A 72,089-nucleotide genomic window follows, 5' to 3' on the forward strand; every position below is an offset into this window, starting at 1 on the left:
GGGTTGTGGTTAGGGTTAGGGTGTTTAAACAAAGACCAAAGATTATTTCCTTCAATTTATTTCAAAAGACTTATCCTATGTACTACATAATTTTGCTATCTTTAATATTTTATTTTTTCTTCAAGGTTATTTTTTACCTCAATCTATTCATTTTTTCTTTTGGTTTTTGCAAAGCAATGGAGATAAATCACTTGCCCAATGTCACACATATAGGTAATTATTAAGTGTCTGAGGCCAGATGTGATCTCAGGACCTCCTGACTCCAGGGCAGGCACTCTATCAAATGTGATACCTAGCTGGCCCAAACCATTCAATTTTGATCGATGCATAGCATGGAAATAATGTAAGGATTATTGGGTTGCATTCTCTGAGCAGTAGGGGTGACAGAAGCGAGGTTGGTGAAAAAATTGTAAAATTCAAAACCTTACAACCTAGTAGGTAGGAATTACTTTTGTATAAAATTGGACAATAAATAAAATGTTTATATAATTAAAAATAAAATCACATGAGATATAGGGATCTATATAACTCCATATTAGTAGAGGTGTTTGACTATCTTTTTGGTATAGAATATTTTTTGTGATGGCTCTTTTTCGGCATGTCAAAACAATTCAACACTTTCTGAATCCAAATTCAGATCCACTGCTAAGTTAAGCTGTTTCATTTTGAGCTCCTACATAAAAAATATTAACTGAATTTATGTAAATTTGCTGACTTAGTAGCTTCTCTCTACTGGCTGCTCATGGGTGATGTACTGTACTTTGGTCTCTTATCTATGCTTCCAGTATCACAACCTATTTTCTGCCTCTCTAGGAAAAAAAAAAGATTCTTTGCCTTTTCACATCAACTCTAATGGTGTTTTCATCTGGAATCTAGTCCAGCAATGTTGTAAGGTAGTGTCCTTAGCCCTTGTTTATAGTCAATTTTCCATTTTTCTTCCCTGCTAAAACTTATATGTGACCCAATTTTATAATTCATTTAATTTACCCATAAATTTCATCTGTAAGGTGGAATTTGTTTTTAACAGGAAAAAATAGATCTTTTAAGCTATTCTTTTCCACCTTCAAAAAAGTTTTGATCCTATACCTGAGTCACCTTCCACATTATTGTTTCAGATATTGCAGTACCTCCAAAAGCTTCACATCAGTTAATATCACAAACAATTGCTCACTTTTGGACAGTGAATTACCTCAGGTAAAGTAATTTTCCAGGTCACTTTGTCCATCATTTTGTGTAAAGGTCTTCTGTTACTAGAAGAAAATGTAGTAGATTAAATCAGAGCAAATGCATTGAAAATTTAGTGGTGAAGAGAGTCTAGAATTTGTTCACCAAGAGAAAATGATCTTGTAAATTTATATTTTCTAAAAAAGCAGAAAGAGAACTCAAATATTCCTACCAAAACCTTTGGGTAAATTCAACGTATTGAAATTGTACAACCAATACACACATGGAAATAAAATAGATTTAATGATGGAATGATCCTGGGCAACTTATCTGATACCTAATTCTCAGTTTCAGTAACTGTTGAGTGATGATAATAATTTCCACTTGGCCAGGAGTTCAAGAATTTCTCCATTTCCCATTTTTAAAGACAAATTAAATAGATTGTCCTATGACAATAACTTTCCATTTACTGGTGGCAAGATTCTTATCAGAGCCATTTTAATGTCCTTCTCCTTCACTTGAAAGATGATCATCCACTCAAGAGCTAGTGTGACTTCAGAAAGGGCTAAGGAATTGTCATTTCAATGTTTGCTAGCTAATATCAGAAGAAATAATAGAACCATAACAGAGTTTTATATACAATATCCATCAACCTTATGTAGTTCTTTGATACAACCCATTGTTAGAGTGTGTGGAAAATCCTAAAACTATTTGGTTGCCTAAAGAAGTTAATCCTTTACTTTTACATCAAATGTGCTCCTTTTTTTTGTCAAAGCTTGTCTTAGTCCCCTCATTTTTTCCTCCAGTTCCCCCTTAGAGAAATTAGTTTCTTAGATCTCAAAAAAACCCTTTAACTTCCACTTCTATTAATCATAAATTCTTATTATATCTATTTTACCACATTTCCTTTATAATTTATAAGTTGCAGTATCTCATATATAATAATTTATCTTTCCTCACCCAGAACTCAAACACTAGGCATAGATAGCATAATATAACTGATTCATCAACTTTCAAAGAATTGAATCATATTAAATTTTTGTTTTTTCTAGCCTTCCCTTACTATCTTTCTTAACTGTCTATCCCCTTTGTTCATATGAATTCCTATAGGGTTGTGAAGTGAATAAAAGTAGTGTGAAATAATGGAATGTGAGGCAACCTCTGAGTTAGCACTAATTCACACACATATTGACGATGTTACAAAGTACAAGTCTTTTAACCTATCAGTGACTCCCTGTCCACTCTTATGAAATTAACTTGCTGAGCTAAGGCCAATCTGTCATTGTAAAGGAAGTTTTCTGATAATGGGACTATATATTAAATACTAGGGAAAGTCAATAAAGAAGGTTTATATACGCAGTTATTTATTTTCTTTCTGTATGCCAGGCTTTGAACTCAGCTCCTCTTGACTATAGGATGGGTTCTCTGTCCACTGCATCATCTAGCTGCCTCTTGTCTTTACAAATTTTTTTTTTCCTCCAAACCAAAATACTCTTCTAATTCTGGAAATTCTCTACTTTTGCCTATCTTTTTCAATATTAATGTTCCCTTTACCCTGTTGACTCTTCTTTGCATTGTAGAGTTCTCATGTTCTGGAATGTTCTCTCTTTTTTAGGAAAGTGTTTAGGCCACCCATGCTTAATCCTTCATATTTTAAAGACTTCATTCCTCACTCTTCAAACTTTTTTCCTTCACCCTGATATCATAGGGTTATTCCCCCCCACCACAGACAACATTTAGCTTCCGTTTATCTATTTTCTTTGTTTTCTTTTCTGATTAGAATACAATATTCTCGAGAGCAGACTTTCAATATTTGTATTTGTATTCAAAATATTAAGCTTAGGGCTTCACCAAATATTAAGCATTTAAATAAACATTTGTTGACTTTTAATATTATGCAATCATAAGTAAATATATGTTAATACACATATATACATATTATATATAATATATAAATTTTATATATATAAAATTATATAAAATATATATATATAAAATTATTCATCACAACACTTATATTTCTATTCCAGATAATCTACTCATTTAGGAAGGACATTTATTTACTGACATTTCTTCTCTTAACATTTTTTTTAGGTTTTTCCAAGGCAAATGGGGTTAAGTGGCTTGTGCAAGGCCACACAGCTGGGTAATTATTAAGAGTCTGAGACTGGGTTTGAACCCAGGTACTCCTGACTCCAACGCTTGTGCTTTATCCACTTTATCCACTCTGCCAACTAGCTGCCCCCTCTTAACATTTTCTTAAGAATCCAAAACACCCTAACTCTGAATTGGCAAATACTGTAAGAGCTACCATTAAAACTTATTTTTTTTAGTTCCTACAAACTATCTCTATTAATATCTTTTAAATGTCTGTAAAAAGAAACATTACCCAGGCTTAACCAGACTAGTTAGATTTAGAATCTGAATGAAATAAAATTTAGAATTGCTATGAAATGAGACATTCATATTCCAGCTAACAGAAGAAAAGTTCATCACAGAAGATCAAGGAATGAATGTTCATATATTATATAGTCATGGTTTTTCAACTGCCTGTAGCTTTCTTTTTTTTTGGAGCTTGTCATTTTGCTTCTTTGTAATCAGAAATATAAGGGAGGCATCTGAACCTCTTGTTTTTGCTTTTGTTTTATTTACTTTTTTTCAGGTTAACAGGAAATGGTGACATTGTCACCCACCTTAAGCATCCTATTCAAATAAATTTCATTGATAATCATAATACATTTTTTTTTTAGTTTTTGTAAGGCAAGTGGGGTTAAGTGGCTTAGCCAAAGCCACACAGCTAGGTAATTATTAATATCTGAGGCTGGATTAGAACTCAGGTACTCCTGACTCCAGGCTTGGTGATCTATCCACTGTGCGACCTAGAAGCCCCTATAATACATTTTAAATGAAAGGAAGTAACCCCAGAAAAGGAAAGGAAAACTATCATTACTTGATGGGAACCTTAGAATATTTTTCCTATTTAAGTGCCTGCAGTACCCTGTAGTGTGTCTCTAAACTCTTATGATTGACAGGTACAACTCATTTCATCCCTAACTCTCACAGAATTCTGTCAGGAGCTCTTATTGTCAGTGTCCTGGCACCCACATTGCTTGATTAGAAAATAGGTTCCTTCCTTAAAATCATTCTCAAAACAAGCAGTCTAGAAAGACGCTCAAAGTCTCTTCTGTCAATGACTCTAGAACTGGCATTTCTATTCTCCTTGCGAAAGTCTCACTCCCTGAAGATGTCACCATGTTTAGATAGATACTTTCTGTATCTGTCACTATATACTTTCTTGATATTTGATGCTCTGGCAAAGATTGCTACAGCCTTTATTCAACAGTGCTGTCTCTGATGGGACCATTAGACATCTTGAACTTACCAAACTTCCTTGCAACGCCCATCTCAGAAAATTTGTGGCTAAGATTAGGACAGAATGAATAGAACACAAATGTAGATGTTGAGTGGAAGAATGATTCCAGCTACCCCTCCCCACATCTGCTGGCTCAAAAGTACTCCTCACTTAAAGCTAACAAGGTAATCATAAGAAAATTATGAGTAGGTTGCATCTTTCTTATTCACAGAAATTTCTGTATCAGCAATTGCATCAGTTCTTAGACCCCTAAAAAGATAAAACCAAACCAATGCAAACAAAATTTATACATGTTTGTTTAGACTGAAACCAAGCATAGTGGGTTTGGCCAAATGTGAAATACTTTTTGTCATTCCTAAAGGAGAGTTGGACCCCATTACTATTTTAAAAGAATCTGTATGTACATATTCATGCACTTATGTATGGGTGTAGGTTTATATGTAAGGAGTGGAATCAGATAAAAAGATCTAATGGAGGGGAAAAAAATTTTAATAGGTATCATTAGATTGGAGTGGATAGTGTTTAATATAAATAGGCAATATAAATGGACAATAACTATGGAAAAAAGGAAGACTAGAGGAAGCAAAAGTAGACTAGGGTGAGGGAGCAGAAGGAAAGGGACATCAAGTTCAGTAAGAAAAAAGACACTTAAAATGCAATTTTATTTCCAAATAAGGTAACAGCCATGATAAAAGTGCTACAACTGTATGTTCCATTAATAACTAAATGCAATTAGAATCCCATCTAAACTACAAAGTACACTGCAGTATAACCTTAGTATCCTCTTTGCTCTTTATTAGAATTATCTATACATTTTTTATCATTTCTCTCTTATCAGTTTTCAATGTTATAATGTTATACTTCCAAAGTTATAATTGCTTATGTGTCCTAAAAAAGTAATGAAGGAGACTGTCACAGAATCATAGAAAAATATCATTTGGGAAGGAGCTTAGAGATTTGAACAAGAATCCCTCCTGGTGAAGTTGATTTTTATTTAATCTCATGAATAAGATTTTACAAAGATCATTTTATAATTTTATGTCATCAGATTTGTTGTAATTCCTAAACAAGTTAAATTCTTTTTTCCAACCTGCCTTTATCATTCTATTTGGTAGCTATTGCTGACAGGTTAAAGTTGTATGGAAATTAGAAATGCAGCCTTTTAGATGCAAAAAGAGTTAAGTTCACAGGGGTCTTCTTCCCATTCATGACAAATGAGCCAAATTCCCTAAAAAAGTAATTGAAAGAAAGGTCTCTCAACATTTTGTTCCACATAGTAGGCAAAAACACAATGCTGGTTGAGTAGATTTTTGTACTCCAGGTGTGACTTATCTGTTACAATTGTTAAAACAGTGTTTTAACAGTGCTATGACTCCCTGTGTGCTCTGGACATCAAGTCACTTTCGACATGTCACTTCAGCTGCTATATAGGCTGGGCAGATAGATGACACAGTATGCTGACCTGGAGTCAAGGAAGACTCATCCTTGTGAATTCAAATAGAATACTTATTTGTATTCTCCTGGGAAAGTCATTTAATTCAGTATCCTCATCTATAAGATATCTCTGCCACAAAATTTGCAAATAAGATCACATTGAATAAGACTTGACTGAAAATAACAACAGCAGTGGATGGTTAACTTTTATTGCAATTGTATTACAATAAGATGATAAAATAATTTGACATATCATTTGGCAAACATCTAATACTATTTGATTTACTTTTGAATTTGAATTTTTTATCTCAATGCAAGATGTTATTTATATCATAATAAATTTCATTTTATTAGATATTTTTCCTTCAAGTTAATATGATCTTTTTTGGAATGACTCTATCATTAAATGTGTCGGTTATCTTTCACAGACTGAAGCTATGTGAACATTATTATAAGCATGTCATCAGGTGCTTATACAAGACATTGATAGATAAAACAATGTCATAGACAGATGACTACTCTTGTTATAGTCATTCAAATGTTTTTTTTTTTATTTCTGACCTTTGAAACTATTGTATTGTATAAGATCTGGATTTGATAAAATATGAGTGATTTCTATATAAAGTAAAAAACTTCCTAGTATTTTTTTTTATTTTTGCAAGGTAAAGGGATTAAGTGACTTGTCCAAGATCACACAGCTATGTAAATATTGAGGTCACATTTGAACTCAAGTCCTCCTGAATCCAGGGCCAGTTCTCTATTCACTGTGCCACAAAACTTGCCTGTCGATTTTTTTTTAAGACTAGACCTATGAATTTATTGGAATAGGTAATTTTCCGTAAAGAAACGCTCACTATCAGTGAAACTTAGGAACTCTTTTGAAACTTAAAGTCTTAAGAGTTACTTGGGGGCACTAATACAATAAATGATTTGCTTACGACCATATTTTCAGTATGAGTCAAAGGCAAAGCTTAAACCATATCTTCCTGACTCTGTTTCTGTATCTCCTAAATACCATAATACACTTTCCCTCAAACATTATATATTTATATGTATATCTCTTTTGTATAAAAATAGTTTATTTGTTTTCCAATTATATACAATAGTAGTTTCTACCTATCATTTTTGTAAGGCTTTGAATTTTAAAATTTTCCCCCAAACTCTTCCCCCACCACCAAAGGCAATCTGATAATCATTACATTTTTCCATGCTATACATTGATCAAAATTGAATGTGTTGATAGAAAAAGTATATCCTTGATGAAAAATAAAATATAAGAGATAGCAAAACTATGTTGTACATAAGTAATTTAAAAAAAATTTTGAACATAATAGTCTTTGGTCTTTCTTTAAACTCTACAGATCTTTCTCTCAATACAGATAGTATTCTCCATCACAGAAACCCTAAGATTGACACTGTTGCAATGAGTGAGTCCATTATGGTTGAACATCACACCCATGTTGTTGTTAGGTTATACAGACATCTTCTGGTTCTGCTCATCTCCCTCAGCATCACTTCCTGCAAATTTTCCAGGCTTCTCTGAAATACCATCCCTCCTCTTTTCCAATAGAGTAATAGTGTTCTATAACATACATAAACCACAATTTGTTCTGCCATTCCCCAATTGATGGACATTCACTTGATTTCCAATTCTTTGCTACCACAAACATAGCTGCTATGAATATTTGTGTACAAGCTATGTTTTTTACCCTTTTTTCATGATTTCTTCAGGGTATAGACCCACTATAAGCATTGAAAATTTTGCTCACTTTTGTTGTCCTTTGAGCATAATACCAAATTGTTCTCCAGAATGGTTGGAGCAGTTCAGAGCTCCACCAACAATGCATTAGTGCTCATTGTCCTTTCTTGTCATATTGGCCAACCTGAGAGGAATGAGGTGATACCTGAGAGGTACTTAAATTTCCATTTCTCTTATCAGCAATGATTTGGAGCAATTTTTCATATGACTGTGAATTGCTTTGTTTTTCTCATCTGTAAACTGCATTTGCATATTCTTTGACTATTTGTTAATTGGGGAATGGCTTATCTTTTTTTATAAATTTGAATCAGTACTCTATATATTTAAGAAATGAGTCCTTTGTCAGAAATGATAGCTGTAAAAATTGTTTCCCAATTTTCTAGATTTCTTTTGGCCTTGTTTATAGTGGTTTTGTTTATGCAAAAGCTTTTAAATTTAATGTAATAAACATTTTCTAATTTGTTTGTAATGATGTCGTCTATCTTTTCCTTGGTCATAAACTGCTTCCCTTGCTATAGAACTGACAAGTAAACTATTCCTTGATCTCGTAGTTTGCTTATAATATTGTTTTTTATGTCTAAATTCTTCACCCATTTGGATCTTATTTTGGTAGGGGATATGAGATGCTGGTCTAATCCAAGTTTCTGCCATACTAACTTCCAATTTTCCCAATTGTTTTTTATTGAAAAGAGAGTTCTTATCCCAGAAGCTGAACACTTTGTGTTTATCAAACAACAGATGACTATAATCATTTCCTGCTTTCTCTTTTGAACCTATTCTGTTCCACTGATCCACCACTCTGTTTCTTCCCCTGCACCAGGCAGTTTTTTAACTGATGTTTTATAAAATACTTTTAGAACTGGTAAGGCTCAACCACCTTCTTTTGCACTTTTTTTTTTCATTAAATCCCTTGATATCATTGACTTTTATTTCTCTATATGAATTTAATTACAATATTTTTTAGTTCATTAAAGTAATTTTTAAGTTTGATTAGTAAGGCACTAAATAAGTAGTTCAATTTAAGAATAATTGTTATTTTTATTATATAATCTAGTAGCAGTTGATCTTTGACCAATTATTTAAATCTCATTTTATTTGTGTGAAAAGTGATATTTACTAATTTTTCTTTTTTTTCCTTGAATCTGACCACTCTTTATTTTTCTAGTTTTGCACATTACATCAGAATATCTTCATATTTTAAAAGGGATTTATTTTTTTAATAAATATTTTATTTGTCTTCCAATTATATAAAATAGTAGTTTCTTTGTAAGGTTTTGTCTTGTGAAATTTTTCCTCAACCTCCCATCCCTCCCCACAGCCCCCCATGGAAGGCAGTCTGATAATCTTTACATTGTTTATATATTATACATTGATCAAAATTGAATGTGTTGAGAGAAAAAGTATATTGGTGAGAAAAAAATAAAATATTAGAGAGCAAAATAATGTAGTAAGACTTTTTTAAAAAAAATTGAAGGCAGCAGTCTTTGGTCTTTGTTTAAACTTCACAGTGCTTTTTCTGGATACGGATGGCATTATCCATAGCAGAAACCCTAGAATTGGCAGTGATTATTGCGCTAACACAATGAGCAAGTTCATTAAGGTTGATCAACACCTCTTTGATGTTAGGGTGTACAATGTTGCTCTGGTTCTGCTCATCTCCCTCAGCATCACTTCCTGCAAATCTTTCCAGGTTTCTCTGAATTACCATCCCTCTTCTTTTTTAATAGAACAGTAGTGTTCCATCACATATATACATTACAGTTTGCTCGGCCATTCATCAATTCATGGACATTCACTCGATTACCAATTCTTTGCTACCACAAACAGCTACATGAATATTTTCATACAAGTGATATTTTTAGTCTTTTTTATAATATATTCATGGTAAAGACACAGTATAAGCATTGTTGGATTAAAGGATTTGTCCACTTTTCTTGTCATTTAGGCATAATTCCAAATTGCTCTCCAGAAAGGTTGGAGCAGGTAAGAGCTCCATCAAAAATGCATTAGTATCCCAGATTTCCCATATCCCTTCCATCATTGCTCATTGTCCTTTTTTGTCATATTGGCAAATCTGAGAGGGGTGAGGTGATACCACAAATATGCTTCAATTAGCATTTCTCAGATCAATAATGATTTGGAGCAATTTTCCATATAACTATGAACAGCTCTGATTTCCTCATCTATAAATTGCCTTTGCATAGCCTTTGACCATTTGCCAATTGGTGAATGGATTATTTTTTTATAAATTTGAATTAGTATTCTATATATTTAAGAAATGAGTCCTTTGTCAGAAATAATAATTGTAAAAATTGTTTCCCAGTGTACTGCATTTGTTTTGATCTTGTTATTGTGGTTTTGTTTGTGAAAAAGTTTTTAATTTATTGAAAGCAAAATGTTGTAGTTTATTTTTAAAGATGTTTTCCATCTGTTCCTTAGTCATGAACTGTTTCCCTGTCCATGGCACTGACAGGTAAACTATTCCTTGACCTCCTAGTTTGCTGTTAATATTGTCTTTTATGTCTAAATCTTGAAACCATTTGGATCTTATCTTAGTATAGGGTGTCAGATGTTGGTCTAATCCACAGTTCTGCCATACTAGCTTCCACTTTTCCCAACTTTTTTTTAATCAAAGAGAGAGTTCTTATCCCGGAAACTGAACTCTTTAGGATTATTGAATAGCAGATGATTATAATAATTTCCTGCTGTATTTTGAGCCTGTTGAATTCCATTGATCAACCACTCCATTTCTTAGCCAATACCAGACAGTTTTGAGGAGTGATGCTTTGTAATAAAATTTTTAATTTATTAAGGCTAAGCCATCTTCTTTTGCAATTTTTTTTATTAAATATTGATATTCTTGACTTTTTTGTTTCTCCATATGAATTATTTTTTCAATGTCATTAAAGAATTTTTTGGAAGTTTGATTGGTAAGGCACTAAATAAATAATTTAATTTAGGTAGAATTGTCTTTTTTATTATATAAACTTGCCTATACATGAGCCCAATTTGCCTAATTATTTAAATTGGATTTTTGTGAAAAAAAAAGTATTTTATATTTATTTTCATAGAGTTTCTGAGTCTAACCTGGCAGATAGACTACCAAGTACTTTATGTTGTCTGTAATTATTTTGAATTGGCCTTCTCTTTCTAGCTCTGGCTGCTATATCTTGCTAGTAATATATGGATATGCTGAGGTTTTATGAGGGGGTATTGTATATCTTGCTATTTTGCCAAAGTTGCTAATTGATTCTATTAGATTATTAGATGACTTTTTAGGATTCACTAGATGTAAAATCATATCATCAGCAAAGCGTGAGAGTTTTCTTTCTTCCTTCCCAATTCTAATTCCTTCAAATTCTTTTTCTTCTCTACTTGTTGAAACTAACATTTCAAAAACAATATAAAATAGTAAAGGTAATTATGGACATCCTTGTTTCACCCCAATCTTATTAGGAATGCCTCTAGCTTATCACTATTGCATATAAAACTTCTTGATGGTTTAGGTAGAGCCTGCTTATCATTCTAAGGAACAATCTCTTTATTCCTATGCTCTTTTGTGTTTTTAGTAGGAATGGATGCTGAATTTAGTCAAAGGTTTTCATTTATCATCTGTTCAGATAATTATCTGATTTCTCTTAGTTATTTATTGCCATGGTCAATTATAGTGACAGTTTTCCTAATTGTGAAGCATCTCTGCATTCCTGGGAAAAATCCTGCTTGGTCATAGTGTATTATCCTAGTGATAACTTGCTATAATCACATTGCTCAAATTTTATTTACAGGTTTTGCAGACATATTCATTAGGGAAATTGGTCTGTAATTTTCATTCTCTCTTTCGACTCTTCCTGGTTTAGTTATCAGTATTGTATTATTGTCATGGAAGGTATTGGTGAGTGTCCTGTCTTCCCGTATTTTAGAAGAGTTTATTGCCACCAATTGTTCCTTAAAGGTTTGATGGAATTCACTTTTTGATCCATCTGGCTCTGGAGAATTTTTTCTTAAGGAATTCATTGATGATTTGTTGAATTTTTTTCTGAGATAGGATTATTTAAGTATTTAATTTCCTCTTCATTTATCCTTTAACATTTAACAAAAAACATCAACATTTAAAATTTAACAAAAACATTAACATGTAAATGTTCATCAATTTCACTTGGATTATCAAATTTATTTGGCATACATTTGGACAAAATAGTTCCCAATTGTTTCATTAATTTACTCCTCAATGGTGGTTAGTTCACATTTTTCATTTATTATACTAGTAATTTGGTTTTCTTCTTTCTTTTTTAAATCAACAATTTTATTGTGTTTTGCATAAAACCAATTCTTGGTTTTATTTGTTAGTTCAATAGTTTTCTTGCTTTCAATTTTATTAATTTCTCCTTTAAATTTTAGAATTTCTATTTGTTATTTAATTGGAGATTCATAATTGCTCTTTCTCTAATTTTTTTATTGTATTCTTAGTTCATTGATTTTCTCTTTCTGAATTTTATTCATATAAGCATATAAAGATATAATATATCCCCTATTGCCTGCCTTGGTTCTATCCCATAAGTTTTCATATGTTATATCATTATTGTCATTAATTTGTTGTTTGATCCACTCATTCTTTAAAATAAGGTTATTTAGCTTCCAATTAGCTTTAGGTCTATCTCTCCATGGCCCATTTTTGTAGGTGAGTTTTATTGCATTTTGGTCCCAGAAGGAAGTATTCACTATTTCTGCCTTTCTGGATTTGATTATAAGTTTTTATTCCCTAGTACATGTTCAGTTTTTGTGTAGGTGCCATGTACCTCAGGAAAAAAAAAAAACATTCCGTTCAATTGCCAATCAATTTTCTCTAAAGGTATATCATGTCTAGATTTTCAGAAATTGTATTTACCATCTTATCTTCATGTTGTTTATTTTATGGTTAGATTTATCTAAACCTGAGAGAGGGAAGTTGAGGTCTCCTTCAAGTAGAGTTTTGCTATCTATTTCTTTCTGTAGAATTTGGATGCTAGACTGTCTGTTCTGTCTATATCTTCCTAAGAATTTGGATGCTATGTCAATTGGTGCACACATATTTAGTATTGAAATTGCTTCATTGTCTATGGTATTTTAGGAGGATATAGTTTTCTTCCTTATCTCTTTAATGAGATCAATTTTTGAAGTTTCTTTTTCTGAGATAATGATTGCTCCCCCTCCTTTTTCACTTCAGCTGAGGCAAAATACATTCTACTCCAACTTTTACCTTAACTCTCTATATATCTCTCTCTGCATCAGAAGAGTTTCTTTTAAGCAGCATATTGTAAGATTCTCATTTTCATTCCACTCTGCTATTCATTTAAGTTTTATGGAAGAGGTTATCCCATTCACATTCAAACTGTTTATTGACCTCCATACTATTTCGCATTTGTTACTTTATACATAATCCTCAGTACTTTGTTCCCAAATACCACATCCTTCTGTGTGTTTGCTACTCTTATATCAAATCCCCCCCTTGCCTTTCTTTCCCCTTTCTGTTTGCCTTTTTTTTCCTTCCCTTCCATCTGCTGGTACCTCTTTTCTTCCTCCCTCCCTTTTCCCCTTTTAATACTTGAGAAGTAAGATTGGTTTCTTAACTGAGTTTGTATATGCTAATTCTTCTTTTGAGACCAATCCAATGAGAGTAAGATTCAGGGGGTTTTCACCTCCTCCCGTCTTCCCCTCTTATTGCCATAGTTTCCTTGTAACTTATTGTAATGTGATTTACCCCATTGAATCACCTCCATTCTCCCATCTCTTTACTGCTCCCTCTTTTTAAGGAGATTTTAAAAAAATCTTTCTATCCATCACAGACAAGTCCTGAGTGTCTATTACTTCTGGCTAATTCTCAAGAGTTATAAGTATCTTTCTTCAATATGGTGATATAGCCAGTTTCTTCTTATTGGATTTCAATTTTTTTCTTTTCCTTTTCTTTTATCTTTTAATGTGTCTTTTCAGTCTCTTGTTTTAAGTCCATATTTTCTATTTTCCTCTGGTCCTTTCATCAGGAAATGTTGGAAGTCTCCTATTTTGTTAAAGGTCCATTTTTCCCCTGGGACAAAAAGTTCAGTTATGTAGGATAATGAATTCTTGACTGCATTCCAACCTCCCTTGCTCTGCAAAATATCATTTTCCAGGCCCTTTGATCCTCAACGTGGATGCAGCCAGGTCCTGTGTAATTCTTACTATGGTTCCTTGATACCTAAATTGTTTCTTTCTGGCTGCTTGCAAGATATTCTCTTATGTCTTATAGTTCTAGAATTTGGCCTCAATATTCCTTGTGTTTATATTTGAGATTCCTTGAGGAGATCAATGTATGCTTTCAATAACTATTTTACTCTCTGATTCCATGATATCATTGCAGTTTTCCTTCACTGCATCCTCAAATATCAATATAGGCTTTTTTTTATCCTCAAGGTGTTTAGGAAGTACAAAGATTCATAAGTTGTCTTTCCTGGATCTATTCTGTAGGTCAGTTATTTTGTCAATAAGGTATTTTATGTTTTCTTCTCTCTATTTGATTTTTTTGGTTTTGTTGGACATATTTTTGTTATCTGATGAAATCTTTAGTTTCCAGAGATAACATTCTGTTTTTTAAGAAAAGATTTTCTTCATTTATCTCCTGCAATTCCTATTCCAATTGGTTAATTCTTTTTTGAAGGAGTTTTTCATTTGCCCAATTGTGTTTTTGAGAGAATTATTTTCATTTTGTAATTGTCAAATTTTATTTTACAAGGATTTGCATTTTTGTTGAAAGGTGTTAATTTTCTCTTGTGTTTCTTTCCCAACTTTTCAAATTAATTTTTAAACTGTCTCCTGATCTCTCCTATGTCTTTCTGGACTGGAGATCAATTCATATTCTCCTCAGAAGTTTTAGCTCTCTTTGAGTAAGGGTCTTTTTGTTCAAAGTAGCTTTTGAAGGAGCACCCTTCTTCTTGGATTTTCTTTATTTTCCTTGGATCTTATGTTGGCAGAGGCACTGGTTCACAGTTGTTTGGTGTGGAAATCCCTCAAAGTTTTGCTCACTGTACCTAGTAACTTCAAGTGCAACAGCCAGTATGGGGTTCTGGTTGCTTCCTCTGAAATGTCTGTATCCTTGATTTGTGACCCATTTCCTAGGCCATCAGGTTATATATACATACATACATATATATATATATATATATATATATATATATATATATATATATATATATAGTTAATCTCCAATCTCCTCATTCTTTACTCAGTACAGAGAGAGATTTGCTGCCCACACCTGAGCCTGGAAGTTTGCTCCTTTGTTTTAGGAAGAATCATTTTTCTCCTTTAGGAGAAAACACAACTGAGGGAACACAACTGAAAACAGGATCCCCACCCTGCTTCAAATACAGACTTGTTGTCCTGGTCTTCCAGACCAGTAGAACTGACAATCAAAGACTAGCCTCTCTTTTGAACTCTCAGTCCCACTGTGCTCACATAGGCAAAGATTCTGTGGATGTTCTCAGGTTAGGCTGTAGCTTCATCCTGCCACCCTTGCACAGGCTCTTTGCTCTCTATCCCCAACTCACCCACACTCACCTGAGACTGACCTTGTTGGTAGACATTCTCCTAGGTTCTTTTTCTGGGTTTGTGCATCCAAATTCTTTTAAGAGACTATATTAGTTGTTTAGGGAAAGCTTTAGGACACTGTCAGCTTCCCCCACCATCTTAGCTGGAAGTCCTGTATGTCTGTTAAGCATGAAGTGTTTTATATGTGTGTTATCTCAGCAAATTTAGATTTCTCAGGAAAATTGATGTGAAATGTTTGATATCCTTTGCCAAAAATATCAGTATTTTCATTCATATATATGCTTTATACATATACACATGTAATTTTCAATGTTTATAATGAGTTACTCCTTTCCTTCTCCAAACATATCTCATATTGAAAAGAAATATAATTGCTATTTCACTTATTTTAAATTGCCTAACTCAGTCTAAGAACATCTCTTATCTACGTCCAATCGTATTTTATGTTATTTCTATTCACTTTCTTTACATGTCAGATGAATTATACTATGTGATAGGACATGAATTCAATTTACCATCTCCCAAATATTTTATTGGAATATAAATCTATGGTGTGAATTATTCTGAATATTTATAAGAATACTTTTAGAATGACAAACCAAGAATGATTTTGTTTTGGAAGGGAAACCCAAAGATAGCTGATAAGAAGGCAGAATACAGGTTAAAAACATTGGGGATGCCTTCATACCTCACAGCTATTTTTCCAGGAAAAAAGTATTCCAATTTCCTTTCTTCAAAGTCATTCATGACTTATCCTCTGAAGTTGTAATATCCCACCACTTATCTCTGCTTAAACAAGAATAGCTTTGAATTCCATAAGAACTGATTGCAAACTCCTTAATGTGTGATACGTCTTCATATTTACTTAGCAAAGACTTGTCAGGAAAACAATATGAAGCAGGAGTGGTGGAACCACATCATTATTACAGTTTGGGTATTCTTAAATATTAGCATGCTATATATATTAATTGTTGAGAATGGAGAATATTAGTAAAAATTTTACCATGCAGATACTCCATGAGATTGCATTTTTTTAAATATATATTTTTGTTGCCTTTTAATCCAGATGTCTATGATCAAAGTTATGGATTTGAGATTTCTGTTTTAAATACAAATAAATTTTTTAAAAATATGAATACTTTATAAAAACACACTGAATTTACCATATCTTTTTTGGGGGGATTTTGCAAGGCAAACAGGGTTAAGTGGCTTGCCCAAGGCCACACAGCTAGGTAATTATTAAGTGTCTGAGACCAGATTTGAACCCAGGTACTCCTGACTCCAGGGCCGGTGCTTTATCCACTACGCCACCTAGCCACCCCAATTTACCATATCTTTCTAAAGGACTTTTGAAATTATGATTTACATTGCTTGGTAATCATGAAGAATCAGTTCTAAGCATAAAAAGTAACTATCCAGATACACTTATATGAAATTATCTAGTCAATAGATAGTCACATCTGAATAAGTCAATTAGGGTTCTGGAACTAATATCTTGAATAAACAAAATGACAAAATCATTGAACTTATTGAATCATTGAATTTAGGCCTAGTAGCATTGATATATAATCTAGTTCTCCCTCTTTTCATTTTGAGATAGTTAGATGAGATGAAATCATTGATGAGATGAGAAATGAGATACAAAAAGTAGAATTTGCTTGTCTAAAATGACATAGTTAAAGTAACAACTTCATTGAGAACTCATTACTTTTCCTCACTCTCATTTTGATTTTTTTCCAATTGAAATTTTATTTTATATTTCCATGAAAAGGTAGTTTTCAACATTCATCTATTTATAAATTTATGAGTTCCCCATTTTTCTACCACCATCCTTTCCTTCACCCCTCCCCATAGAAATAAACAGTTTAGTAAAAGTTATTCATGTACAGTAGCATTTAACATATTTCCATATTAGTCATCTTGTGAAAGTGGAATTAGAAATAAAGAGAGAAAAAATATGGAAAAGAATAAAAAAAGAAGTTTTATAAAATGTAAATATAATCTGCTATACTCTATATTTAGACTTCACAGATAGGAGCATCCAAAACAGATCTCTCAGAATTGTCCTTTATCTCTGAACTGCCAAGAGGAGCTACATCTATCATAGTCAAACAACTCACAATGTTGTTGTTAATATATACAATGTTCTCTTTTTATTATTTTTCAAATTAAGTTTTTCAACAATCATCCATATGTATTTGCATATTTATAAATTATTTAATTTTTCTTCCACCCTCTGTTTCCCACTTCTCTCCCCTCAGAAGTAAACAGTTTGGTGAACATTGTACATATGCAGTTGGGTTTAACATATTTACAAATTTGTCATTTTCTGTATAAGGAATTATTCCTAAGGGTAAAGAAAGGAATCCATAAGATAGGAAGGAAAAACATAAGGTAAATTTCAAAATGTGAACATAGTTCTGTAACTTTTTGCTGCTGTTGTTTTTTTGTTTTGTATTTTTTTCCTTCCACTGCATGTATATAGTGTTGTCCATAAAAAGTCTCCCAGGGCGTTCCTAGTTCTCTGAACTGCTAAGAATAATTGTATCCTTCAAGGCTGATCAACTCACACAACACTCCGATAAAATGTACAATGTTTACTTGATTTTGCTATCTTTACTCAGTCTCAATTCCTGCAATTCATTCCATGCTTCAGTAGAGTCCAAACATTCATGGCTTCTTATGGAACAACAGAACTCCATAACATTCATATACCAAAACTTGTTCAGCCATTCTATAATTAATGGACATCTCCTCAATTTCTTATTCTTACCAATAAAAAAGGGCTACTATGAATATTTTTGAGGAACATATGGGATTTTCCCATTTTTTTATTTCTTCTGAATAAAGATCTAATTTCAGTATGGGTCAAAGGGTACGATAAGTTTTATTTTTCTTTGGGCATAGTGCCATATTGCTCTCCAGAATGGTTAGATCAATTCACAAATCCTTCAATAATGCATAAATGTCTCAATCCTCCCACAAACTCTCCAGTATTTATTGTTTTCCCTTTTTGTCATCTTCGCCAATCTGATAGGTGTGGGGTGAAACCTCAGAGTTGCTTTAATTTGTAATTCTTCAAGCAGTAATGATTTTCAAAGGATTCTATACACACCATTTTAATTTCTTTATTTGAAAACTGCCTGTTCATATTCTTTGACCATTTATCAATTAGAGAATACTTGTAAACTTATAAACTTGATTCAATTCTCTCTATATTTTTTAAATGAGACCATTATCTGAAATGAAACAGTGCACCAACTACCTTGAGTTATTTAACCAGCAAAGAACTTGTTCTCAGCTATAGTGAAAGGATGAAAGACATCATCCTCTTTTCGTAGGAACAACTGATCACTTTATTGAATATCCTTAACCTCTATATATCTTACCAATACCCGTGGACAGCACAAACATGTCTCATGAGTTAATCGGTGGTAGCCAACCATACGAAAAGATCATAAAGTTGTTTACCCAAATTCTTGTCAAACTTTCTTATCTTTACAGTTTTCATATAAATCCTGTTTTCTCAGGATGAGCTGCTTCTTGGGCAAACACAAAGGTAGGAGAATGAAGATGTCCCAAGATACCAAGCCAGCAGTATTGCAAAACAACAGAGGGACTAGAGGGTCTTGGAGAACTTTGTCATTGTTATCTCACAGATGTGGTCCTCAAGTATCAATAACATTTTCCCTTCTTTTGTTTTGCCGAATAAGCCATTTCATATGATCAACATTGGAACGTATAACAGAATGGCAAATTGAGCAAGAAATGACAAGATGATCAAAACCATAACAGTGGCTGCAATAGTTGCTCTGATCATGTACAGAGCATGCTGTCCCCAAGAAAGAAAGGATAAATGACTAAAATAATCAATAATTTTTTGAGCAGGCTTATCAGCCAAAAGATCATTTTTAGAAGTGTCATTAATTTGTTGAGGTAAGTTATATAAATCTTCAATTTGAAAAGAAATATTGCCATTATCTATAATTCCATTGAGGTTATTCTTAATCCTGTCTCATGAATTATGTCACTTTATTATATTATAATTTCATCAGAAAAAAGAGGAAAATCAATAATGACATGCTAAACTAGCCTTATATTCTATCATGTCTACTTATACCCAACATTTTTGATAGTATGCCTTAGTGTTTTGATAGACTTATAAAATTCTTCATCTATAATTCAATGCTCTTGAAACCTCAAAAAGACATTCATAGCTAATTCTTCCAAAAACTGAGCCTGTCCTATTTCATTTCTTACAGTACTTACAGACATTGCTAAGGAAGTTGATGAAGCAATAAGAGATATTAATACAGATACAGGGACTCTACCCCAAGCCTCTACTGCACATTTTGCAAGTCTTTCATAAGTTTCCAAAGTATGGGTTATCTGCTGACCATATATACAGTACTGTCCAGTTCCTGTCATTTTGCAAAGTATGTATTAGCATTTATTGGATTACCTGAAGTTAAGGAAGTTGCTACATTCTTGCAAAGTTCCATTAATTCTGACATCCATGCTACTGCTTCACCAGGTGTTAGACAAGCACTGATTCCTACCTTCCAATCATTTGGTGTAAAAACATAAGTTTCCAAATTTTTTAACTGCAAATGTACATATGGCGATTTCACCCCATATTCTTTAACTGCCTTCTTTAACTCTTTTATTTGACCTATAGGAACAATATTATGTCTTCGGATTCTAGCTTGTCGTCCAGTATTAGGATCCACTTGAATGTCTTCTAAGAAAGGCATCATTATTCTGAAATCTGTGAGGTTTTCTCCCTGTTGAAGTGCCTGAAATAACCCCCTCTTAAGAGGTGATAAGCTGAATTCCTTATTTTCTGAACTAATTAATGATTTCTCAAGCCATTTTGGGCTGTCTATGGCTTAGTTCATAATGCTCTTCACCGGCTTTTGAACTATTAAAAGCATAGCCCACTGACTGCATGTCTTGGATAATTCTGTTACTTGTTTTACTAATCTATTCATCATTTCCTTCTGAACCCTTTCTCTTTCATTTTTAAATGGACCCAAATAAGATACAATAAGTTGTTAAGGACCAGAGAGTTGACCAGACCTAGGAGCAGAAGTTTGCGTTTCTGTGTTCAACTTCCTAGGGCATTCTAAGTGTGATTCATCTTCATAAACATATCTAACCAAATTATGCATAAAAATATTCCTTCAGTGACAGGTTCATGCTTATGAAGTTCAGCCATTTGTTCACCTACTATGATCCAATCTTTCATGACAATGGGCATTATTTCTAGCACTCAGGAAGATGCTTTATAAACTACTTCTAAATATTTACTAATAACTCTCATTTATACTGTACAACCCTGTTTCTTTAAGACTTTATATAATTATCTTATGTGCCTGTCTTTATCTGAAAGTCCTAATACTTGTCCCATGATAAGAATATTCCTATCTCACTAGTCTGTACAATGGGCTGTAGCCAGAGACCTCCCGGATACACAGAGGCTGCTCTGCCCAGTGGTTGAATTCCTTCGATGATCTTCCCCTACCACGTTGGGTGCCAAGTGAAATGAAACAGTGTACCAACTACCTTGAGTTCTTAGACCAGCAAAGAGCTTACTCTTGGCTACCATGAAAGGATGAAAGACAGGAGCCTCTTTTTGTAGGAACAAAAGACCACTTTATTGAGTATCCTTAACCTCTATATATTTTACCAATGCCCATGGACAGAACAAACATATCTCGTAGGTTAATCAGTGGGAGCCAACAATACAAAAAGATCATAAAGTTGTTTGCCCAAATTCTTGTCATACTTTCTTATCTTTAGTTTTGTTATAAATCCTGTTATCTCAGGATGAGCCACTTTTTGAGCAAACACAAAAGTAGGAGAATGAAGATGTCCTGAGATACAGAGTCAATAGTATTGCAAAACAACAGAGGAGTGAGAGGGTCTTGGAGACCTTTGTCCTTGTTATCTCACAGCTGTGGTCCTCAAGGATCACTAACAATTATCAGAACACCTAGCTACGAAAATTGTTTCCCAGCTTTCTGTTTTCCTTCTATTCTTGGCAGTAATGGTTTTATTAGTGCAGAACCTTTTTAATTTAATGTAATCAAAATCATCCATTTTGCAATTTATAGTATATTATATTTCTTGTTTTGTCATAGATTTTTAACCTTTCCATAGATATGACAGAATCTTTCTTGATCTATTAATTGGTCTATGGTATTGCCCTTTATGTCTAAATATTGTGTCAATTTTGATCTTATTTTGGAATAGGGTGTGAGATGTGGATCAATTTGTTTTATCTTACTATTGTTTAGTTTTCTCAACAATTTTGGTCAAATAGTGAGTTTTTTATTCAAGGAACAATGTCTTTGGATATGTCAAACAGTAGGTTACTATAATAATTTAGTACTGTTTATTTTGTGCCTATCCTAATCCTCTGGTCCATTTCACAAATACCAGGCAATTTTGATATCTGTCATTTTGTATCTGGTAGAGCAAGACCATCTTCCACTACATTTTTTTTCCATCAGTGCCACTGATATTCTTATATGTTTAATTGGGTGTTTTTTTAGGTTTTTTTTGCAAGGCAATGTGCTTAAGTGATGTGCCCCAGGTCCCACAGGTAATTATTAAGTTTCTGAAGCCAGAATGGAACTTAGGAGTTCAAGGCTAGTGCTCTATCCACTTCAACACCTAGCTACCCCATAATTTTGAATTTAACCACTTTGTTGTATATTTCTTAGATGCGACAGTATTTAGAATGAACTTTACAAGAAATGAATATATTTGTATGTATGTATAGATTGAATATCTGTATGTATGTATTTACATACAAACACACACTTAACATTTGCTTTTTTTTCCAATTTATCTTCTTTTTGAATATTTTATTTGTTTGCTGAACACAATGTTTTTTTTTTTTTTTTTTTTTTTTTTTTTTTTTTTACAATTTCTAGCTTCTGATCTAAGCTTTGGAGATGTTCATGGGTCCATATTTCATTTTCTCATTACTTTTCCATTTGATATTAATTTGGTCTTCTAATAACACTTCCTCTAATAGTCACTTATTTATTTTTTTAAGAGCTCTCAATGTTATTAGAACATTGAGTTCACTTCTTTTTGGCTATTTTCTCTAGCTTTGTCTAACCCCAAATATGACATTCTTTTCTTGTCTGTTTCTCTTCTTCCCAACTTTTTGTTTCCATGTGTCTATCCTAAATTCTTTTTTAGCTATTGATATTTATTCAACTTGTTCAAATTCTAGATATCTTGAAGTGATAAGGGAGAGCTAGGTACAACATTTCAGCTATCTTTCCAGAGTCCACTCTCCTCATTTCACTCTTCTATGTATTTTAACATGCTATGCACAGCTCCTATAAATTGTCATGGTGAACAAACTACTCCTTCCTCTAATTTATTACTAGAGTTGCTAATTCTTAATACATTATTTTTTGGACAGAATTATGCAAATTGTTTAATGCAAAATAAGCATCTTGTGGTCTAGATAATAAAGTACAGTTATTCTTGTTAAATGGAAATCAATTCATGTCTGTATAGACATCCATAAAAAGTGCAAATTTTTAGAATATTCTATAGTAGATCTCTCTCTCTCTCTCTTTTCTCTTCTCTTCTCTTCTCTTCTCTTCTCTTCTCTTCTCTTCTCTTCTCTATCATATGAATAAGAACAAATGAATTGAATGGAAAGGAAATAAAGAGGAACAGAAAATATCAAACCAACTTTATGAATAAAGTAAGAAATTAATAGTTGCTTTGCCCATGGAGACTTATTCTGCAGGAAAAGCCATAACAAATTTCTTCCACCACAGCTTCCCCCAGAATGTTTAGTTTTTCAATACCACCTGTATTTAGAGATTTGAACAGATAATGTCTTCCTATTCTTTTACAAAATGCAGTGCTGGACTTTCTTCCAATTTAATCTAAATGTTATAGCATGCCTTATTTAAAGTCTAAGCTTTGTTTTTTCTCCCCCTTTTATTTCACTTGCAATGTGCAAAGTTGACAGTATAATGACGTTTTTTTCTCTTCCCAAATGTGTCTTCATTGTTTAAACCACCTACATCTTAATATCTACCAGTGTAAATCTCAGAGAAAAAAGAGCTTAAATTTCCTTGATGTATTTAATAAAGGGCAATTTCATTTTGTGAGTAGATAGAAGAGCTTTTGAAAGACAAGAAAAATGATCAGTCATGACTTTAACAAGAGTTACGGAAATAATAGTAACAGAATCATAGCAACACAATTAAAACAATGCAAAAATAAATCACATTGTTGAGATACTTTCAGATATAAAACATTTAATTGAATAAAAATAAATGCAGGAAAAAATAGGTATTTAAACAGAAATTAATAATATAATATGGTTGTGCTCTTATACTACAACATTAAATCTTTAAAGACTTTTGTCTTTCCCAATATTCATCCTTGATCTAATCAGTGTTTTCATAGCACAATTGTGAAATTCAATTCTCATCAAAAGATATGTCTGAAAAAGCTAATAAAAAAGAGTAAAAAAATTCAAAGAATATGGTGATAAACAGGGCATGATGCTATGCTATCTATATTTTTTCATGAGGATCAATATTGTTCAGTAATTGAGACAAGTATAGAAACCAGGAAAATGTACATAAGCTCTTTGGATGATTTTATAAACTTCAAAAAGTGAGGGTGGATTCAGTGATCTCTAAGGTCTTCCCACATGCATCTCAAGATGTGAAATTTTATGAACTCTAAATTGACTATATCAGAACTGTGGACTTTTAAAAAAAAAGTAATCAGTAATTCCATCTAATATAATGTGCTAAGTTTAGAGAAAAAATGTATGAGCATGGGGGAAATTTAATGTTTAGCCTTTAAATATATGTTTATTTACAAATATGAATCCTGGCTTCCACCTAACACTGTCAGTCCTTTCACTGACCATGTAAACTATGTATCTTTGCACAATAATGACATTGTGTTACTTAATCAAATTATACAATAAGTACATTCATAGTTTGAACATCTATTGATAAGATATAAATAATGCTTCAGTAACAATTATAAATAATCATTGAGAGGTACAAATTTAAGACTATTTTCCCCCTCAAACAAGCTCCATTATATTTCTTTGGGAACAATCCAACCATCAAGTCTGTGGGTCTTAAAAAACAAATCTCTCAAAGATAATTAAGCTAAATATTGTATGAAATATTTAAAAATACAAAGATAAATCATGTCACCTTTTATTTCAGAAGATGTAGATTTCTTTTTCCCCCAAATTTCACTATTGGTATGTAAACACACTTTTTGGAATGCTATTTATATTTTAAAACCAATCCTGTGATCTCAAATTGAAACCATAGAGGAGGCATTGTCAAATAAATAATGTTCTAAAAGAATGTTAAGATAAAATGCAGGTATTAAATGAGAACAAAGAAAATTTTTAAAAAGACAACAAATAATAATTTTTTAAATGTTGCCACTTAAAATCTGAAATGTATATTTGATTTAGAAAATCAAATATGAAAAAATAGAAGAGAAACAACTTTATTCAGTCAGATTGAATCTCATGAAGGCCTAGTTAGATATATCTCAATGTGGAGGAAATTACTGTTATCTAGAAGAAAATGATTATCAATATTTATCAATATTTACAGGTTAAGATTATTGACTTTAATGAAAAGAGAAAAAGAATACATACCTAAAGGGACATGGGGAAATAGAGGAATAGGATATGAAATTAAATCAGAAAAAATACTTAAGAAAAAGATAAAATGAAGTTTTGTGGAAGTTATTATTTTTGCATGTATGAATACAGATTTTATTCCAAGAAGATTTGTTTTGGAAGACAAAACTTGCCTTTTGACACTTATTTTAGAAATTGAAAATTTTATATCACCAATCTAGTAGACATTCAAATTACCTGATATTGGTGATATAAAATTTTCAATTTCTAAAATAAGTGTCAAAATTTAGTTCCTGAGTAACTATTAGTGATAATTAAAATTATGAAAAATTAGAGTATCATTGAAAAGGTGAAGAATAGCACATGTCTGCATTTTCATGAAAAGAAAGCGACTAAATCTTCCAGTTATAGTATAGTTAGATTGGTTTCAATTCCTTGGGGAAAATTTTCTGATTATTAAATATATATATATTATATATATATATATATATATATATATATGTATGTATGTCTTGATAATCTAGAAAAAGAAAGAAATTAAAATAAATAAACAAATTTTCCTCAAGAAGGTATTTTTAAAACTTCTGGCACAAAATAAAGTAAGGAAATAACCCTCTGAACCCCACAAAAATTCCCCTCCAAACAAAAAATCTTTCTCAGAATCCATCTTGGAGCACAGAAGAAACTTCCCAGCTCACGAAGAAAGGTCTATCTCACTGTAGTGGAAGAGGAGTGAGATAGAAGCACAGCCAGAAGAGTTAGTCCTGTAGCAGTTAACACCTGAGGCAATTGACCAGAAAGGTTCTACTGGATTTAACCCAGCAGCCTTCTAGATAGACTAGCAATCTATGTAACACAACAATCAATCCAACATAAAATGCTAGGGAGTCCTTGATCCAATTACTGACCAAGAGTGAAACCTCACCTTAAGACTCAACAGTTTCCCCTCAAAGGGGGCAGGGTAGCAGCAAGATGCCTCTTCCAGAGCTTAGTAACCCAGTAATAAGACCCTACCTCTGTAAAGGCCTTTATCTAAACTTCACACCCAGGGGAGTCAAACAGGAAGTCAAACACCCCTTCCCCACTGCATATAAAAATGGAATCCTATTACCCTGAAAAATTGTTAAGCTAAACATTGAAACAAAGTGAAAGTCAGCACTAAGAGCCAGAAACTAGGCAAAAAGCATGGGACAATATAGACTCACAATCTAACTCTCACATAAAAATACCAAGTCAAAAAAACAGCAGGAAAAAATGTTTAACTGAAGAGTGTTTATGTTGATAGTGAAGATCAAGAAATAAATTTAACAGAGATTGCTAAAATGGTTACCTGTGAAGTCTCAGAGAAAAGTATAAATTGATCTTAGGCCCAAAAAATAATTCTTAGAGAACTTAAATTGTTTTAAAAAATTAGAGATATAGAAGAAAAATTGGTCAAAGAAATTAGAGTAATGTAAGATAAACATGAAAAAAGTCAATAGCAGGGAAAAACATTATAATATAAATTATTGAGGAAAATAATTCCCTAAAAATAGAATTGGACAAATAGAAAAAGGATGTACAAAAGGTCATTGAAGAAAGGAATTGCTTAAGAATTAGAATTGAACAAGTGGAAATTAATGATGCCATATTAAGATACAATAAAACCAAATAAAAATATACAAAAAAAAGAAAATGTGAATTTTCCATAGAAAAAACAACTGAACTAGAATAAAAATTAAGACAAGAAGATACACAAAAAGATTACCAAGGATAAGAATACAAAAATTATTGGACTTCCTGAAAGCCATGTTTGAAAATACCAACAAAAATGAAAAGTCTAGAAATAATCTCTCAAGAAAGTATCCAAGAAAACTGCTTATTTTAGAACAAGATAGAATAATATAAATAAAAAAAATTCAATGATCAATACCTGAATAAAATCTCAAAATAAAAACTCCAGGGAATATCATAGACCATGAAGAAAGTATTGTAAACAGAGAAAAAAAAAGACATAATTCAAATATCATTGTGCTACAATTAGAAATACACAGAATTTGACAACTTCCACATTTAAGATCCCAAGAACTTGTAATTTGATATATAGAAGGTAAAAGAGTTCATATTATAACCAGCAAAGTAGGATAATCTCTCAGGGAAAGAAATGGATATTTATTGAAATAGAGGAATTTTAAAATTTTCTAATTAAAATTCACAAGTGGATGACAAAAATCAAAATTGACCTCCAAATCAAAACTCAAGGGAAACATAAAAAGATAAAAGAGAAAGAAGAAAGAGAAAACAAGAAATTAAGATTAAACTTGTATTTTTTCTATATGGCGACATCATATTTGTGCCTTTTCAGAACTCTATCCCTATAAAAACATTTAGAAACATGTATCCAGAAGATAATATGATTATAGTGTGACTGATGACAAGGTTCGTCTAGAAAAAAAAATAAAGGGCTTAAAAAGAAACTACCCTGGAATAATGGGGGAAATTGAACAGGATAGATTATTTCAAATACGAGACATGTAGTGGCTATTATAATAGATGAAAAAATGAGGGTAGTGGAGTGCAAAGTATAAACATTATTGTCATTAAAATTGTTTCATAAAAGGAATTACTGGGGATGACTAGGTGGTGAAGTGGTTAGAGCACTGGCTCTGGAGTCCGGAGTACCCAAGTTCAAATCTGGCCTCAGACACTTAATAATTCCCTAGGCTCTAGGCAAGTCACTTAACCCTATTGCCTTGCAAAAACAAAAACAAAAACAAAAACAAAAACAAAACAAAAAAAAAAAACAAAGGAATAACTTTCAAACTTACCTGGATATGGAATTCTATGTTTCCTTATAATGAAATAAAAAGTGACAGAATCTTAGAAGAGCAAGAAAGTAAATTGATAAAAGAAGGCTATATTGAGGAAATGGATGGTCAGAAGTAGAACATTTCTGAGGAGGGAAAAAGTGAGGGGTCAGAGAGGTTCATAAATAAGAAGAAATAGTTTGGAGGGAAGAAATGTTAACAAACTTATAAATGCAAATTGTGTGAACTCATCCATACAATGAAAGCAGAAAATAAAAAGGATTTACAGTCAGAATCCTGTAATACATTGTTTACAAGAAATGCATTTTAGACAGAGCAATACACACAACAAGAAAACTATTGTGCTTCAGCTGATACAGAAAGCAGAGATCATAATGATCTCAAACAAATCAAAAACAAATATAGATTTAAAACAGATTAAGAATGATACTTTATCTTATTATAATGGTACCATAGGAAAAAAAAGTTCAAATCAACACTAAAAAATATGGAGAAAATGGTATAACATCTAAATTTTGAAGAATTTTTTATAGGAGGAAATAGATTATAAAACTATGCTAATGAGGGACCTTAACCTTCCTCTCTCAGAACTAGATAAATCTAACTAAAAATAAACAAGAAAGAAAATAAGAAAATAAATAAAATTTTGGAAAAGTTAGCTATGATAGATCTATGGAGAAAATTTAATGAGAATGGAAAGAAACAGACTTTTTTCTCAGTAGTACATGTTACTTTTACAAAAATTGACAATATATTAGGACATTAAAAACCTTACAATCCAAAGTAGAACAACTAAGTAAAATCATTCTTTTCAGAGGATAATACAATAAAAAATTACATCCAATAAAAAATGATGAGAGATCAAGATTAATTGAAAAACTAAATAATCTGGTGGTGATCAAGATGACAGAGAGAAAATATGGATTATATTAAGCCCGCCTAAGGTTCCCTCAGAATCAACATTAATCAGTCTTTTCACTGATTTTGGAGTGATAGAAAATACAAAAGATTAGAGTGAAATATTATCTGAAAGGTCTGTCTTGGGGGAAGATAACAGAAACTCAACACACAGGCTGGGGAAAAAAATCTGAAACCCTTGCATCATGGGTAGCTCTGGTGCACTGAGAAAGCTCTAGCACTGGTGCCCTGGACCCATATTCAACCTGGAATGCTGACTGGAAAACTTGATCCTGATGGTGAGCCTCTGCCATTCTTAGCAAGGAGGAATACTTGGCCTTATGGCTAAAATAGTCTGCTTTTCCAAACAGCTCAGGGAGATTGAGTTCCCCAGTCACTGACAATTGATCCAGAGAGTGAGTCCCTGGCATTTCCAGTCTGATGGGTCTTGTCCAGTGACCAGGCTATCTGTGGATAACCAGGAGCTAGCCCCAGGAGTCTCCACTGTAGGGAGTGGGCAGCTGATATCTCCACCACAGCCCAGAAAGAGAGAAATTCAGGTACTCTTTAGAAGTTAGTCCACTGAACAACCACCAGGAGTTCTTAACATCAATAGCCCAGGGCCTTAGTAAGCCTCCATTGCCCTCAACAGCAAAGGTCTGCAAACAAAGCCCTCCCAGAAACCTGAAACAGAGAAAAAAATTATAGTGTAATTTCTCTAATGCATTTGGAGGCAACACTATTAGCAAAGTGAGTACAGCAAGTAATTACTATGACAATATACTATGATCAGGTGTGATTTAGACTACAAATGCAGAGTTGACTCTATATTGGGGAAAAAAAAAAAAAAACATCAGCATAAATGACCATATCAATAACAAACCCAAGTGCAATCATAGGATTATCTGAAGAGATGCTGAAATAAAGCTTCTTGACAAAATACTGCAACCTAGCCTAATGGAAACATAAGAGCAGGGGCGACTAGGTGGCACACTTGATAAAGCACCGGCCCTGGAGTCAGGAGTATCTGGGTTCAAATCCGGGCTCAGATGCTTAATAATTACCTAGTTGTGTGGCCTTGGGCAAGCCACTTAACCCCATGTGCCTTGCAAAAACATAAAAAAAACATAAGAGCATAGCAGTAAGTGGAATATTTCTTAAAATTATGCACAGTATCTATGTAAAAATCATCAAGAAGCATTATACATATGAGGTTAAACTAGAAACATTCCCAGTTAAATCAGGGATGAAAGAAGGATGTCTACTGCCATTTCTGTTATTCAATATTTCATTTGAAATGATAACCTTTAGCAATAAGAGAAGAAATATAAATTGAAGGAATTAGAATAGATAATAAAGGAACAAAACTTTCCCTCTTTGCAAATGATATGAAGATATACTTAGTGAACCCTAGAAAAATCATTTAAAAAACTACTTGAAACAAATAGCAACTTTAGCAAATTTGCAGGATATAAAACAAGTCCATATGAATCATTTCTTTAGGCTAACAAGACACAACAGCAAGAGACAGAAAGCAAAATACCATTCAAAGTAGACAATATAAAATATTTGGAAGCCTACCTATCATGGCAGCTTGAGAAACTATATGGAAGAAACCATAAAACACTTCAAATAAATAAAAGTAAACCTAAAAATAAATTGCTCAAAAGTTGGCTGAGCTAATATAATTAAAGATGATAATTGTACCTAAATTAAATTACTTATTCAGGGTCATACAATCATACTTCCTTTACTTTATTGTAATTGAAAAATAGTAATAATTCATATGGGGGATCAAAAGATCAATTATATTAAGGAAATTAATGGGGAAAATGCAAAGGAAGGCCTTGCTCTCCCGGATCTAAAATTATATTATAAAGTATCAGTCATCAAAACTGTTTGGTCCTAAGAAATAGAATGGTAGATCAGTGGAATGGACTTCTTGCAAAAGAAATACTAGTAAATGACTATAGTAATCTACTGTTTAAAGAACTCAACAATTCCTGTTTCTGGCATAAGGACTTACCCTTTGGTAAAAACTACTGCGAAAACAAGAAGAGTATTATTGCAGAAACTAGGCATAGGTCATCAACTCATATCCTATAGGAAAAGAAGGTTGAAATGGGTCCAGGATTTAGACAAAGATGATATCACAGAACAATTAAGAGCACAAGGAATAGTTTATCTGTCAGAACCTTGGAAAGGTGAGCAGTTGATGACCAAAGAGGAAATAGAGAGCATTATAACGGAAAATGGACAGTTTTGATTAAATTAAATTGTAAAACAATTTGCACAAAAATATCAATGCAACAAATATTAAAAGCACGGCAATAATTCGGTAAACAATTTTTACAACTAATGTTTCTCACAAAAGACTATCTCTAAACTCTATAGAGTATTTAATGAAATTTATAAGAAAGCAAGTCAGTTCCCAAATGAAAATTAGTCAATGGATATCAAAAGTCAATTCTCAGATGAAGAAATTAAAGAAAATTGCTCTAAATCGTTATTGATTAGGGAAATGTAAATATAAAACTACTCTGAAGTGCCACTTCTCACATATAAGATTGGCCAACATTACTAAAAAGATAAATTTTTAATGTTGGTGAAGATGTGAGAAAACTGGTACACTAATGCATTCTTGATGAGGCTGTGAACTGTTCCAACAATTCTGAAGTGCAATTTGGAATTTTTCCCCAAGGACAATAAAAAGCGAATATTGTTTGATCCAGCAATACCACTACTGGTCTATATCACAAAAAGATTACAAAGGCGGGGGAACCCACATGTACAAAAATATTCCTAGCAGCTATTTTTATGGTACCAAAGAATTGAAAATTGAGGGGATGTCCATCAATTGGTGAATGACTAAAGAAACTGTAGCATATACATATGATGAAACACTATTGTTCCATAAGAAGTCATGAGGGACAGAGTTTCAGAAGAGTATGAAAAGAAATATATGAACTGATATGAGTGAAATGAGCAGAAGCAGAAGAACCATATGCAAACTAAAATCAACATTAGGTGATGATCAACTACAACAGACTTGCTTGATTCAGCAAAGCAATAATCAAAGACAATTCTAGAAGACTTCTGATAGAAAATACCATTCATATCTAGAATAGGAACTGTGAAGTTTCAAGGAAAACAAAAATTTTCTATCTTCAAATTTTAAGTTATCTCATATATTATGTTTTTTCTCTCACTTTTTCCTTCTGTTTCGGTTTAATGATTTCTTTCCCAACCTACCTTCTTCTGTCTCATTAGAATTACTATTCTCAAGAATCACAAATCACATCAAGTTATAATGATTTTAAACCTTACCTTTTTTCAAGTAACCTCCAAGGAAAAAAAAATTCTTCATGAGTCAAGTATTATCCAAAACCAAATCATTTCATGATCTATTTAAACCCCACTCCTAAGATATTCTCTCCCAACTTCCACCCCTTTAGTTCTACAACCAGAATCCTTAAACCCTTTTTAACTGAAGTATGGATTAAGTCCAATCCTTCTAAGTAGGGACCCACCTGCTGTGCCTATAGTCAATTCTGTTTTAATTCTCTATAAAGTCTCTAAGTACTCTAAGAACTGGGATACTCCAAAGGTCTCTGAAGAACTTTACAATTGATATGTGATACACTAGCTCTGGACTGCCTGGTACTTATCAGAGAAAGTGTTAAGCTTTATGATTAAAGTAGGTCAAAAGAAACTGAGACACATAAGTTTAGAGTTAAACACTACTGCTTTTCATCAGAGTTTCTTGTCTCAAAAATAGTGGTGCCATCTTGATCTTCGTCAATGGAAAGACAAGAGCCAACCATACCCATAATCTCTAAAACCAATCTCTTCAATTATATTCAACTCTTTAACAAACCTAAAAGAAATACAATTCTCAAGAGTTACAAGTATTATAAATTCCCTTATAGTTTTGTGTACAGTTTGATGTTTTTACAAACATTTTTTTTTTGTTTTGGGTTTTTTTCTTCCCCTTTTCATTTTCCTTTTTATTCATCCCTTGAGTCTTGGATTTGGAGATTGAGTTCTCTGTTCATTTCTGGTCTTTTTATCAGGAAAATTTGAAAGTCCTCTGTATTGTTGAACATTCATCTATTATCCTGATGGAATATGCTGAATTTTGAATGTTAATAAATTCTTGGTTGTAATCCAAGGTTCTTTGCCCTTCTATATAAGATATTCCAGGTTCTTGGGTTCATCAGTGTTGAAGCTGTTAAGATCTGTGTCAGTTTAATTGCTTTTTTATTTGAATTGCTTCTTTTTTGACGCATGCAATAGTTTCTCCTTTATTTGAGAACTCTGATGTTTGACTATCATAATCCTTGGATGTTTTATCCTAGATTTCGTTTTGGAGTTCCGTGTATTCATTCAATGACTATTATGTCTTTTTGCTCTAACGAATTTGCACAATTTTTCCAAGATGTTTTTCAGGTTTTTTTTTTAATCTAGGTTTTCTAGTAATGCTATAATTCACAAATTATTTCTGCTGGATGTATTTTCCAAGCTGTTTGTGTTTCATTAAATGTACTTTATTTTTTCTTGATTTTTTTCAACTTTTTGTGTGATGGAATGTTGCCATCTTGTAAACTCGTTGGTTTTTATCATTCTTATTCTATTATTGAGTATTATTTTCTTCAGTTAGTTTTTCTGTTTCCTTTTCCAGGTGGTTAATTTTGCTCTTTGCTGAATTTCATTTCTTTTCCATTTGGTCAATTTTATCTTTTGAAGAATTATTTTCTTTTTCAATAACAAATTTGTCATTTTTACTTTCCAAGGAGTAGATTTTTTTTTATCAATTTTTCATAATTTTCCTGCATAAATCTCATTTTTTTCATTTTTCTTCTTCCTCCCTTCTTTGTTTTTTTTAAATTTTTAAGCTCTTCTCTGAACTTTTGGATTCAAGTCTAATTCACCGGCTCTTTAGAGACTTCCCAAGTGAGTAATTTTTCAATGTTTTCTTCTCCTGAGGTGGAATTATCATCTGTATCTGCATAGCAGCTATATATATTGAGCTCACTTTTAGCTTCTTTGATCATTTGGATATGTCTGAGCTCTAATCCTGGGGTAAGGGGAATATAGACCTAATCCTAGATTAATCTAATCCTGAGGTATTGGGAATATAGACCCAAACTTTTTATATGTTTTTGGGGTCTGATCCCAGGCTTGTCATTGACTAAGAAGTTGCATATGAAGTCCAGGCCTTTGCAGAGGTTTGTTTACTCCTTTATGTCCAAGTTCTGCCTATGCAGTGGTTTCTTCCCATACTAGTCTTGTCTTTTGCCCAAGCATTCCCAGAGATCAGATTTTAGTTGAGATGGGGACCTTCCCTGCTGGCTTACTATCTGCCGGGATGTATGCTGTTCTCAAGCTGTCAGGAATGGGACTGCACTGGGTCTAAAAGCCTTGCACTGGCTTTCCTATTTTCTTGCCTATTTAGACTTTACTTTCCCTTTTCTCCAAAGAGATAGACCTTCAGTGGAGATCCTCCACAATGTCTACCATTGAAAACTTTGGATCTTGTCTTATTCTGTGCAGAAATTTCATTAACTTTTCATAGAGGAGCTTGTTAGCTTCATGCAGTCATCTTGGCTCCACCACTTCTATGGTTATTTTGACATATTGTTATAAGAAATGAAAAGCAGTTACTTTAGAAAAACCTGGAAAGTCATGAACTAATGCAGAGTGAATTAAGCAGAAAAAAGGACGTTCTACACAGTAACAGGAATATTGTTAAATAAAGAATTGTTAATGACAGATATTTCAATACAATGATCAAAATCATGTCAAAAGTACTACTGAGGAAGCATACTGACTGCCTCCACACAGAAAAGATATTGATTGAATACTGACATAAGCAAACTATTTTCACTTTCATCTTTTTTCTATTGATTGAATATTCTTCCACAAAATGACTAATATGAAAATGTCATATAAGTCCTCATGTACAAAAAAGATATTGTGTCAGAATAATATTAATTTTTGGACAGCTTAATTAAACTGATATACAAGGAGAATGATAAAACTATAGCTTACAAAATATTTAACTAAAGAATTAAAAAAATAATTCTTTAGGAAATAGATAGGAAATAAACAATATGAAGACTTTTATTTGACATTGATTAAATGGCTGTAGTCAGAGTAATAATTATTGAATTGATTATAATATAACAGAAGTTCCATATTTGAATGAACCAAGAATTTCTGGTTGTCATTATACCATTTAGAACTAAAATAGGCAGAGACAATAGTCACATCAAATTAATGGATTGTACAAAATTTTAAAAAGTTTTCTAATGCCAGGAGTGGAGATTTTTCTTTTTAAATGACAAAGTAGAATTTTTTATCATGACTATTAAGATAGAATCATTTAGAGAAGTATACATGTACTTCACATTCAGGTTCAAAAATTAAGTTATTAAGTATGAAGGGAGGCAGCCATAATTTGATAGCTGTTTCAAAAGATCCAGGAGAAGTCAGTGCATTATAAGCTAGGTACAGGTTAAGAGATTGATATGGTGGCAAAAATCTCTAATGAAGTTTGAGTCTGAATTAAGAAAGTCACACCTTCAAAAGTGTCAATCCCTCTGTACCTTGCCCTAATTAAATCACATCTGGACTATTGTTCATAGCTGTACACAATTTTAGAATGACATTCATAAGTTTTCATATGTCAAGAAGTAAGCAATTAGGGTTATGTAAAATATTGATTGTATATAAGAGACACAAAAGGAAGGAAATATAAAGATGATTTTATGTTTGAGTGTGTGTCTGTGTATGTGGGGAGGCACTGATTATCTGTATTTCTAGAAGCTCTTTTAAAAGTTCCTCACAAAAATAAATTCAATGACTGACATGGGAAAGGAGGACTAGACTTCCACATGTACTCAGAAGAATAATTTATTAGGAATGATTCCAGAAAAAAGCAAAATAAATAAAATTAAATAAAATAAATTTAATTTAATTAATTTAATTTAATAAATGTATTAGCTATCCACACATGGCATGGCCTGGTTTCAGAAATAGTGAGCCCTCCTTGATCAAAATTCCTAAAACAGGAAATGCTAATCAATGATTGGGTATACAATTATTGGGTGAAGGCTTAATTGAATGGTCACTGAAGTCAAGTCTAGCTCTTAATATGGGTGTAGAGTGTATTCAAGGAACACTAGCACCTCTGTTATGAGAGCTGCCATTCCTTTTCAGGGCAGCTTTGCATCTGTGTTATCCACCTGAATCACCTAACTCTTATCTGTGGCTCCAAAAAATCTGTAACCTACACAGCGACCACAACCAAGTAAACTTTTTAGGACAAAGAACTAAACCAGGTTGAAGGTAACTAATGGGTCTCAACCTCATGAGTGAGCTAGGATGGATGTCTTCCTTAAGTATGTGAAGTCTTACAATGCTGGAATGGTTGTGTGAGTATAATTTGTTTCACCTGAAGGAGACATTGTGGAGAGCTTAGAGATTGGTTAGACAATAGAGAAGACCCTAAGATCATAACCTGCATCTAGAACCATTAGCAGTTGTCTTGAATCTGTCTTGCAACTAGACAATGATGATTTTGGAAGACAGAGTATGGTTACACACTTCCTACAGCTCTGTACCACTTAAATCCAAATTTCGCTTGAATCAAAAATCACCCATTTCACTTTCCCATTTCTATCCCAAATTCCTTTGGTGACAGTCAAATGATGAAGCAAGAGGTGTGGATACACTGGGAGCTATAGTTGCAACCCTGTACCTAGGTGACAAAGGTCATATGGTCATTTCCCCACTGGATGCAGCAGTGGAATTTGGCAGCCTCCTGGATGTATGAGCAGGTTTTTAATGATTGCATTGCTAACCTTTTTTGTGTGAGGAAGGGGCTAGAAAAGATACCATAAAACGTATCTGTTTATCTATTACCACAGTAGGTAGTATCCCATCCTCCTTTCAAAACACACACACAATTGTGTTTACATGTTTATAGATTAGTCATTTTCTGAATGAAGAATTAGGATTAAGGGAAAGGAATACATAAGATATATTATTTATAAAGTGAATGAGATGCTCATCAGATTCTGAAGGATTTTTTTTTCTTTTTTCCTTTTTGTTTGGTTCTGATTTTCATCCAGTGGATGGGGATAGCATTTTTCATAGCCAGTCTAACATGGTTATCTTAACTCTCTGAACTATTAAAGCAGTTGCATCCATCAGGGTTGTTCATCTTACAATATTGTTATTAAAGTGTACATTTTTCTCTTGGTTCTGCTACCTTCACTCAGCATCAGATCTTGTAATTCATTACATGCTTCTCTATAGTCTGGCTTTCTATGGTCTCTTATAGAACAATAGTGTCCCATAGAATTCATATACTATAACTCATTCAACCACTCCTCAAATGATGGACCTTTCCTCAATTTGCAATTCTCTGCCACTACAAAAAGAGCTGCTATGAATACTTTGGAACATGTAGGACTTTACCCATTTTCTATGATTTCTTCTGTGCACAGGCCTAGAATAGAGAAGTGCTGGGTCAAAGGATATGAACAGTTTTATTTCTCTTTGGCCATAGTTCCATATTGCTTTCCAGAAAAGTTGAATAGTTCACAACTCCACCAGCAAAGAATTAATATCCCAATCCTCCCACAACATCTCAAGCATTGATCCTTCTCCCTTTTAGTCATCTTAGTTTATTTGACAGGGGTGAGGTGATATCTCAGAGTTATTTTAATTTGCATTTCTCTGATCAATAACAATTTGGAGCAATTTATATGATTATAAAGAACTTTAATTTCAATTAAAAACAGTCTTTTCAAATGATTTGACCATTTATCAATTGGGGAATGACCTACAACCTTATAAATTTGATGCAGTTCTCTTTATTTATAAACAAGGTCTTTATTTAGAAATAAGAACACCTAGTTGTAAAGATTGTGTCCCAGCTTCTGGCTTGCCTTCTAATTTTGGCAGCATTAATTTCATTAGTGCAATTTTTTTTTAATTTAATATAGTCAGACATTCATTTTGCACTTCATAATATACTCTATTTTTGATTGGTCATAAAATTGGTCCCTTTCCATAGATCTGATAGTTAGGGTATCTATTGGTCTATTAATTTATCTATGATGCCAGCCCTTATGTATAAATCCTGTAGCCATTTTGATCTTATTTTGTTATGTGTTATGAGATGTGGGTCTATGCCTAATTTTTTCCATTATATTTTCCAGTTTTCCCAACAATTTTAATCAAATAGTGAATTCCTATCCCAGAAGCTAATGTCTTTGGATTTGTCAAATGGTAGATTATCATCATCATTTACTTCTGTTTCCTTTGAATCTATTCACTGATCCACTCTAATTCTTAACCAATACCTGGTAGTTTTGATGACTGCTGGTTCATAAGTATAGTGTTAGATCTAGTAGAACTACACCATCTCTCTCTATGCATTTTTTTTATCAATTCCTTTGCTATTTTTTTGAGGTTTTTGCAAGACAAATGGGGTTAAGTTGGCTTGCCTAAGGCCACACAGCTAGGTAATTATTAAGTGTCTGAGACCAGATTTGAACCCAGGTACTCCTGACTTCAAGGACGGTGCTTTGCCCACTACACCACCTAGCTGCCCCACTATTCTTGACCTGTTGTTGCTCCAGATTAATTTTGTCACAATTTTTTCTATCTCAATAAAATAATTATTTAATAGTTTGAGAGGTATGGAATTTAATTTGGGAGGAACACATTTTTATTATATTAAGGTGACCTAACTATGAATAACTGGCATTTTAACAATCATTTAGGTGCGGCTTTATTTTGGTAAAGAAAGTTTCTGAAGACCTGGAGACGTTATTATCAATGTATAAAAGGAGCACAAGGTTATAATTCTGTATGATTTTAATAGTAGTCTAAGCCCTGACTACTAGACATGATATGGCGTTCTTGGCAGGAATGGAGTTGGAAACAGAAACAGTAATGGCCTCCTATTATTTAAGACTTGCATATCACATGACTTTGTCATCACAAACACAATCTTTCTTTTATTTAAACACAGTAAAAATTCTGGATGCACCTTTGAAGCAAACATTGACGTCTAAAAGACTGTTTGATTTTAAGAAGAGACAGAAAGGATGTGAGTGTGCCAATGACAATGTGTGGGACAGAGTGCTGGACTGAAGTCAGACTCATCCTCTCTCTTTTTAAAAATTTATTTAATTATTTTCATTGCTATGCACATGTACATTTTTGAGTCAAAAAATTTCTTTCCATCCTCTCAGGTGCGAACATCAGTTTAGCATTGTACATAAATATTTTGATAAATATGTTTAATAATTAGTAATTTTTGGTATGAGGAATTAGGATGAAGGGGAAAAGATACATAAGAGATCATTTTTATAAAGTGTTCATCAGATTCTGAAGATTATTTTTTGTGAATTTTGTTTTGTTATGTTTTTCTTCCTCTGGGTGGGGATAATATAGTCTGTAGACAGTCTATTACAGTTATTCCAGCTCAATGGACTGCTGAAAGGAGCTGCTTCCTTCAAGGTTGTTCATCTCACAATGTTATTGGGTTTTTTTAGTTTTTTTTTTTTTTTTTTTGCAAGGCAATGGGGTTAAGTGGCTTGCCCAAGGCCACACAGCTAGGTAATTATTTAGTGTCTGAGGCCGGATTTGAACTCAGGCACTTCTGACTCCTTGGCTGGTGCTCTATCCACTTCACTACCTAGCTGCTCACAATGTTATTGTTGATGCGTACCTTGTTCTCTTGGTTTTACACCCTTCACATAGCATCAGATAACAAAAGTCATTCCATGTTTCTCTAGAGTATGAAAAATTTTGGTTTCTTATAGTACCATAATTTCTTTAGTCATTCCTCATTTAATGGGTATCCTTTAGATTTCCAATTATTTACCACTACAAATAGAGCTGCCATATATATTTTGGAACATGTAGGTCTTCACTTTTTCTGTGATATCTTCTGGATACAGACCTAGAATTGGAAGGGTGGGTTCAAAGGTTATAGACAGTTTTATTGCTCTTTGGGCATAGTTCCATATTGCTCTCCAGAAAGGCTGGATCAATTCACAACTCTACCAGCAAGGTATCAATGTCCAAATCCTCCCAAAACCCCTCCAACATTTATCATTGTTCCTTTTTCTCATCTTGGCCAATCTAATAGGTGTGAGATGATACCTCATTGTGGTTTTAATTTACTTTTCTCTAATTAATGATTTGGAGCATTTTTCATTGATTATACATAATTTCTTCATTTGAAAAGTATTCATGTCTTTGACCATTTATCAGTTGGGAAATGAGTTGTGAACATATAAATTTGATGCAATTCTCTATATATTTTATGAATGCGACCTTTATCAGAACTCCTAGTTGTGAATATAATTTCCCAGGATTCTGCTGTCCTTCTGATTTTGGCAGCACTCATTGTGTTTGTGGAAACCTTTATAATTTAACATAGTTAAAATCATGCATTTTGCAGTTTATAATGTGCTCTAATTCATGTTTGATCATAATTTATCCCTTTTCCATAGATCTAAAGATGTAGCATAGCTTGGTCTATTTATCTATGACTATAGTTCTTTATATTTAAAGGATGTACCCATTTTCACCTAATTTTGTTATAGGATTTGAGATGTTGGACTATACCTAGTTTTTACCTTGCTATTTTCCATTTTACCCAATAATTTTTTTTTCATATAGTGAGTTCTTATTCCAGAGGCTGATGTCTTTTGCGATAATCATAAGATTTGTATTGACTTTGTTATTGACAGGTTGGATAATGTTGAGTGTTATCCTAATGTTGAACTAGCCCTGCCTGATCATGGTGTATTATCATGGTAATAACTTGATGTAGTCTCATTGCTAAAATTTTATTTAAGATTTTTGCATCAATATTCATTAGGGAGATTGGTCTATATTTTTGTCTGTTTTGCTTCTTTCTGGTTTAGATATCACCGCCATGTTGATCTGACAAAAGGAGTTTGGCAGAGCTCTTTCCTCTCCTGTTTTTTAAAATAGTTTATGTAGAATAGGAATTAATTGTTCTTTAAATGTTTGTTAGAATTCACTTGTGAATAGATCTGGACCTGGAGATTTTTTTAAGAGAGTTTATTGATGTTTTCTTCAATTTCTTTTTCTGAAATGGGGTTATTTAAGAAATTTATTTCTTCTATTGTTAATGTGAGCAGTTTGTATTTTTGTAAATATTCATCCATTTTATTCAGGTTATCCAATTTATTAGAAAACAGTTCAGCAAAGTAGCACCAAATTATAGCTTTAATTTCCTCTTCATTGCTGGTTAGTTCACCCTTTTCACTTTCCGTAATGTTAATTTCATTATCTTCTTTCTTTTTTTCAACAGATTAACCAAAGGGTTTGTCTATATTATTGGGTTTTTTTCATAAAACTAAGTCTTAATTTTATCTATGAGATCCATGGTTTTCTTGCTTTCCATTATATCAATCTTTCCCTTGATTTTTTAGAACTTCTAATTGGTATTTAATTGGGGTTGCTTAATTTGATGTTTTTCCTAGTTATTTTAGTTGCATAAACAATTCACTGATCTCCTCTTTCTCTATTTTATTCATATAAGTTTTTTTATAGATATAAAGTATCCCCTATAAACTGCATTGGTTGCATTCTATAAATTTTTGTGTGATTTCTCATTATTATCATTTTTTGGATATAATTGCTGATTATTTCTATTATTTCCTGTTGATCCACCCATTATTTAAGGTAAAGATATTTAATTTCAGTTAGTTCTTGGTTTATTTTTCCATGACCCTTTATTACAAGCAATTTTTATTGCATCATGGCATGAGATTCTTTCTGCCATTATTATTTCTGCCATTCTGCATTTGATTTTATGGTTTTTGTGCCCTTGGCCAATTTTGGTCTAGGTGCCTTTTATTGATGAGCAAAAGGTATATTCTTTTTTATTGCAATTAAGTTTTCTCCAGAGGTCTATCATATCTATGTATTCTAAGATTTCATTCACCTTCTTAACTTCTTTATTGTTTGTTTTGTTGTTAGATTTATCTAGTTCTGAAATAAGGAGGCTCAGGTATTCCATTATTAACCTTTGCTGTCTATATCTTCTCGTAATTCATTCAGCTTTTCCGCTAGATATTTGGCAGCAATAGCAGTAGGTACATATATATTTAACAATGCTATAGCTTCATTGCCAATGTGCCTTTTAAAGAAGATGTAGATTCCTTCCTTATCCCTTTTAATGAGATTGATTTTTGCTTTTATTTTATCTGAGATTAGGATCACTGCACCAGATTTTTTTTATTTAAGGTGAGTATGAATTATTTTGTTCCAACTTTTTAACTTTACTCTGTGTGTATCCATGCTTCAAATGTCTTTTTTTTAAGGTTTTTTGCTAGGCAATGTGATTAAGTGGCTTGCCAATACCATACAGCTAGGTAATTATTAAGTGTCTGAGACCAGATTTGACCTCAGGTACTCCTGACTCCAGGGCTGGTGCTTTATCCACTGTGCCAGCTAACTGCCCCTCAAATGTGTTTCTTATAAATAACATATTCTAGCATTCTGATTTTTAATCCATTCTGTATCCACTTCTATTTGACTGGACAATTCATCCCATTCACATTTATGTTTAAGATTACTAATTCTGTAGTTCCCCCTATGACGTCTTTCATCATTCACATTTTTCTCTTTCATTTTCACTTATTCCTCCTCAATAAAATTTTACTATAATTCACCTTTGACTCTTCTTTTAAAAATTTAACTTCCATTTTTTTTCACTTATACCTAAGACTTCCCTTTTATCAGTCCCTGCTTTCCTTATTTTTCCCATTCACGGTTGCCTCCTTCCCTGTAAAGTAGGTTAGATTTTTAAACCCAATTGGGAATGTATTTTATTCCCTCAATGGGCTTAATCCATTAAATAGAATTTACTCAGCCTTCTCCCTACATTCCTTCTAAAATTATAAATCTTTGTACCTCTTCCCTTCACATTATTTTTCAGTCCAATACTACTAATCAGGGAGCATCAATCACAGATTATTTGATTGCTTGATAAACTCATATTCTTATCAAGGTATCATCACAGATGGTTGCTTGATAAGCAGCATTAACTCAAATTTCATCAAATTATAAGTGTATTATAAATATATTCATATTTTACCATACCCCAGTTCAAGAATCTTTCAAGTACAAATAATCCTCCTCATTAACCAAAGAATCTTCCAAAGCCATATAATTTCTTGTACTATTTGTGCCTCTCCCTCAAGCTTAATCCCTCTCACATGTTAGCCCCCTTCCCCAATCCAGGTTCCAATATTGACCCCTTATTAAGTGAAGCAAGGCTTATTCTCTCTCTCTGCCATTTTACCCTGACCCCATCCCCATCCAGGTTACTTAATCCATTGTTAAGTGAACAAACCCTATTCTCTCCTCCATTTTAACCACCCCCCCCCAATTCCCCACCAGGAGTACAGGAGTATTTAACACTTCTTAAGTGAAGGAAGATCCATTCTTTCTCTTACTTTACCCTCCCTCATCCAGGGTACTTAACCCCTTGTAAAGTCTGGTTTAAGTCAAATCTTGATCTAATTAACTGCAAGAATCTTAAAGATTGCCAAGTACTGGGAGCCCTGAAGCTTTCACCTGAGAACTTTACCAAAGATGTAAATTAAAGAGACACTTTCTCAGTACCTTGCAGTTTATGAAGCCCTCATTAGACATGGTGCTAAATACAGTAGGATTAAAGTGAGTCAAAATATAATGAAACACTTTAGTTTAAAATTAACACCCTTGCTTTTTTTCAACCTTTTTCCCCAACCATAGTGATATCATCTTGGACCTCTTCAGTGCAGAGATAAGATTCAATTATACTTAGATCCATTAGGTTTATTCTTTTCAATTATATTTTATCCTTTAATTATGCAAAAGATGTAAAGTTATAAAGAATTAGAAGTGTGATATCTTCCCTTTTAATGTTGTATACAATTTGATGGTCTTGACCAACATTTGTTTTGTTATGTTTTGTTTTGTTTTTCCCTTCTCCTTTTCATTTACCTTTTTTATGTAACTCCTCAATCTTCAGTCGTATATTTGGCAATTGAATTCTCTGTTCAGTTCTGTTTTTTGTGTCAGGAAATTCTGGAAGTTCTCTATTTCGTTGAATATACATCTTTTGCCCTGTCTGTATATGTGAATTTTGCAGGGTAGTACCGTCTGGGTTGTAATTCCAAGTCATTTGTTCTTCGATATATATTATCCCAGGACTTCTGATCCTTCAGTGTTGAGGCTGACAGATCCTGTGTAAGTCTGATTGTGCTTTCTTTGTATTTTGATTATTTTATTTTTTGTTGCTTGCAATTTTCTCTCCTTTATTTGAGGCTTCTGGAATTTGGCTATTACAGGACTTGCAGTTTTTATCCTGATGTCTCTTTCTGGAGGGTTTCCTGTGAATTCTTTTAATGGTTATGTTGTTATTTATTGTAGTAGAATTGGATAGTTTTCCATTATAATTTACTGTATGATGTTTTCCACATACTTTTCTTGGTCTAAGCTTTATAGTAGTCTAATGATTCATGCATTATCTCTCCTGCATCAATTTTCAAGGTCACTGGCTTTCCCTAAAATGTACTTTACATTTTCTTCAGTTTTTTCAGCCTTTTTATTTTGTTTGATGGAATCTTGTAGCCTTGTAGATTCATTGTTTTCTATTTGTTCAATTTTGATTTTTAGGGTTTTATTTTCTTCATTTAGTTTTTGTGTTTCCTTTTCTAGTTATTTACTTTTACTTTTAATGGAGTTGATTTCTTTGGTCAATTTTTCATAATTTTTTGCATGAGTTTCATTTCTTTTTCCCATTATTCTTCCTCCTTTCTTTTTGTTTTTTAATGCTTTTTAAAGCTCTTCTGCAATCTTTTGTACTTGAACAAAATTTATTTACTCTTTTGATACTTTTACTGTGAGTGATTTTTCACTGCTTTCTTCTTGAAAATGACATTGCTCCCATCTTTGTCTATTCTATAACGAGTGCTCTTTTAGCTTTTTGTTCATTTTTGTTGTTTTAGATCAGTTCCTGGGATAGAGGGAATACAGATCCAAGATTTTTTTTTCCTGGGGCTTGGGTCTGATCCCTGACTTGTTGTTGACCAAGATAGTGCCTATTCATTCTGGGCCTTGACTTTGCAGAAGCTTTTTCTTTTCCCCTTCTATAATGTCCAAGTTATGACTTAACAGTGGTTTGTTCCTGACTCAGTCCTATCTTTTATCCTGCTGTTTTCACTGTTAAGAATTTGTTTGGGCTTGGGATCCTCTCTGCTGGTCTCTATCTAGCTGCTGGAACTTCTGCTGTTCTTAATTGTTGGGACCTGCACCACTCTGGCTAAGAGCCTCCTTCTGTCTTTCCCACTCCCTTGCCTCCTAGACTTTATTTCCCCTTTTCCAACAAAGAGAGAGACCTTCAATGAAGAACTTCCATGATGTCTACAGTTGAAAACTTCTTTTAATATTTTTTTTTTATCTTGGTGAGATCTGTAGTCCAAACTCATCCTTTTCAAAATGCATATTCATATTCACCTGAACTCCTGATTGGGAAGAGTGTTTCCGAGCTTTCTGCTATCCTTTTAATTTTGGCAGTATTGATTTTATTAGTCCAAAATGTTTTTTTTAATTTAATATAGTCAAAAATCATTCATTTTGCAGTTTAGAGTCTGCTTGAATTCTTTTTTATTCATAAATTTAGCCGTTTTCCATATATATCAGATAGAGTATTTTATGTTCTATTAATTTAACTATGGCATAGCTCTTTATGTCTAAATCCTGTACCCAATGAACTTATTTTTGTATAGAATGTGAGATGTGAATCTATGACTAATTTTTGCCATACTATATATTCCAGTTTTCCCAACAACTTTTTATGAATTATTGAATTCTTAAACCAGAGCCTGATATCTTCGGGTTTGTTAAATATTAGTTTGCTGTATTCATTTACTACATTTTTTTTTTACCCTATCCCAATCCAAAAATGCATTACTCTATTACTTAGCCAGTACCAGGCGGTTTTGATGACTGCTCCATTATTGTTTAGTTTTAGATCTGGTAGAGCTACACCACCTTCATTCACATTTTTTTCCATCAGTTTCCATGCTATTCTTGCCCTTTTGTTGTTCCAGATGAATTTTGTTACTGTTTTTATAGTAAATTAGTTATTTGGTAGTTTGATTGGCATGGTACTGAATAAGTAATTTAATTTGGGTAGAATTGTCATTTTTATTATATTAGCTTGACCTAAACATGAAGATTTGACAGGTTTCCAATTTAATTATTTAGATTTATTTATTTAATTTATTTAGAATGTTTAGATTTAAATTTATTTAGATTATTTAGAAATTTTAAATGACTTAGACTTTTTTTGGGTGAGGAGAGCTTTATAATTGTGTTCATACACTTTTTGGGTTTGTTTTGGGAGTTTGATTCCCAAGTATTTAAAGTTTACTACAGCTATTTTATGTGGAATTTCTCTTTCTTTCTCTTCTTCTTGGGCTTTGTTCATATATAGAAATGCTGATGATTTATGTGAATATATTTTATATCCTGCTACTTTGCTGAATTTGTTAATTGCTTCAAGGAGATTTTTAGATGATTTGCTTGGGTTCTCTAGATATACGCTCATATCATCTACAAAGAGACAAAGGTTTGCTACCTCATTGCCAATTCTGATTCCATCAATTTCTTTTTCTTCTCTTATTGCTACTGTTAGCATTTCTAATACTGTACTGAATAGTAATGGTGATAATGAGCATCTTAGTTTCACCCCTGAATTTATTGGAAATGCTCTGAGTTTATGCCCATTTAATATAATATTTCCTGATGGTTTTAGACAGAAAGTATTTTTTATTTTAAGGAAAACTCCATTTATTCCTAAACTTTCTAATACTTTTAATAGCAATGGATGTTGCATTTTATCACAGACTTTTTCAACATCTATTGAGATAATCATGTGGTTTCTTTTGATTTTAATATCTATATTTTTAATTATGTTGAGTGTTTTCCTATGTTGAACCATCCTTGCCTGCCTGGTACAAATCTAACCTGATCATGGAGTTTTATCCATATTTTCTTGCTGTATTCTCATTGCTAAAATTTTATTTAAGATTTTTACATCAACATTCATTTGGGAGATTGGTCTATAATTTTCTTTGAACATTTCAGTTCTTCCTGGTTTAGGTTTGGCAGAACATCTCCTATTTTTTTTAAATAACTTATATCACTTATGTAGAATAGGAAAAACTTCTTCTCCTAATTTTTAAAATAGCTTGTATAGAATACAAATTAGTTGTTCCTTAAATGTTTGGTAGAATTCACCTGAAAATTCATCGGGACCTGGAGTCTTTTTCTTAGAGTTTTTATTAATGGTTTCTTTGATTTCTTTTCCTGAAATTGGACTATTTAAGTAATTTATTTCATCTCCTGTTAAACTAGAAAGTTTGTATTTTTGTAAATATTCATCCCAAGTTGTCCAATATATATATATATATATATATATATATATATATATATATTCCATATAGTCCAGAAAAATAGCTCCGAATTATTTCTTTAATTTCTTCCTCACTAAAGGTTAACCCTTTTCATTGTTGGTTGTTGGTACTGGTAATTTCCTTACCTTCTTTCTTTTCTTAAATCAGTTTTCTCCATTTTATTGGAATTTTTTTATTTTTATTTTTATTAAAGATATTTGAGTTTTACAGTTTTCCCCCAATCTTGCTTCCCTTCCCCCACCCCCACCCCACAGATAGCACTCCGTCAGTCTTTACTTTGTTTCCATGTTGTACCTTGATCCAAATTGGGTGTGATGAGAGAGAAATCATATCCTTAAAGAGAACAGAATTCTCAGAGGTAACCAGATCAAACTATAAGATATCTAGGGTTTTTTTCCCCGAATTAAAGGGCATAGTCCTTGTACTTTATTCAAACTCCACAGCTCCTTATCTGGATACAGATGGTACTCTCCTTTGCAGACAGCCTAAAATTGTTCCCAATTGCTGCACTGATGGAATGAGAAAGTCCTTCAAGGTTGAACATCACTCCCATGTTGCTGTTAGGGTGTACAGTGTTTTTCCGGTTCTGCTCATCTCACTCAGCATCAGTTCATGCAAATCCCTCCAGGTTTCCCTGAAATCCCATTCCTCCTGGTTTCTAATAGAACAATAGTGTTCCATGATATACATATACCACAGTTTGCTAAACCATTCCCCAATTGAAGGACATTTACTGCATTTCCAATTCTTTGCCACCACAAACAGGGCTGCTATAAATATTTTTGTACAAGTAATGTTTTTACCCTTTTTCTTCATCTCTTCAAGGTATAGACCCAGTAGTTGTATTGCTGGGTCAAAGGGTATGCACATTTTTGTTGCCCTTTGGGCATAGTTCCAAATAGCTCTCCAGAAGGGTTGGATGAGTTCACAGCTCCACCAACAGTGTAATAGTGTCCCAGATTTCCCACATCCCTTCCAACAATGATCATTATCCTTCCTGGTCATACTAGCCAATATGAGAGGTGTAAGGTGGTACCTCAGCAAAGCTTTAATTTGCATTTCTCTAATAATTAATGATTTAGAGCATTTTTTTCATATGGCTATGGATTGCTTTGATCTCCTCATCTGTAAATTGCCTTTGCATATCCTTTGACCATTTGTCAATTGGGTAATGGCTTTTTGTTTTAAAAGTATGACTCAGTTCACTGTATATTTTAGAAATGAGTCCTTTGTCAGAATCATTATTTGTAAAGATTGTTTCCCAATTTACTACTTTTCTTTTGATCTTGATTACATTGGTTTTATCTGTGCAAAAACTTTTTAATTTAATGTAATTGAAATCATCTAATTGGTTTTTAGTGATGTTCTCCAACTCTTCCTTAGTCATAAACTGTTCCCCTTTCCATAGATCTGATAGGTAGACTAGTCCTTGATCTTCTAATTTGCTTATAGTATTGTTTTTTATGTCTATGTCCTGTAACCATTTGGATCTTATATTGATAAAGGGTGTGAGCTGTTGGTTTAATCTAAGTTTCTTCCATACTAACTTCCAATTATCCCAGCAGTTTTTATCAGAGGGAGTTTTTATCCTAGTGGCCTGACTCTTTGGGTTTATCAAACAGCAGATTACTATAATCCTCTCCTGCTTTTACACCTAGTCTATTCCACTGGTCCACCACTCTATTTCTTAGCCAATACCAAACAGTTTTGATGACTGATGCTTCATAATATAATTTTAGATCGGGTAGTGCTAAGCCACCTTCGTTTGCATTTTTTTTTTCATTAAGCTCCTGGCAATTCTTGACTCTTTATTTCTCCATATGAATTTACTTACAATTTTTTCTAACTCATTAAAGTAATTTTTTGGAATTTTGATTGGTAGGGCACTAAACAGATAGTTTAGTTTTGATAGAATTTTCATTTTTATTATATTAGCTCTACCTATCCATGAGCAGTTGATATTTGCCCAGTTATTTAAATCTGATTTAATTTATGTGAGAAGTGTTTTATAATTGTTTTCAAAAAGATTCTGAGTCTGTCTTGGCAAATAGACTCCTAAGTATTTTACACTGTCTGAGGTTACTTTGAATGGAATTTCTCTTTCTAGCTCTTCCTGCTGTTTCTTACTAGTCATATATAGGAAAGTTGAGGATTTATGGGCGTTTATTTTATAACCTGCAACTTTGCTAAAATTGCTAATTGTTTCCAGTAGTTTTTTAGGTGATTTCTTGGGATTCTCTAGGTAGACCATTATGTCTTCTGCGAATAATGAGAGTTTTGTCTCTTCCTTCCCAATTCTAATTCCTTTAATTTCTTTTTCTTCTCTAATTGCTGATGCTAACATTTCTAATACAATATTGAATAGTAGTGGTGATAATGGGCACCCTTGTCTAAACCCTGATCTTATTGGGAATGCTTCTAGCCTCTCCCCATTGAGTATAATGCTTGTTGATGGTTTCAGATAGATACTGCTAATTATTTTAAGGAACAGTCCAGTTATTCCTGCCCTCTCTAGTGTTTTTAATAGGAATGGATGCTGTATTTTGTCAAAAGCTTTTTCAGCATCTATTGATATGATCATATGGTTTCTGATAGTTTTGTTATTGATATAATTGAGTATACCAACAGTTTTCCTAATATTGAAACAACCCTGCATTCCTGGAATAAATCCTACTTGATCAGAGAGTATTATCCTAGTGATGACTTGTTGTAGTCGATTTACTTAGATTTTATTTAGGATTTTTGCATCTATATTCATCAGGGAAATAGGTCTATAATTTTCTTTCTCTGTTTTAACTCTTCCTAGTTTAGGTAACAACACCATATTGGTTTCATAGAAAGAGTTAGGCAGAGTTCTATCTTTCCCTATTTTTCCAAAGAGTTTATATAGGATTGGAACCAATTGTTCCTTAAATGTTTGGTAGGATTCACTTGTGAATCCATCAGGCCCTGGAGATTTTTTTTAGGGAGTTTAATAATGGCTTGTTGAATTTCTTTTTCTGAGATAGGGTTGTTTTGGTATTTAATCTCTTCTTCATTTAACCTGGGAAACTTATATTTTTGTAAATATTCATCTGTTTCAATTAGATTATCAAATTTATTGTCATAAAGTTGGGCAAAATAATTTCGAATTATTACTTTAATTTCCTCCTCATTGGTGGTGAGTTCACCTTTTTCATTTATAATACTAGCAATTTGGTTTTTATTGGATTTTTTATCTCAGCTCTTTTTTTTTATTTTGAATGCCATTTCCCTTAGGAAGTTGTTTAGAATTGTCTTTGATTATAGTACTCCTGAGATGAAGATGTCTGTAACAGATGATCATCACACAATGTTGCTGTTAATGTGTACAGTGCTCTTCTTGTTTTGCTCTCTTCACTCAGTATCAGTTCATACAAGTCTTTTGGGTTTTCTGAAGAACTGGCCCTCATGATTTCTTACAGAGTAGTAGTATTTCATCACATTCATATAAACTAATTATTTCAGCCATTACCAAATTGACGAGAATTTCTTCAATTCTTTACTACTACAAAACAAGGTGTTTTAAATATGCTTTTAGATGGGTTTTTTTAATCATTTTCTTTTCTTATCTCTTTGGGATACAATCCTAGTAGTTATATTTCTGGAGCAAAGGGTATGCATAGTTTTATTGCCCTTTCAGCAAAAATTACAAATTGTTCTTCAGAGAGTTTGGATCACTTAATAATTACAATAACAATGCAAACAATTCTCTCCAACACTGATAATTTTGCTTTTATATTATTATATGTAATCTGATCTCTCTTTTCCAATTTGGCTTCCTTTTTTAATGTACATGTAAAGACGGTTTTCAACATTAATTTTTGTAAGATTTTGAGATTCACATTTTTCTCCATCTCTCTGTGCTCTCCTCCCTGTCTGTGATAGTATGAGTAATCTGATATAGGTTAAACATGTAACAACATATTATACATATTTTCATATCTGTCATGTTATGGAAAAAATCAGAACAAATAAGAAAAAATGAGAAAGAAAAATGACAAAAACAAATTTTAAAAGGGAAAATAGATGCTTCAATCACCATTCAGTCTTCATAGTTCTTTCTCTGAAGATAGATGGCATTTTTTCATCACAACTTTTATAATTGTCTTTGCTGTATTTCTGAGAAAAGCTAAGTCCATAACAGTTTAGGATCAACAGGTATGCAATGTTCTCCTGATTCTGCTCATATCACTAAGCATCAGTTTATGTAAGTCTTTCCATGTTTTTCTCTGAATCCTTTCTACTCATCTTTTCTCTTAAATCAAAAAATATTCCATCATATTTTGGATAAACATGTTACAGATTAGCAATTTGTTCAGTCATTGCCCCCAATTTCCAATTATTCACTCCTACTAAATGAGTTCCTATATATATTTTTTGTGCATGTGCTCTTTTTCTCTTTTTTATAATCTTTTTAGGTATATAGACCTAGTAGTATTATCTATGGAATAAAAAGCTTGCCCAGTTTTATAATTCTTTGACCATAATTTCAACTTGAAGCTAAACTGAAGACAATGAATCTGACAATTTCAATGAAAATTATGAATATTAACAAAATAAATATAAACTCCCTATGGTACCATATGATTAGGTAGAATAGTTAAATAAGCCCATATTAAAAAAATGAACAATTTTGCAATATTAGGAAACTATCATCACAGTTGAGCCTATCCTTTCCAGAGCCATTAAAAATCATATGATTATCTGAATAGATGAATTAAAAGACTTTGAAAAAATACAGCACACTTTCCTATTTATAACATGAAAGAACATTGGAAGCAATGGAACTTACACTAAAATGGTAAGTAGTAACTATCTAAAAACATCAACATACATGTGCTGTAATGGGACTAAGCTTGCATTCTACTTTATAAAATGAGCTGAAGAACTAAAGCTCATTATCAGCATTATTTTTTTAATATTGTACCATTAATTCTAGCAATAGTAATATGAGAAGGAAAAAATTGAAGGATAATAGCCATTGAGAAAAAAAAATTATCATTCTTGCAAATGATAAGAGAATAATTTAAGAATTAACTAAATATTGGGGCAGCTAAGTGTTGCAGTGAATAGAGCACCAGCCCTAGAGTCAGGAGTACATGAGTTCAAATCTGACCTCAGACACTTAATAATTATCTAGCTGTGTGGCCTTGGGCAAGCCACTTAACCCCATTTGCCTTGCAAAAACCTAAAAAAAACAGAATTAACTAGAAATCAAGGTGAAATAATTAACATCTTTTGTCAAGTAGTAAGATAAAAATTACACATAAAATAGGTTTTCTATATATTTCTGATAAAGTCCACAGGGAAGATATATAAAGAGATATTAAAATTACTATAGATAATACTAGTTACTTGGAAGTCTGCCTTCCAAACATAGCAGAGAAATAAAGTCAAGTCTAAATAATTGGGAAAGACTAAGAAAAACAAAACAGCCCACCAGAATCTGATGAACACTTTATAAAAATTATCTCTTATATATCCCTTTCCCTTAATCCTAATTCCTCATGATAAAAATAAATAATCTGTAACATGTTTATCCAAAATATGTATGTACAATGCTAACCTGACTGTTGACTGCTGAGGTAAGGGCACTGGGAAGATAGGATGAAGGGAAATTTTGTAACTTAAAAATACACATGTGGGGGTGGCTAGGTGGTGCAGTGGCTAGAGCACCGGCCCCAGAGTGAGGAGTACCTGAGTTCAAATATGGCCTTAGACACTTAATAATCACCTAGTTGTGTTGCCTTGGGTGAGCCACTTAACCCTATGACCTTGAAAAAAACCCTAAAAAAATGTACATGTGCATATGGATGAAAATAAATAAATTAAAAATAAACAAGCAAATAAATAATTGGAAAAATTATTGATCAGTTTATCCTAAGTCAATATAATAAATAACAAAATACTACCTATAATAAAATACTTATTATTGGGGGGTAGGAAATGGATAATATGCTTTATCAAAAGTCTGTCTGAGAATTTGCTTCTTCATTTTTCCCACAGGTGCTATTGCTATATATATTTAACTCTACCCTATTCCCCCACACCCATTTATTCTATTCTCTCTCTCCCTATCCTGTCCCTCCTCAATTGTGTATTCCATATGACTACCATCTCCCACAGTCTTCCCTCTCTTCTATCACCTATACTCTCCCTCCTCTCCCCCTCTCCCCTGTCTCCCATCCCTATGCTCTCTTATTTTCCTCTGGGTAAGGATAGATTTCTCTACCCAATTGAATGTGTATATTATTCCTTCTATGACCCACTTCTGTTAAGAATAAGACTCATTAATTCTCCTTCACTTTCCCCCTCTTGCATTCCAGTGCAAAATCTTTTTGTTGCCTTTTATATGAAATAACTTATTCCATTGTACCTCTTCTTTTTCTTTTCCATTCCTTTCCCATTAATTTCACCATTTTAAAAATATATTGTAACTTCAAATTCATCTCCCTCTTTCATCTTGTCTATATATGTTCCTTTTAACTGCTCCAGGAAATGAAAGACTCATATGAATTATCAATATCATCTTCCCATTAGAAATACAAACAGTTCAATATCATTAAGTCACTCATGATTTGTGTTTCCATCCATCATTCTCTTTTCTTCAGCTGAGTCTTTTATTTGAAGATCAAACTTTCTGTTCCTCTCTGGGTGTTTCAACAGGAAAGTTTGAAAGTTGCCTATTTAATTGAATTTTCATCTTTTCCCCTGAAAGAATTATGTTTGTATTTGCTGACTAATTGATTCATATATTTCAAATCTTATGAGCCATTAATATAGTACTTGCTAAATCATGTGTTACCCTGACTATAGCTCCATGATATTTAAATTCCTTTTTTCTGAATGTTTGTAATATTTTCTCTTTGAATTGCGAGTTCTGAAATTTGGCTATAATATTCCAATCAGTTTCCATTTTGGGTTCTCTTTGAGGATTTGATCAGAAGAATCTTGCGATTTCTATTTTATCTTCTTCATCTAGTATATTAGGGAAGTTTTCCAGGAGAATTTCTTGAAATATGATATCTAAGCTCTGATTTTGATCATGATTTTCAGTTAGCCCAATAATTTTTAAATTATCTCTTCTGGAATTGTATTTCAAGTCAATTGCTTTTCCAATGAGATATTTAACATGTTATTCTAATTTTTCATTTTTTTGGTTTTGGTTTATTTTGTCTTGATTTCTCACAAAGAAATCAGTTTCTCATAGTTCCATTCTACATTTTAAGCAATTATTTTCCTCATAGATATATTATATTTCCTTTTCCATCTGATCTATTTTGCTTCTCAAGGCATTCGTCACCTTGTTGGTCCTTGGAACTTCTTTTTCCATTTGACCTAAACTGATTTTTTTTAAGATGGCAATTTCTTGACTGATTTTTTTTGTATCTCTGCCAATCTGTTGACTTGTTTTTCATGATTTTTCCACACTACTCACATTTCTCTTTCCAATTTTTCCTCTACCTCCTTAACTTGATTTTCAAAATCTTTTTTTTTAAGTATTCCATAGTGTGAGGTCATTCCATCCTTTTCTTGGTGACTTTGGATTCAGAAGCTTTAGCTTTGATTGTTCTGAGTGTGTATTTTGATCCTCCATATGGCCAAAGTAATTGTCTAGGGTCAGATTTTTTTCTTCACTTGTTTACTCATTTCTCCAGCCTATGATTTGATTTTTAACTCTTTCTTAATGTGTTTTTCTCCTTCCAGAGTGGAGGAAGGATTGACCCAAATTATTGTGGCTTTTTGTAATTATTTTCAGGGTTACCCACAGGGACCTGTAAGCTTTCAAATTTTCCAAGGCCTTATAAGAAACTTTGACTGCTCTTCTGGCTTGTATTCTGGTCTGTGGATGAACACAAGCATTCTTTTCTGCCCTGGAACTGTGAGGAGGATACCTGCTCTGCTGCAAGCAGAGAACTTTGTTTTGTTTCTGTTCCTGAGACTGAGGTCCCAGAATGAGACACAGACCTGAATATGGCAAAGTCACAAATTTCCTGTGATAGCAAAGAGACCGGTGCCATCTTTCCTGATCCCTTACCATCTGATGGCTGAGCACTCTGGTAATAGCTACTGGGAAGATCCCTGCCAAGTAACTCCCCAAGACTGGTCCTGTGGGGCCAAGTCTGCACTGAGATTTGCTCTGGACTGGACTCCACTCTCACTTAGTGTGGAAGTTTTCCTTCTGATTTTCCAAGTTGTCCTTGGAAATCCCTGGCTAATAAGTCTAGAAACTGCCAATACTACCATGGGCATAGGTTCTGGTTTTGAATGACTGGAATCTGTTTGCTCAAGTGAGGCCCTGGCTGTACTGAAGGCCCTTTCTTTTGTTTGGGTTTTGTATAAATATTTTATTTGTTTGCCAATTATATATAATAACAGTTTCTACCTACAATTTTGTCAAGGTTTGGAATTTTACAACTTTTCCCCCACCCTCCCTTGCCTCCTCGCTTCCCCGCCATAGAAGGCACTCTGGTAATATTTATATTATTTCCATGCCTTCTAATTAAATATGTTGAGAGAAAAATCCTTGAGGAAAAAAATAAAATATTAGACAACTGAATTATGTAGTACATAAGACAACTTTCAAAAAAATGAAGGCAACAGTCTTTGGTCTTTAATCGCCACAATTCATTCTGTGGATACAAATGGCATTCTCCATCAGAGATGGATGAGCAAGTTCATCTGCAGGTGTTTTCTAACCCCAATGTAACTGATACTTCCCATTGATCTCCCAAGTTGACTTGGGCTGGAAAATTTGTTTTACTCAGTCTCTATTGTGGGTTGTGCTAAGCTAGAATTGCTTAAAGCCACTATTTTAGAGATATTTGGAGTGGACTGAGAGAGAAGACATGGGGTCCTTGCCTTTACTCTGTCATCTTACTAGGGTTTTTTGGTTTTTGTTTTTCCTAGACAATGAGGCTAAGCAGCTTGTCCAAAGTCACACAGTTAGGTAATTATTAAGTATCTGAGACTGATTTTGAACTCAGGTCCTCCTGACTCCAGGGCTGCTGCTCTGTCCACTGTGACACCTAGCTGCCCCTACTCTGTCCTCTTGGCTCACCTAACTTACTTATTTCTGGCTCTTATCAATCAAAATTTGAGAAAATAATTTATAGAAAATATGAAAACAAATCTTATCTGGAAGAATTGTAAAGAAATTCAGCAGAATTCATGAAAAAAGAAATTTGAAGAACTTTTGGCAGTCCTACTGTATCTTAAACACTATTATAAGATATTATTCAGTATAACATGTGATATTAGCTAGTATACAGTATAGGATCCTTGCAATATAGTACATAGTATACACTAGTAAATAACTACATTGACTTAGCATTTGGTAAGCCTAAAGACCAAAACTTTTTGGACAAGAATTCGCTATTTGTTACAATGGCGAGGAAAATGGAAAAAAAGGCAGTTTGCCAGAAACTAAGCAAAGGAAAGAATCTCAAAACATAAACAAAGAGAAGATCAAAATGGGTACATGTTTTAGTTATAAATGGTGACACTATAGTCAAATTAGTTGGGCATGAAATATTTTGCTTCTCAGATCTTTGCATAAGGAATCAATTTATTTACAAATAAGAAATAGAGGGAATGACTAGATGTTAAATGGATAAATTTTAATACATTAAAGTAAAAAGATTTTGAACAAAGAAAATCAATGTAGTCAAGATTACATATGAAAGACTAAGTTGGGGGAAATTATTTGCATCTTCTAATAAAATTCTAATTTCTTAAATGCATACATAATTTAGTCAAATTTTAAGAAAACAAAATATTCCTAATTGATAAATGGGGAAAGTATAAGAAAAACTAGTTTTAGAAGAAAAAAAATAATAATTAAAAATTATTTGACTTTTAAAGAGGAAAATGTACATATAAATAATTCTAAGGTATCACCTTGCAATGATCACATTAGCTAATATTGACAGAAAAGGAGAATTTTAAGTGTTGAAGGGAATGTGAAAAAATAGGACACTAATATATGGAATTGTGTATTTGTTCAACCATTCTAGGCAACAATTTGAACTAAATTCAAAACACATTTCAAATATGCATTCCTTTTGGCCAAGTAAAAACACTAGGTATGTCTGTGTTTATCAAAGAGATAAAAAGGGGAAATGGGCCTAAATACACAAAAATATTTGTAACAGCTCTACTCGAGTAGAAAGTAAATTTTTTTGGCAAGTAGCATTTTATTTATTCTAATTACATATAGAGTTTCAACTTTCTTTTTTAATCAGATTTTGAGTTTTAAATTTGTTTCTACCTCCCTTCCTCCCATTTTCCTTCCCAAGAGAGTAAATGATCTTATATAGTATATATATATATATATATGTATATATATATATATGTATATATATATATATATATACATATATATATATATATTTGTGTGTGTGTGCAATAATGAGGAGGTATTTGAATAAATATCATATTGAGAAAGACAAAACAGAAGGAAGGGAAAAGTCAAACCAACAGGAACAACAAAATTAAAAAAAAGTGAAAATAGTGTGCATCTTGTTTATTCAATGTCATACTAATCAAACTACCAAATAACTACTTTACTAGAAAAAAATAGTAACAAAATTCACCTGGAACAACAAAAGGTCAAGGAAAACAAGGGAATTGACAAAAAAAATGTATTGGAAGGTGGCTTAGGTTTACCAGATCTAAAACTGTACTATAAAGTAGCAGTCATCAAAACTGCCTGGTACTAGTAAAGAAATAGAGTAATGGATTAGTGGATTAGGATAGGTTTAAAAGAAACTGCAGTAAATGAGTGTAGCAATCTGCTATTTGACTAACAAAAAGACATCAGCCTCTGGGTTAAGAACCCATTATTTGAGAAAAATTTGGGAAAACTTAAAATAGTATGGCAAAAACTAGGCATAGATCCACATCTCATACCCTATACCAAAATAAGGAAAATGGGTATAGGATTTAGATATAAAGAGCAATATCATCGATAAATTATTAGACCATAAAATACTTTAATCTAATATCTGGATATTTCTGAAGTATTATGTTATTGATTAAATTGAAATTGAAGAAACTATCAATAAAATCCCTCAGGAAAAGTCTCCATGTCCAGATGCATTTTCAAGTAAATTCTTGCCAACATTTAAGGAACAATTAATTCGTATTCTACACAAACTATTTTTAAAAATAGGAGAAGATGTTCCTATTCTACATAAGCTACAAAACTATTTAAAAAAATAGAAGGTGTTCTGCCAAACCTAAACCAGGAAGAACTAAAACGGAGAAAGAAAATTATAGAACAATCCCCCTAATTAATATTGATGCAAAAATCTTAAATACAATTTTAGCAATGAGAATACAGCAAGTAAATACCAGGATAAAATACCATGATCAGGTTGAATTTAATCCATAGAAAGATGGAAAAGAAAATATAATATGTCTCTGAGGAAAATAATTGCTTAAAATGTAGAATGGAGCTATGAGAAATTCATTTCTTTGTGAGAAATAAAGAAACAGTAAAACAAAACCAAAAAAAATGAAAAAAACTAGAAGGAAATGTGAAATATCTCATAGGAAAACCAAGTGACTTTGAAAACAAATCCAGAAGAGATGAAAGACACAGTCATTATATTAGTGAATAAGTAATTTTATATAAAAAGTCAACAAAATGATTTTGGACTGGAGTGGAAGAGGGGGAAAGTGAGGGAGAGTTAATAAGTTTTATTCATATCAGAAGTGGCTCATAGAGGGAATAATATACACACATAATATATACCATGATCTTTCTTCATGTATTAATTTGCATTTCTCTAATCAATAATGATTTGGAGAATTTTTTCACATAATTTGATGTAGCTTTATTTCTTCATTTGAAAACTCTATGTTCATATCCTTTGACTGTTTGTCATTTGGGAGTTACTACTGTTCTTTCCCTAGATGTGCAGAACGATTCTTTTTGAAATTGTCTTGGATCATTGTATTACTGAGAAGAGCTAAGTCAAACACAGTTAATCTTTGCATAATGTTGCTGTTACTACATAAAATGTTCTCCTGGTTTTGTTCACTTCACTCAGCATAAGTTGATGCAAATCTTTCATTTTTCCCCCTGAAATCTCCCTTTTCATAAAAGTATTGCATTGCATTTATATACCACATATTGTTCTGTCATTTTCTAATCATTGAAGATTCCCTCAATTTACATTTTTTGCCACCACAAAAAGTGCTGCTATAGATATTTTTGTAGATGCAAGTTCTTTTCTGTTTTGTATAATATCTTAAGAATACAGACCTAATTGTATTATTTCTGGAGCAATGGATATACATAGTTTTATTATCTTTTGGGCACATTGGTTGAAAGTAAATTGAAATCGAGAAAGCCAATTAATTGGGGATTTATAGAACTTGTGTGTTACAGAATTTTAACTATTGCTGTTGACCAAGATGCTGTCAGAAAAACCTGGAAAACTTACACAAACTGATTCATATTCAAATGAACAGATTCAGATCCATGTACACAGTAACCGCAATATTGTATGATGCTCAACTCATGATGAAAAAAGTTATCCTACTACAGAAAATAGTTGTAACACTACAGAAAAGTTATCCCATTATTCAGGTGTCTGAATAAAAATCTCAGTATAATATTTTTGAATTTGTTTGTTTGTTTTTTGTCTTTTTGGTGTTTTTTGTTTATATTTTATGTTTATGAATACATGCTATGTTAGTTTTCCAACATTCATTCATATATATATATATGCATATGTATATTTTTAAGTTACAAAATTTCCTTCAACCCTCCCTTCTTACCCCATCTGCTAAATGGCAAATCCATTTAGCATTGTAAATATATATTTGTGATACACATGTTTACAGATTAGTTATTTTTAGTATGAGGATTTAGGATTTAGGATTAATTAAGGATTAAATAAGTATTTTTTTAAAAAGAAGATACATAAGTTTTTTTTATAAAATATTCATCAGATTCTGAAGGATTTTTAATAAATTTATGACCAAACAAGAATTAGACCAGGTTATAAATTGCACAATGAATGATTTTGACTGCATCAAATAAAAAGGGGTTTGCACTAATAAAATCAATGCTGCCAAAATTAAAAGGAAAGCAGAAAGTTCAGAAACATTCTTCACAACCAGGAGTCCTGATAAAGGCCTCATTTCTAAAATATATAGACAATTGCATCAAATTTCTAAGGTCATAAGTCATTCCCCAATTGATAAATGGTCAAGGGCTATGGAGAGTTTTCAAATGAAGAAATTAAAGTTTTATATATATATATATATATATATATATATATATATATATATATATATATATATATAATCTTATGAAAAAATGCTGCAAATCACTATTAGAGAAATGCAGATTAAAACAACAATGAGCTATCATCTCATACCTATTAGACTAACCAAGATGAGAAAAAAGGAAGATGATCAATGTTGGAAAGATTGTGGGTGTATTGGTACATTGATATATTCCTGGTGGAATTGTGAACAGATTCAACCATTCTAAAGAGCAAATTGGAACTATGCTCAAAAAACAATAGAATTTTCAGTCCCTTTGACCCAGAAATTCCAATTCTAGGCCTATATCCAGAAGAAATCATAACAAAATGTGAAAAGTCCCACATGTTCCAAAATATTCAAAGCTACTCTTTTTATAGTGTCAAAGAATTGGAAATTGAGGAAATCAATTGACAAATGGCTATGAAAGTTATGGCAGATTAATACTATGGAATACTATCGTTCTATAAGAAACCATAAATGGTCAGACTGTAGAGAAGCATGAAATGAATTATGGGATCTGATGCAAAGTGAGTAGAACCAAGATAACAATGTATACATCAAAAATGCATCATTGTGAGATGAACAACTTTGATGGAAGCAGTTCGTCTCAACAATCCAGAGAGCTTGGATAGCTGTATTTGAGTGGTTATGGATTATATTATCCCTAACCAGAGTAAGAAAAATACAACACAAAACACAGAAGGGAAAAAAAAAACCTTCCAAATCTTATGAATACTTTATAAAATTTATCTCTTATGTATCTGTTTCCCTTAATCCTAATTCCTCATGCCAAAAGTTAATTTTAAACATGTTTAACAATTTATGTATGTAAAAATGATAACTTGACTGTTCCCTTTTGAGGGTAGGGGGTAGGAATGGAGCAGGGAGGGAAATCTTTTAACATGAAAATATGCATGTACATATAGAGGAAAATAAATAAATAATTGTTTTTTAAAGCTAAAAAAAGAAAATACCATATTCAATCTGCATTCAGACTCCATCATTCTTTTTTTTTGTTTTTGTTTTTTGGGGTTTTTTTTTGTTTTTTTCAAGGCAAATGGGGTTAAGTGGCTTGCCCAAGGCCCTAACAGCTAGGTAATTATTCACTGTCTAAGACTGGATTTGAACCCAGATACTCCTGACTCCAAGGCTGGTACTCTGTTCACTGCACCACCTAGCCCGGCCCCCATCATTCTTTTTGTAAAAAAAAAAAAAGATATTTTATTTTTACAAATACATTTTATGTAAGATTGGCAACATTCATTCATATGCATATACATATTTTTAAGTTACAAAATTTCCTTCATCCCTCCCTTCTCACCTCATCTGTTCAGTAGCAAATAATCCAATTAATATTGTATATATATATATATATATATATATATATATATATATATACATACATATATATGTATGATAAATGTGTTTACAGATTAGTCATTTTTGGTAGGATGTATTAGGATTTAAGATCAATGAAGAATTAATAGGATTAAATAAGGATTTAAAAAAAGAATATACATAAAATATTTTTAATAAAATATTCATCAGATTATGAAGGATTTTTTTTTAATTTTTGTTTTGTTTTGTTTTTCATCCTCTAGATGGGGTTTACATTGTCCATAGCTGGTCTAATATGGTTGTATTACCTCTCTGAACTTCTGAGAGGATCTGTATCCATCAAGGTTGATCATGTCACCATGTTGTTAATATATATATACATTATTCTCTTAGTTTTGCTCCCTTCGCTCAGCATCAGATCATGCAACTCATTTCATTCTTCTCTAGAGTCAAATTATTTATGGTTTCTTATAGAATAATAATTTCCATAGTATTCATGCACCATAACTTGTTTAGTCATTATCCAATTGATGGGCATACCCTCAATTTCCAATTGTTTATCACTACAAAAAAAGTAGCTCTGAATATTTTACAACATGTGGGACTTTTCCCAATTTTTTTTTTAATTTTACTGGATATAGGCCTAGAATTAGAATTGTTGGGTCAAGGGTAAATGATCTGTTTTATTGCTCTTTAGGCAGAGTTCCATATTGCTCCAGAATGCTTGGTTCAGTTCACAACTCAAACAGGAAGGCATTAATGCCCCAATACTAAGACAATCTCTCCAACATATCATTTTCCCTTTTTATCATCTTAGCCAATTTCGGTAGTTTGAATTGATATCCCAGTGTTTTTTTTAATTTGCATTTCTCTAATCAATAATGATTTGGAGAGTTTTTTCATATAATTGGATATAGCTTTATTTCTTCATTTGAAAACTCTATGTTCATATCCTTTGACTATTTATCATTTGGGAGTTACTACTGTTCTTTCCCTAGATGTGCAGAATGATTCTTTTTGAAATTGTCTTGGATCATTGTATTACTGAGAAGAGCTAAGTCTAACACAGTTAATCATTGTATAATGTTGCTGTTACTATATAAAATGTTCTTCTGGTTCTGCTCAATTCACTCAGTATAAGTTGATGCAAATCTTTCATTTTTCCCCCTGAAATGTACCTATTCATAAAAGTATTGCATTATATTTATATACCACATATTGTTCTGTCATTTTCTAATCATTGAACATTCCCTCAATTTGCAATTTTTGCCACCACAAGAAGTGCTGCTATAAATATTTTTACCAGTTCTTTTCCATTTTGTATAATCTCTTGAGAATACAGATATAATTTTATTATTTCCAGAGCAATGGATATACATAGTTTTATTATCTTTGGGGCACATTGGTTGAAAGTAAATTGAAATTGTGACAGTCAATCAATTGGAGATTGATAGAACTTGCATATTACAGAATTTTAACTATTGCTGTTGACCAAGATGCAGTCAGAAAAACCTGGAAAACTTACATAAACCGATTCATAGTCAAATGAAGAGAATCAGATCACTGTACACAATTAGAGTAATATTGTATGAAGTTCAACTCATGATGAAAAAAGTTAGCCCACTACAGAAAAGTTATCCCATTATTCAGGTGTCTGAATAAAAATCTCAGTATAATATTTTTGACTTTTGTTTGGTTTTTGTCTATATTTTCATTCACATGAGTAATACGGAAATTCATCTTTCATGATTGCACATGTCTAACATATCAAATTGCTTGCCATCTTAGGGAGATGATGTAAAAGGCATGAGACACATATAGACACATATGTGTGTCTATAATTTTGTTCAAACATTTGATATATGTTCTTGGCTAAGGAGTCAATGGGGCAAAAATAACAATCTATGGGATTATTCCCGAATGCCTCCAAGTCAGAATCCCCTCTAAGTGTGATTATATCACAGTGTAAAACAGCCTTGATGGATCTGAGTCTGGGGACTGGGGGGCTGAGGCCTGGTGTAGAGGGCCATTTCTTCCAGGGGTGGAGATTTACCATGGAGGGGGCTGCCTCTTACCTGGAATGCAGCGCATGTTTGTGGGGCATTTGGGGTTAAATCATTTCTGGGCAACCTGCTTCTGGGTCAAGTATTTTTGTGAGGCAGAGCAGCTCCCTTGCTATAGCCTTTTGAAAGAAAGACTTTGTGGAGTGTTAGCAACACACCAAGATGTACTGCTGATAAAGGCATACTGATGAGTAGCTCAAAGGTGGAAGGTCTAAGAGGAAAATTGCAATAATGATTAATCCACTGAGAAACAAGTAAGGATGTTTCAGGTCCTCACACTCTATGTCCAAATAACACATTCTAGTGCTTCCCTGGTGTTGCTAATGCACTGTGGTGGAAGAAGTGAAAACAATTTAAGGTCTGAAAAGACTCCTGCAGCAGACAGATCATCTTCAATAGTCTTGTTTCCTAACAATCTGGTCATGGGATGGAACAATTCTGTTATCAGCAAGTGAGAAGAATGCCATGCACAGCATAGCCCTCATTATAATAAACATTATTGTGCAACTCATGCTGACAATCACTTGGAACATCAGTTTGATCCACTTCTAAAACAAAATACTAGTTTCAAGAAAGTGATTTGGAAAATAAAATATTATTTATATATTAAAACGCATAACTCATATGCACAAGCACAAAAATTGTCATTTGAAGAGTTATCATTTCTCCTTTCTAAGAAAAAACCCTCTATGGAGCAAAAAAAGGTCAAGGATATCAAAGGTAGTGATGAAAAAAAAATGTAAACAAAGATGGTCTAGATCTACCAGATCAAAAACTATACTATAAAATGACAGTCATCAAAACTGCTTGGTATTGGTTGAAAAATATAATAATGGGTCAGTGGGTTAGGAAATGTTCAAATAAAACAGTAGTAAATTATATGTATTTCTGGGATAAGAACTCATTATTTGGCAAATATTGTTGGGAAAACTGGAAAATAGTATGGCAAAAACTGGAACACACCCACACCTCATACCCTATACTAAAATAAGAACACAATGGGTACAGGATTTAGATATAAATTGCTACATCATAGATAAATTATTAGAACAATATGTTAGATCTATGGAAAGGGAAGAAATTTATGACTAAGAGAGTGCATTATAAATTGTGAACTGGATGATTTTCTCTACATTAAATTAAATATAGTTTGTACTAATAAAATAAATGCTGCCAAAATTAGAAGGAAAATAGCCAGCTGGGAAACAATTTTCACAGATAGGTGTTCTGATAAAGGTCTCATATCTGAAATATAAAGAGAATTACATCAAATATATAGGTTACAAGTCATTCCCCAATTGATAAATGATTAAAGAATATGAACAGATAGTTTTTCCAATGAAGAAATCAAAGCCATATATAATCATATAAAAACGTTCCAAATCATTATTATTTAAAGAAATATAAATTAAAATCACTATGATATAACACCTCACATCTCTCAAGTGATTAAGAGGTCTAAAAAGAGAAAATGATCATTGTTAGAGAAGTTGTGGCATGATCAGGACATTAAGGCATTGCAGTTAGATTTGTGAACTGATCCAAACATTCTGAAAGAAATATTAAACTATTCCCAACGAGCAATCAAATTGATCCATTTATTCAGCAATTCCAACATTAGTCCTAAATCCAGAAGAAATCATAAAAAGGGAAAAGTCCCACATGTTCTAAAATATTCATAGCAGCCGTTTTGTAATGGCAAAGAATTGAAAATCGAGGGTATGCCCATCACTTGAGGAATGTTTGGACAAGTTATGGTATATGAATGCTATGCAACACTATTCTATAAGAAATTATATATGGTAGTACTCTAGAGAAGTAAAGAATGAATTATAGGATCTGATGCTGATTGAAGGGAACAGAACCAAAAAAAAAAATTCTACACATTAAAAATATTGTGAGTTGAGGCTGGATGCAACTCCTCTCAGCAATTCAGAGATCTAGAAATACCATTTTAGACCAGGTATGAACAGTGTTATCCCCATCCAGAGAAAGAAAAATAAACAATAAGACAAAAACAAACAAAAAGCTTTCATAATATGATGAACACTACATTTTCTATTTGAAAAATTTCTCTTATTTATTTCTTTCCCTGAATTCTAATTCCTCATACCAAAAATGACTAATCTGTAAACATGCTTAAGACAAATGTGTATGTATAGTTCACCTGTTTGCCACTGAGGAGAGGGAGGTGGGAAGGAGGGGTGGAAGGAAATTATGTAACTTAAAATATGCATATGCAAATGGATAAATATTGAAAAACTTTCATAGCATGAATCTGGAAAAATAAAATATCAATTAAAATAAAGAAATCATGAGCAGGTGCATTTAAAAAATACTTTCAAGGACCTTCATGAACTGGTGTTGGATGAAGTGAAAACAACTACGAGAATTTTCAACACATCAAATAAAATTGTGTGATGGTCAAAAAAATTCATAATGAAACAAATTTTGAAAAACATCTGACTGAAAAAAATGGTTTCTTAATATTGTCTTTTTGCCCTGCAGATCTCCTCTATTGTCCTCTTTTCTCATGCATCTTCAATATATCTTTGATTTTTTTTTGCAAGGCAAAGGGGATAAGTGACTTTCCAAGGTTACACAGCTAAGTAAGTATTAAGTATCTGAGGCCAGCTTTAAACTCAGGTGGTCCTAACTGTAGGACTGGTGCGCTTTCCAGAAAGCCACCTTGCTACCCCAAATATATCATTGTTTAATGACTACTTATCAATTGCCTACAAAGATTTGTATTATTCTCACATTCTCAAGAAATCTTGCTTGGATTGAACTATTTCTGCCAGCTATGAACTTGTATATCTTTTTCCTTTCATGAATAATTTGGCTACTACCTTTAGCATTCTCTTACTATCTCACTGCATTCTATTTTCTAGCTTAATCATTCAAATTAAATTACTCTCTCCAAGTACTAGAGATCTCTTAATTGCCTAATCCAATAATTCTTTCTTCTTGATTTTATTACAGATTTATACATTATTGATCATTTTCTTGCCATTTCTATTCTGTCTTTTGTTTTGTTGTTGTTCTTTGGTTTTAAAGATGACCAAAATAGCTTCACTATGTCAGAACTGAGCTGCTGTGGTTCAACTATACCTGATTAGATCAATCGGAGTTCAGAATACTCTACTATGGGTAGGTTGCAAATAAGCTATGTGTAAATTTGAAGTGGGATCTCTAAATTTATACTTCTCACATTTTTTTGAGCTACTACAATTCTATTTTGTTCATAGAGCACAGTGACTTATCTGATAAGGACATGCCATGCTGGGTAGTCCTGCGCCTCAGGCACTTTCAATGTTGCCCAATCAATTTCCAAAGTTCTTGAGAGACCTTGAGATTGTTCTTGTTTTACTTTTCCTGATCACTATATAAGTGCTTGCCTGGTGTGAGTTGTCCATTAGTCTTTTTGGCAAGCATACTTTTGGCATTCAAATAATATGATCAACCCATCTGAGTTGTGCTCTCTATGCTTGACAGTTTAGTATTCTGATTCATGAATAAATTGAATTTAAGTAAGATAAAGTTACAAGAAGTCATTGGCCTCTCTTTTCCAGAGTCATTATAGTGCAGACGAGATATTCAAGACAAGTGGTGATTGCTCAAAATACAGAAGATGACCTTTAATGTCTAGCACACTCTAAGTGCTCCAGAGCTCCTGCTTCACTTCCTTCATAGTCACTGAAACAAATTGTTCTTGCCTGTCATTGCGCCAAGGGAATTAATCTTTCTATAATTCACTGCTGGGTGTGAGAACCCTTTGAAATCCTCATTCTACATTGCCCTGTATGATAAAATGATTTATCAAGGTGTGGTCACAGGAAGCTACAGTTTCTTGGAGCCATAGGTGAGGGTTAGGTAGATCAGGTGGACAAAAAAGATGAAAAGTAGTTCTGAAAAGTGCTATAGTCCTAACAACACAGATCTTTGCTGAAATATGAAATGATCTCTCCTGTGTTTCTTACTATTACTATGCAACTGCTTATTTTTAGTCACTTTTGATGAATATTTATCTAGGTTATACTTATTAACTTTTGGCATCTTCTGATCCCTGTTTCCTGGTAGACTTTCTTCTAGGGCTTTTTCTTTTGTTTCTCACTATTAACTCTTTTTTTCTTTTCTTTCCTTTCGTCATTCCTTTCTTCCCTCCTTTCTTTAATTCTTTCTTTTTTCTTTTTTCCTCATTTTTTCTTGCACAAAATGACTAATACAGAAATATTTTACATGATTGAAGGTGTAAAATTAGATTCCTTACTATCTCAGAAAGGGGGGAAATAAGGGAAGGAAAGGAGAGGGAGGAAAAGAATTTAAAATTTAAAAATGTTAATAATTGTTAAATAATTGTTAAAATTGTGTTTGTATGTAATTGGTGGAAATTATTATTTAAAAATTCTGGTTAGATTTATTTTGCTTTTGATTATTTCCCATAGGGTTTTTATTTATTTTTTTATGAAGAAGCATGAACAGAAGTCCCTCACTTTCAGAACAAAGTTAGACTAACAACATAATCAGTTATATTATGATTTATATATTAGACTGTGGCTAAGTTTTTAAATTAGTGGAAGCAAGAGTCAATCATGTCAGGAATTTTAGGAAGTATATTAAGAATATTGATAGAAGTCATGTTATTTCTTTTTTCCAATGTCTGGCAAGAAATGAAGCTACATTTCAGGTCTGATGAAAGGAGGGTTGCAAATGATTAGAAAGTAACCTATAAAATAGCCAAGAAGGTTTATAACTAATATTGTGGAATAAAGTAAATTTGTACTCCAGAGGAAGGGAAGGAGAATTTAATAGACTCCACCCTTATATTTAAGACTTAATATACCTATTGTGTGTGAATGAGGGATAAGAATAGCTAATGAAAGCTACAAAACAATAGATGAGCTTCTTAATGAAATTTTGAAGAAAGCAAGGAAGAAGCAACAGAAAAGTTGTATGTCATAATATATATACAAGGTGAAAAAATGATAGAAAACCTATACATATATATATATATATATATTTATGTATACATGTATGTATGTATTTTTTGACTACTGGGTGTACAATGGATAGAGTTATGAACCTGGAGTCAGTAAGACTTGTGATTTTTATGTAGTCTCAGGCACTCTCAAGTTGTTTAAACATAGCCAAGACACTAAGCCATTGTCTGCCCCAGATTACTCAATAGTAAAATAATAATAATAATAATAATAATAATAATAATAATAATAATAATAATAATAGCATCTATCTCCTAGACTTATGAAGTTCAAGGACATAGTATTAATAAAGCTCTTCACAAAATTCCAGACAGGTAGGCACTTAATAAATACTTATTGCAATCTATTTTCTCTTAAGGAATGGATATATCTATATCTATATCTATATCTATATCTATATCTATATCTATATCTATATCTATATCTATATCTATATCTATATCTATATCTATACCTATATCCATATCTATATCCATATCCATATCTATATCCATATCCATATCCATATCCATATCCATATCCATATCCATATCCATATCCATATCATATCTATATCCATATCCATATCCATATCCATATCTATATCCATATCTATATCTATATCTATATCTATATCTATATCTATATCTATATCTATATCTATATCTATATCTATATCTATATCTATATCTATGAAGATACTTCTGAGTATGGTCCTAGTCTCATTGTAAATATTATAACCAACCTCTGTAAATGTGTTTCGATAAATTCATTAAGGAAATAGTAGAAATTCTTGCACAAAGAAATGACCTATAGGCCATCAAAAGTAAAATTCTAAAACTTTAGTTTCAAGGAAGCTATAGCGATTCTAGGAGACAAGTGACAAAAGATAGACTTCTGAAGAAGTTAACATGGAAGAGAAGATCTGAGAACTGAATATTGAAAATTGTTTAATTCCTTTTAAACACATATGCACACATACACTAAGCTGAATCATTCTAGGAGAAAGAGGAGCAATCAAAAGAATATAAAGAAGTAGCATGAAAAAAATAGTAGAAATAAAAGGACAAATACAACTATGGAAATTAAACAGGTTATAAAATACAAATTGAGTAAGGAATTTTAAATTTTAACATACCAAATGCAATCACACATGCCCCTAATGAAAAGACAGTGACTTTTGAGTTAAGGATACTATGTATGTATCATACTATGTATGTATTCTGGCTTGGTGATCAAAAACTGTCACTTAACTGCTGTATGCTCATTTTCTTAAGCTGGAACATGGAAGTTTTGGACTAAATGTTACATTAGGTTCTATAATAGGGGATTGAAATGAATGTTAATGATACATTGCTATAGGGTTTATTATTTATTAACAGTTAATTATTTTCTTATTCATTCTCATTTCATAGAATCATGTAATTGTGAGGAATATATGCAATTAAGGTGCCATGTTGAAAGATACTGAGATAGGAACATAGCTGTCAAGCAATTTATAATCTACTGACAGAAGAAAAACCATGTTAATTACTATAATACAAGGTAAAATGTAGTTGAAGTCTAGATGATATTTTTAAAATGATTCATGAATGCATGGTGAAAAATGAAGAGAGTAGTGTGAAACCAGATGTACCAACTTCATTGAAATCATATTGTGGAAGGTAATTAATACCAGTCTCAGGAATTTACACATTATTTATTATACAGCCCCCAAATTTTCAAGTAATAAAGATAGCCTTTTATTCTATCTCACACACATGCACACCACACACACAACACACACATACACACACACACACACACACACACACACACACACAAACAGACACCTTGGGAAAGTCATTTGAGCTTTTGTAAACTCTCATGCATCATCCAAACTGAGAGAATTTTGACTATATTCATTTTTTCAACATGTTGTTTTGGTGCTTAAATAAAGTAATGCATATAAAATATTAGAGTACTGAATAAAAAACAGTTTTTAGCACTTATTGTAATAGCAGCAATAGCAAAAATTATTTTCAGACCTACAAGTTAGAAAATTGGCAGTGGTAAATGTAGACAGAAATTATGGAATTCAATATCATTCTCTATATAAGAAGATGCTAATTATTTTTCCTACTGAATACAGAATATATCTTTACCTTCAAAAACAATTATTAAATGTATAGCATATGCTTGAAACCATGCTATCATCTGGAGATACAAATATAACTAGAGAAGTGATTTCTGTACCCAAGTAACCTACATTTTTGTAGGGGAGATAACTTATTAGTAACATGTACTTATGTATGTAAGAAGGCATTCAGGCTTGATATGTCAGCATATGAACATGTATCCATATATATTATATACATATATATATATACACATATATAATATATATTACACATTCATCTATACATATATATATAGTGTATATAAAGTGTACATATGTTTACAAGTAATTTATTGTGACTGAGATTTTTATTTTGTAGTCCAATGTTTTATTTTTATGATATGCAATTAAAATATAGCAATTTATTTTAGCAATTAAAGCAATATATAAATAAAATATAGCAAGAATGTATGGAAAATTATTAGTAATATTATATTACTAAAATGTGGTGTACATATTCACAAAGAGAATAAATATGTATAGAATACATCCTATACTCATAACTAGGTCTGATTTTCATGTTATGGCTTGTCCCCAAACTCATAAAACATTTGTATTGTGTTACTAATTAGCACTGCTTAGATGGGGTATCATACTTCCTTGATAGCATTTATCTCTTTAATGATGGTCAGACCTATTCTTTTCTTTTCTTTAAGTTGATATGATTTCTTTATTTACTTCGTTTACTTACTATATAATTACTTTATTTACTGTATTTAAAAATCATAATAAATATTTTTTCACCTTGCTTAAAGATTTTATTTATTTAAGTTTTACAATTTTACCCTAATCTTACTTACCTCCCCCCATGCCCCACAGAAGGCAATTTGCCAGTCATTACATTGTTTCCATGATATACACTGATTCAAATTGAATGTGATGAGAGAGAAATCATATCCATAAGGAAGAAACATAAAGTATGAGAGATAAAAGAACAGAAAATAAGTTTTTTTTCCTAAATTAAAGGTGATAGACTTTGGTCTTTGTTCCAGCTCCACAGTTCTTTCTCTGGATACATTTGGTATTCTCCATTGCAGACATCCCCAAAATGT

Source organism: Macrotis lagotis, chromosome X, assembly GCF_037893015.1.
Source record: "Macrotis lagotis isolate mMagLag1 chromosome X, bilby.v1.9.chrom.fasta, whole genome shotgun sequence".
In the NCBI taxonomy this organism is placed as follows: Eukaryota; Metazoa; Chordata; class Mammalia; order Peramelemorphia; family Peramelidae; genus Macrotis; species Macrotis lagotis.